Source organism: Benincasa hispida, chromosome 6, assembly GCF_009727055.1.
Source record: "Benincasa hispida cultivar B227 chromosome 6, ASM972705v1, whole genome shotgun sequence".
In the NCBI taxonomy this organism is placed as follows: domain Eukaryota; kingdom Viridiplantae; phylum Streptophyta; class Magnoliopsida; order Cucurbitales; family Cucurbitaceae; genus Benincasa; species Benincasa hispida.
The window spans coordinates 27,485,288-27,557,376 of NC_052354.1; the positions used below are offsets into that span (position 1 = coordinate 27,485,288).

Here is a 72,089-nt window from a genome sequence, read left to right on the forward strand (position 1 = left end):
CTTTAATTGTTACAAAGAGTTGTAAAGTGCTATATACGATGTGATCCTAATTCGTACATGTTATGACATGAGGAGTAGGAGCGTCCTATGCAATGAGTTTGCATAAGATCGGACCAAGAAATAAGTCACTCTTACTTTATAATGTTGTTTAGAGTGACTATTTCATTTAGATGGCTTAAGTAACTCGATCTTAATCCTGAGCTAATTATGAACTCCAGTTTATTCAGGATTATCTTTAGATTTGCATAGGTGAGAGTTGGCTCAACAGTGCTGGCTCAATAAGCCTCCTATTTCAGGGGTAAGACCTAATAGATATCTGGGGACATAGGGTTCAAGATGGAGTTCACGCCTACCGATTTAGGGATAGAAGAAAGGTTGTTCTCTCAAGTACTGAATCTAGGACTTGAACAAGGGGCCCCACCCTCTCACTGGTCTGAGAAAGTTTGGTTAAGTGATTAGAACAAAAACCAGTTGTTCATTAGAGGGTCAATAGGAACTTGAGAAATAAGACGTAATCGCGGGGGTACAATAGATATTTGACCTATCCGTTATTACAAACAACCTGTGAAGGGTCAACTTGCTGATTATGGTTAAATCATGTGGACATAATATATCTACAGTGAGGGGAGTACAACTATGGGCTTTAGTGGAGTAACCCATTAGTTCATGAATCGGGGTTAATTTGGTCTAATGAGTTTAGCCAATTAATCTCGAATCGTTGAAGCCCATGATCTGTAGGTCCGCGAGGTCCCCCTACTAGCTCGTAATTGGACTAGCTCTAGAATAACGTGATAAGTTAATTTGAAACATTCAAATTAGAGTTAAGGGAATTAGTAATTATATGAGATATAATTACTTGTTTAATTTGAGAATTAAATGGAATAAGAAAATTTATATTTAAATATGACTTAAATATATAAATATGGATATGTGTAAAAATTTATATTCAATCTTGTTTTGAGTCCCACAACTCAATCTAAACTACCAAGAGAATAGTGGGGAAGATCTTGAGGTGGCCTACAAAAAGATTAGGAAAAGATTGCAGCTGGAGATTAAGCTTTGAAGAAGTTCTACAAAGGTATGTCATTAAACTCACTTGTTTCTACAAAAGCATGCTTTATATTTTGTCAAAATTAATGAATTAGAGTACTTAAATGATCCTTGTTGCATCTACTATTACTGATACAATCCTACAGGGTGATGGGCTTAGACATATCTAGAACAACTTCCAGATCAGTCAAGAACTTCCTGGGCCAAATGACCTCCTCAGCAGCTTCACAAGCCACTACATACTCGGCCTCCATGGTGGAGTCCAGGATACACCCTTGCTTGGTGTTTCGCCAAACTACAGCTCCTCAGTTAAGAATGAACACTGATCCCGAAGTGGATTTCCTAGAATGCTTATCAATCTAAAAATCAGAGTCAGTGTATCCTGTAAAGATCAAATCCGTAGAACCATGCACAAACATGTAGTCCTTCATTCTTCGAAGATACTTAAGGATGTTTTTACGGCTTTCCAGTGACCATATCCTTGATTAAACTGATATCTACTCGTTATCCCCATAGCGTAGTAGATGTCAGGTCTAGTACATAACATCGCATACATCAAACTGTCTACGACAGATGCATAGGGGATCGTCTCATTTCCTCAACCTTTTGAGGTGTCTTAGGATACTGTTCCTTAAACAAAGTAACCCCATGCCTGACATGCAAAAGGCCCTTCTTGGAGTTCTGCATCGAGTACTTGATCAACATCTTGTCAATGTACAATGCCTGAGACAGTGCTACCATTTTGTTCTTTCGATCCTGAAAGATTTGAATCCCAAGAACAAACTGAGCCTCTCCCAAATCTTTCATTTGAAATTGGGTCGCTAGGCAATTCTTAATTGAAGTCAGTAAGCCTACGTCATTCCCAATGAGTAGGATATCGTCTACATATAACACTAGGAAAACTACTGAACTGTTGATGATTTTCTTGTAGACATAAGGCTCATCAATATTTTGATCAAAGCCATAAGATTTGATCGCAGTATCAAACCTTATATTCCAAGATCGAGATGCCTGTTTCAGTCTATAAATGGACCGATTCAGCTTGCAAGCCTTTCGCTCTTGACTTTAGACTATGAATCCCTCAGGTTGCACCATATAAATGGTCGCCTCAAGATTTCCATTCAGAAAAGCAAACTTGACATCCATTTGCCATATCTCATAATCATAATATGAGGAAATGGATAGGAGGATCCGGATACACTTTAGCATGGCAACAGACTAGAAAGTCTCCTCATAGTCGACTCCCTCTACCTGGGTATAACCCTTTGCCACCATTCTAGCCTTGAAGGTTTGCATCTTCCCATCAGCACCCCGTTTCCTCTTGTAGATCCATTTACATCCTATAGGTTTAACCCCATCAAGTTGATCTACAAAATCCCAAACTGAATTGAAGTATATAGACTCCACTTCGAGATCCATGGCTTTGACCCATTCATCTCTGTCAAGATCCGCCATTTCCTTCTTGTAAGACAACAGATCCTCAACCTCGCCATCAGCTCCCATACCCAGGATTTCAATTAATCCCATAGAGTGAATAGGTGGGTTCGCAACCCTCCCACTACGTCGAGGTTCCCTCAACACTTGAGGTGGATTTGACCTACTAGATGAACCTACGTCAACAACTATTGTTGAAGTAGTAAGCTTTTCAATAACTCTTGTTGAAGATTTAGTAGTTTCTTTAGAAAGCCCATTCAACACGATTTTGCTTCTAGGTTTATGCTCTCTTATATGATCCTCCTCAAGAAAAGTAGCATTTGTCGATACAAACACTTTGTTTTCTTTAGGATCATAAAAATAACCTCCTCTCGTTCCTTTGTGGTAGCCTACAACTAGGCATAGCCTTGAACGTGGTTCCAATTTCTTAGGATTAGCCTCAAGCACATGTGTTGGGCAACTCCAGATATGAAAATGATGTAAACTAGCTTTACGATCATTTCACAACTCCAAAGGTGTTCTAACAACACTTTTGGAGGGAACACAGTTCAGGATATAAGCTACAGTCTCTACTACAAACCCCAAAATGTGTCAGGTAAGAAAGCGTAACTCATCATCGACCAAACCATGTCCAACAGGGTTTGATTTCTCCTCTCTAATACACCATTTTGCTGAGGTATACCAGATGTTGAGAGTTAGAAAACTATTCCATATTCTATCATGTAGTTCTGGAACTCAAAATCCAAAAACCCTCCACCTCGATCAGATCGAAGTGTCTTAATCGTTTTACTTAATGCGTTTTCAACTTCAACCTTGAACACTTTGAACTTTTCAAAGGACTCAAACTTATGTTGCATTAAATAAACGGACCCATACCTCGAATAATCATCAGTAAAACTGATGAAATATTCATAGCCTCCCCTGGCTCGTACATTCATTGGACCACAAATGTCTGAATGCATTAGTTATAGAGGCTCTTTGGTCCCATAACCTTTTCCAGTAAAAAGCCTTTCAGTCATTTTGCCTTCATGGCATGACTCGCACATAGATAATGAATTTTCTTCTAACTCGCTTAGAAGTCCATTCTTCACTAACCTCTAAATCCTATCGAGACTAATGTGCCCTAAACATAAGTGCCACGGTTGGGTATTTTCTTTAGGAGAAATTTTAAGTCGTTTGTTTTGAGTAACGACAGTGTTAAACATCTTTATGTTATGGAGGGAATTTGTTGCTAATGACCTTAACATATACAAATTAAGTGTATAATTACATTCGAGCAAAGACTTTACAGAAATTAAGTTCTTCTTTAACTCGGGAACTACATACACATCATTTAAAATGATAAAACTATTCTGTAAAGTCAACTGGAGACCTCCCACTACCACAAATGAGACGACGTGCTCAGTTCCAACTCGCATCATCATCTAACCAGCACCAAGCTACCGTCAAGAACCAATTCCTTGAAATGAAGAACAAACATGGTTAGTGGCCCAGAGTCAATAATGTGAAATCCGGATTTCTATTTTCCTTACTTAAGCAAGTGATAAAAGGAATTAACTAAGTGAAAGTTAAATCCTAAGTTAAGGGGATGGAAATTTCTAAGGGTTAAGTAGATTTTCTTTGAATAAATTAAGTTGAGCTTTAGTTGGTAAAATTGTGATGAAATTTGTATAATAAGTAGGATGATGAAACAGCCAGTGTGGAATGGGGATTCAAAAAGAAAAATATGGAATTGAGTTGGGAATGTTGTGGAAAAATAATAAGTAGGGGTGAGCTAGTGTGGAATAATATAGAAATTAAGTTTGAAAAAATTAGGGGGAAATTTGGCTAAATATGGAGAAATTAAGTGAAGTGCGTTATGGCTGAAGGACTGAGAAAAATATGGAATTTATGTAAAATGCGAAAAATATGGGAAATTACTTTGGGAAAATTTTGGAAAATCCGTGTAAAAGTATCACAAAGTGGTGAGAAAACAGACACGGAGAACATTATTCACAGTAGCTAAAGATTGGAGAGAAAGTTGTAGAGAAAATGGGAAAGAGCGAGATTGGAGAGAAAATGGGATTAGAGAGAAAGATGGAGAGAAAATGGGAGAGAGCAAGATTGGAGAGAAAGTTGGAGAGAGCGACACCACCGAGATTGGAGAGAGCGAGATTATGAGCGAGAAAGTGGGAGAGAGCGACACCACCGAGAGTGGAGAGAGCGAGAGCAGCCTGTGTGTCAGCCACGCCTTGTTCGGTGCTGCTTTTGAACGTCACGCCCATGCAATCGAAGGGCCTCGCCTATGCATCGAACGGCCGGGCAAGTATTTATGCATTGAATTTGGCTACGTTCTTGTAGATTATACATTAGAAACCCTAAATTGAATACAAACAAAGGTTGAAGACGCAAAGGCAAACATCAACCAAAATTAAATGTCTTCATAAGAAAATTTCTTACGGGCTAAGGAAATTTGGTGGACGCTTATGAAGAAAACACCTTAGGACAAGGTGATGCAAGCTGGCGTTGATAAGGGGAGAAATAAACATTTGGCCATGCAGCTAAGTAGGTGTTGTCAACACCACGAGAGATTTGAACGCCTATAAATAGAGCTTTGGGATTTCATTCTCAAATCACAAAATCAGAAATTACGTAAAAAGAGAGGGAGAGTAGAGCGCATTGGGCAGTGAGGGTTGAGGAGAACGCATCAACTTGAGACGAGGAGATATCCCAATCTACTCGTGCATTTGGAGTGATGCCAAAGCCATCTGAAATATCTAGAAGTATAGTTTTCAAAGTGATGCTGCCAGAGGGAAAAACTCAAGGGAACCGGGCTGGAGATTGAAAATAATGCAAAAAAGTCAGACTGTCGAATCAGTCTGGGCTAATCGTGAAGATTATGTGATTTCGGCCAAACCACGAGGAATTCTGAGCTAAAAGTTTAGGGTAAGCTTCCTGAGACATTTTAGAATAAATTGTAAAGGAAGTATTTCAAAATAAGGTTCAAAACTATGAGTAATCTAAGCTGTAATTTAAATCTAGATTCTAGGGGTGAAAAGGAGCCGAGGAGTCACTAGAGTTAAAAGCTCCTATGAAATCAAGGTGAGTGGCTAAAATGTTTTGACTAAAACATTTTGCTTAAATTGTTTGATTACAACGTGTTATAGAAAGCATGTTTTCAAGAATATTCTCATGCCTACTAGTTTTATGAAGTGATTTCCAAGCAAGTTGTGAATTATGTTTTGAACGCATGCATGTGTGAGAAATTATTGAAAAACTATTTATATGTGTTGATTCGATCCAGCATGCGTTAACATCTTTAAAGTCATGTTTTATATGTGTTATACTTTACATGCTTTAAAGAGATAAGTCGTTTATGACTAGTTTTACTAAAATGCGATACCGAAGGACATTTGAGAAGGTATCTATTGGTACTGAAGGACATTTGAGAAGGTATCAAGCCAATGGGATACTGAAGGACGTTTGAGAAGGTATCCTAGTAGCTCGATACTGAAGGACATTGAGAAGGTATCTGAGTAGAAGTACCTAATGTGTGAGGGTACTTAATGTGGCCACAGGTGAATAGAGTCAGAGATTGAGCAAAAGGGTTCTCTCTGGACTAGTAATTGGTGTTGGGATTGTTTTACCCACAGTAGGGTACGTTGGATTGAGAAATGATTTTACTGTTTTATGATTAAAACAGCTTTATATGTTTTACGCTTGGAAAATGTTTATGTTGCAGTATAAGTACTGTAAAAGTTTATGTTTCAGTTAAAATCTCATTACTGAAATCATGCATGAGAATTTACTATGTTTTCTCGGTCACTCACTGGGCGTAATCTCACCCCGTTTTCAAATGTTTTGTTCCCCCCCCCCCTACAGGTAGCGGTCAAATCCTCTAAAGATAGATCTGCATCTGCTCTGCCACTAAAGGACCAAAAGACTTGTAACCGTTTGCTAGGTGGTTACTGTTAATATTGTACACATGTTACTATTGTTCATATATGGACTAGGGTTTGTGGGTTTTGGGACTTGTAAATCTAGTGTTGTAATGACTCTAAACATATTATGTTTCTAAGTTAATAAATTGTGGGCCTAAAGACATCCCGTTGCATATGAATTATAATTGGTATCAAAGTTATTCTGCAAGAGTTATTAGGCAGTAAGTGTCAGCCCAAGGGTTAGTAACTGCTGCAATCACGCCCTTCTCTAGGCTAAGAGGGTGGTCTGGAGCGGGGTGTGACAGCTTGGTATCAGAGAAAAGGTATACGTAAACTTGGGAAAGGTTTGAACTAGCTTAGTATTAAAGCATAAGGTTTTGGGTGAAAGAGAGAGTTCATGCATTAGATTAAGTCCCATAGATAAGTCCCTAACATGTGTACCTAATAATTAGGCAAAGATACTGAGGAGAAGTGACAAGAGGAGCAAGCAGACTGAGGAGAGGAATGTTGACCCTACCAGCGGAGGTCCTAAAGTTAGACGAGACCCAGATCTGAAGGGGAAAAGAGTTAGAGACTCGGTAGAGCAGAAAGCAACTTCTGCAAACGAGTCGAGTACACTAAGGGTAGGTGTAGAACCCCAAATGGAGGATCGAGTATTCGATAGAATCACTCAAAGATTGGCGGCGAGTATAGGATCGATTCAGAACGATCCAGAAAAGAAATTCAACATCGAGAGGCTGAAAGCTTTAGGTGCCACGACGTTCGATGGAGCCAGGGATCCAGTGAATGCTGAGATCTGGTTGGACTTGGTTGAGAAATGTTTTAAAGTTATGAGATGCCCTGAGGATCGTAAGGTCGAGTTAGCGGCATTTTTGCTGCAAAAAGGGGCTGAGAAGTGATGGAAAGTGATAGAGGCTAGAAGAGGTAGTTCAGAAACTACGACTTGGTCTGAGTTCAGATAAGTATTCGAAGATAAATACTACCCTAGTTCTTTTAAAGAAGCGAAGAGGGAGGAATTCCTTAGGCTAACTCAGGGAGTAATGACGGTTGCTGAGTATGAACAAAGATTTACAAAGTTATCTTAGTATGCCTTCCGATCATCACGGAAGAAAAGAAGAGGTGTAGAAGATTTGAGAATGGCCTAAGAAGAAAAATACGTACACCCGTTACCTCTACATCCAATTGGGTGAATTTCACTCAGTTAGTTGAGACCGCTATTCGAGTAGAGCAGAGTGTAGCGAGGGAATGTACTCTAGTCAGGTGAAGGACAGTTTACAATGCCTGGAGAAATAAGAAGTAAGAGATTTAGACCCCCGTTCTCTGGACAGTCGGGTATAAGGAGCTTTAGAGGCATGAGCCAACAAAGTTCAAGTCGTAAGAGGTCAAGACCTGCAGCTGGACCGAATGGTAGATCAGTATCAGGTCGCGCTAGTGAGTCAGTAGCTAGTACGGGGAGGAAACCACTTTGTGTAAACTGTGGTAGGCCTTATACAGGAGTATGTTATGGTAATAGAAATATGTGTTTCCAGTGCAGACAAGCTGGGCATTTCAAGAGAGATTGTTCTCAGCTAGGTCATGAGCACAGAATGAGCAAAGAGGAGTTACCCAGACTGTAAACCAACCTAGAACGACCAGAACTAGAGGTGAGGGATCCAGTGTAGCTAAGTAGAAAGGGGTAGCTGGACGACCTCAACAGCAATCGCAGCAGCAGCAGGGTAGAATATACTCTATGACACATCAGGAAGCAGAAGAGGCTCCAGATGTCGTAACTGGTACGATAACTTTATGTAATCAATCCGCTTATGCATTATTTATCCTGGTGCTACACACTCATTCATATCTAGCATGTGTGCATTACATATAGATGGAGTACCTAAGCGTATGAATGAGGATTTATTATGTGTATACGGAAGAGGTGTATACATAACCATGTGTACGAAAAAGGTACACACTCAGTGGGTTATGTGTATACGGAAGAGGTGTATACATAACCATGTGTACAAAAGAGGTACACACTCAGTGGGTTATATGTATATGGAAGAGGTGTATACATAACGATGTGTACGAAAGAGGTACACACTCAGTGGGTTATATGTATATGGAAGAGGTGTATACATAACGATGTGTACGAAAGAGGTACACACTCAGTGGATTATGTGTATAGGAAAGATGTGTATACATAACCATGTGTACGAAAGAGGTACACACTCAGTAGGTTATGTATATACGAAAGAGGTGTATACATAGCCATGTGTACAAAGAGGTACACACTCAGTGGGTTATGTGTATACAGAAGAAGTGTATACATAACTATTTATACGAAAGAGATACACACTTAGTGGGTTATTTGTATACGAAAGAGGTGTATACATAACCATGTGTACGAAAGAGGTACACATTCAGTGAGTTATGTGTATACAAAAGAGGTGTATACATAACCATGTGTGCGAAAGAGGTACACATTCAGTGGGTTATGTGTATACGAAAGAGGTGTACGCATAACCATGTGTACGTAAGAGGTACACATTCAGTGGGTTATATGTATACGAAAGAGGTGTATGCATAACCATGTGTATAAAAGAGGTACACGTCCCTTACATTCATAGAGAGGACTTGGGGTGTACGAAGAAGGTGTACTCTAGGGGAAAGGAAAAAGAGTGAGCCATGTAAGGGAAATTTTCATATCCCACTAGTAGAAAGCTTCAGTTCATGTTGCATTTATTGGACATAAATGCTTAGCCTGACCCCGATAGTGGGGTTACTTACTAAGTATTTTATACTCATCCTTTCTCATGTTGTTGTTTCAGATAAAGGTAGAGATGCACCGGTGATTGATAAGCGGAATCCATGATCGAGCCACTGGGACCAGTTTTATGCTTCCGTTCATGATATTTAGATTTCTTTCCATGTTTTTCAACTTTCAATTTGATGTTTAAAACTTACTATTAAGATTTATTTTCAGACCTATTTATTATCATTTATGATTTATAGGTACCCTATCGTCTGTTTTTAATATCTGAATTTAATGAAGGTGTTTTGAGTTCAACTTATTTATTTAGCATTTATTTCACTATATAAAGATGTCGTTTTAAGTTCCATGCATGCATGTGTTTAGTAATGGCTTAACTTAAGTCCTAAGGGGTCGGGTCGTTACATTGTAAATCAATCAGAAGGGGTAAAACCATTCGTTGTAAGTGGATCTACAACAGCAAGCGAGACCAAGTTGATAAGGTACAGACCTAAAAGCTAGACTTGTGGCAAAAGGGTTTACCTAAAGAGGAGGGGTAGACTATGAAGAAACCTTCTCTCTGGTTTCCATGATCAAGTTTATTAAGATACTCTTATCCATTTTTGCCTTTTGTGATTATGAAATCTTACAAATGGATGTCAAGAAAACTTAATAGATCCATTTATGAGTTGAAACAAGCGTTTCGATCCTGGAATATGAGATTTGACACTCTGATCAAGTCTTATGGCTTTGAACAAAATGTTGATGAACCTTATGATGACAAAAGGATTGTCAACAAAACTATAGCTTTTCTAGTTCTATATTTTGATGATATTCTACTCATAGGAAATGAAGTAAAATTTCTTACTGACGTTAAAAGATGGCTAGCTACGCAATTCCAAATAAAAGATTTGTGAGAAGCATAGTATGTTCTTGAGATCCAAATAGTTCGGAACTGCAAGAATAGAACTTTAGCATTATTTCAAGCATCTTATATAGACAAGATATCGTCTAGATATAAAATGCAGAATTCCAAGAAAGGTATGTTACCTTTTAGGCCCGAAATTTGTTTGTCCAAGGAATAGTGTCCTAAGACACCTCAAGAGGTTGAGGTAATGAAATAAATTTCATATGCATCAATAGTAGGGAATTTAATATATGTCATGTTGTGTACTCGTCCCGACATATGCTATGAAGTTGGAACTATCAGTAGATATCAGTCCAATCTTGGATATGATCATTGGACTACTGTTAAAAACATCCTCAAGTATCTTCAAATAATGAAGAACTATATGCTCGTGTATGGTGCTAAGGATCTGATCCTTACTAGATACACTGATTCTAACTTTCAGACCGATATAGATTCTAGGAAATCTACTTCGGGGTCAGTATTCACTCTGAATGGAGGAGCTATAGTATGGAGGAGTATAAAGAAAGTTTTATGGCTGACTCCAGCATGGAAGTTGGGTATGTCGTTGCATGTGAAACAGCTAAAGAAACGGTGTGGCTTAGAAAGTTCCTAACTAATTTGGAAATAGTTTCAAATATACATTTGCTGATCATCTTGTATTGTGGTAATGGTGGAGCAGTTGCCACCTTAAAGGAACCTAGAAGCCATAAGTGCGGCAAACACATCGAGCGCAAGTACTATCTCATCAGGAAGATCGTACACCAAGGTGACATGATTGTCACACAGATTGCCTTTGAAGACAATTTGGTTGATCCATTTGCAAAGGCTCTTCCGACTAAAGTGTTCAAGGGTCACCTAGTGGGACTAGGACTGTGAGATAGATAGACCTAGGGCAAGTGGGAGAAATACTGGGTATTTGATGCCCTAGTTTGTTGTATTTATTCTCTCATTACTCAACATTGTATATATATTTGTATATATGTAAAATCCACTAGAGTTTTAGTCCAAGTGGGAGTTTGTTGCATTGTATGTCCTAAAACTGGCAGTTTGTAATGTACATTTATTATTATCAATAAAGATGTTATTGACGTTTATTCAATAAAACTGTTATTGAATATGTAAATTGCACTTGTAAAGACTAGATCCAATAAACTAAAGATCCATGGCTATTATATGAATACTTGAACTTTATGAGGTGATATAAAGATGGATCAAATTCAATTAAATAGCCAAAATGGTCTATAGTATATTAATAACGTTGGGTGCCTTATTCTGGTAATACTATCGGATGCGGCCCACTTTGTAGTTGTTACAATTTGTTGTAAAGTATTACAATTCGTTCATATAGTAACATGAGTAGCAGGGACATCCTATGCAATGAGTTTGCATAAGATCAGACCAAGAAATAAGTCACTCTTACTTTATAACGTTGTAGCGGGGACATCCTATGCAATGAGTTTGTATAAGATCGAAACAAGAAATAAGTCACTCTTACTTTATAATGTTGTTTACTGTTTAAGACTAATTGTTTCAAATCGATGACCTAGGTAACTCGACCTCAATCCTAAGCTAACTATGAACTTCTGTTTATTCAAAATTATCCTTAGAATTGCATAGGTAAGGGTTGACCCAACAGCACCGGCTCAATAAGCCTCCCATTTCAAGAATAAGATTAGGTAGATAGTTTGAGACATAGGGTGCAAGACAGAATTCACACCTACCCAATTTAGGGATAGTAGAGAGGTTGATCTCTTAAGTACTGAATCCAGATCTTGGACAAGTGGCCCCACTCTCTCATTGGCTTGAGAGGGACTCGATGTAGTGATTGAATCACAAACCAATTATTCATTAGAGGATCAGTGAGACTTAAGGAGCAAGATGTAATTTTGGGGGTAAAATAACATTTGACCTAGTCGATATTATAAACAACCTGTGAAGGGTCGACTTACCAGCTATGGTTAAATCAAGTGGACAGAAATATATTTACAGTGAAGAGAGTGCAACTATCGAGCTATAGTGGTGTGTCTTGGTAGTTAACGAATATTAATTAATTCGTCCATAAGGTCCCTTTACTAGCTCCTAAATCTTGGATTAGTATATTGAGTGACTTTGAAGTGTTGAAATTCAATTTGGGAATTCAATTTGAAGTGTTCAAAATTTTAAATTAGGATCTGAATTTGAATAGTTCAGTTTCAAATTAGGGTTTGGATAATTATATTCGATATAGTTAATGTTTAATTTTATTGAAATAAAATGTAATTGGAGAGTTTAAAATATTTGAATGATGATTTAAATATTAATTACATGAAAAGGATTAATGTATTAATTAGGTGTTTGATTAATTAAATATTTGATATTAAATTATGAATTAATTAATTAATTAATTATGTTTAATTAATTATTTAAAATATAAAATTGATTTTTATCAAATTTCTAATTTAGAATTTGAATTTTGTTTTAATTAATTTGGAATTAATTAAAAATTAGAAAATCAATTTTGATAGTGGAAAATTCCACAATTTTTGAGTTATTTAGTGGATTTCTCGACTTTTGAACACCTATCCTACTCAATATTGCTTGTTGAAGTGTCAATCAGCATTATGAGGTAGTGCTTGCATGTATGAAGTGCTTAAATACTTTAATTTATCATAAATTGGAGAGGGTTTTTTGGTTTTTCTTAAGAACTTATTGAAGTTCTGAAAATCCTCCAAAACCCTTACTCTTCTTCATCTAATTGATCTCAATTGTGAGTTTCACCTCTCAAATCCAAGTCGGAGAATAGTAGATAAGACACTCTTGGTGGTTTACTATTGATTTGAAGCTCAAATTCGTGGAGAGCAACTTGGATTGGAGGAATTCTTCAAAGGTATAAGTTCTTGAAACCCTCTTCTTTGAAAAATGTTTTTGTGCATGCTTTTAAAACTCAAATTAAGTGTAATTAGAGTGCTTATTGATTCCGATTGCTTCCGTGGGGTGTTTATACATTCTATCACGAGGCCAAGTCTCTATATTTATTTTTAACAATCTAAGCCGAAATATTTAAAAAGGTGAAAGTGTGAAGAGTTAGACAAAAAAATGATAGGCTCAGCTCAGCCTCGGAACCCAAAGCAACAATGCGATGATTCTCTCTTTGAAGTAGCAAAAAGGCTAACCTTCTAGGGTCTCCGGGATGGGAAGACCAACAAAGCCTAGGTTTTCTTAAGTAATAAAGTTAGAGCCAAATTAGAATTGAAGAGATTTGTGCCCTCTTTAGCCTTGGTAGTCGAGGATGAGGCTAAATTGGAAGTGAAGAAATTTATGCCCTCCATAGCCTTGGTGGTCGAGCGAGGATGAAGTCAAATTAAAACTGAAGAAGTTTGTGCCTTTCTTGCTTTTGTGGTCGAGAATGGGGCCAAATTAGAACTTAATTGTTCCTTCCACATAACTTTCTTTCAAAGGTATGCTCGCCCTTGGCTTCGAAGGCCAAGACGAAGGTGGACCTTGATTCTGAAGGAACTCTTATTCAAGAGTACCTACGAGCGGAAGTGGATCTTTCCAATTCATTGTGACAGAATTACCGCATATACATTCAAACATTCTTTATAATACAAAAGGGATCAAGAAAACATACTAGATGAAGATTTCTTCTTCACAACAAGTCTGAAGCCCAACCATCTACCTCGAACAATCACCACTCGGATAGAAGGAATCGGAGAAGACAACACCACTTAGAGCCCTTAGTATTCTTGGAGTGAGAATCCAAAGTGTGGGCTTTGTTCAGATTTGGTAGAGGGAAAGGGGAAGAGCAACCGTACACAACGATCAAGCACATGGGAGATACAGTCGTCTATTGCATAGACAATATACTTGATCGTTTAGGTGAAGTATACGATCGTGTAGTAAAAGTAAGCGATCGTCTATACGATCGTGTAGGAAAAGGTAAACGATTGTTAGGAAAAAGGGTGAGCGATCGTCCAAATGATTACATAGGAAAACGATCGTCTATATGATCGTTTAATAAATATCGAGAGTTAAACGATCGCTTAGGAAAAGGTTAAACGATCGTTTAGATAATAGCACGCGACGGTGTAATCGATATGCGATAGCTTAGCAATATCATATATGTAAGCGATCGTGTAGTCACTATCGTATAGGCACTGATTTTCTAAATGATGACACTATCTTTTTCACAATATCCGCGCACACCGAGATCAATACACCGTCTACTATTTAAATGCACTCATCTGTTATTTAGAAAGAAAATGCCTTCCCATTTCTTTTATAACCATCCAATGAATGTGATCTTATCACATTCGTAACTTATAAATTAATATCATATATTATTTATTATATTTTTCCTCTACTAGATATAAATCATATTTATATCCAATTTCCTTTAAATTAATGTATCTCCTACATAAAGTTAATTATATCATATTTAATTAACTCGTTCAATTATATCATATATAATCGAACTCCCTCTTCTCAATTTGAACATTTCAAATTGACCCAAAAACTGACTCTCAACTTGTATCTAAGCTACCAAAGGGACCTTATGAACCTATGGCTCGAAGCTCCAATGGTACGTGAATAGCTGACTGAACTCTTTAGTCACGATATCCACCATCCGTTAACTGCTAGGCATTCCACTAAAGACCGACAGTTGAACTCTTCTTGCCATAGATATATTTCTATGTCCATTGGATATAACCAATCATCAGTACGATGACCCTTTACAGATGCTCGTAATTACAACAGGTCAATTTACCATTTTGCCTCTATAATTACATCTTCCTCCTTATGTACCACTGATCCCTCTAATGAACAATACAACATAGTCCTACTATGTGTGAACATCTCTCGGGCCATGAGAAGGTGCATGGCACCATATCATTCAAGCCCTGGAATTAGCCCTTAAGGGAGCTATCTATCTACTTACCCCTGTCTCGGGAAATGAGTGAATTCCATCTTATGTAGTAATGCTTAATTTTATTGAAGTGGATTATGGATGATATGCGATGGTGAAATTGCGTTGTGCACTCAAGTTTCCTCAGCGGAATCCAAGTGGAAATTCCACTGAGTTTCTTGGTAAGTCCAGGGTCGAACTCAAGGACTTGTGAAAACAGGTTGCGTTGGTAATTTTTATGAAGACTTTGCGATAACCGGATAAATAAATAAAGTGTTGGGATTGTTGTTTGAGAAAAATAAACAAATGCGGCGGAGTTAAAAAGAGTTGGTAAATGGAAAATGCGATGAGTATACGGTGAACGGGTTGAGAAAAGTTTCAGCTAACACTTCCTAAGATGCGTTCATGCTATGCGATCATGCAACATGCATACAACAGTAAACCACCTCTCGGTGCGAATGCCACGGCTTCTAAAGCTAGAATGCATGTGATATATGCGCTAAGTCTATAGGACCTACACATAAGCCTCTATTCTTATTTATACAATGACGAAATGACATACACAAAAATAAGGCGACCACATAATATCATTCCCATCTCTAGGATGCATGCGATGCAGGTTGACAAACGGAGCTTATCTCTAAGTCCCTATCTCTTATTTATGCAGTTCTAATCTTGCTCTCTCGAGTCCAGATTCTAACCTAGCTCTCTCGAGTCATTAGGTTCTTTCTTTAGACTCTCTCTCGAGTAGCTCTAAAGGGTATTTGGCACAACATAAAACAAGACAATCGGCAAAAGCAATGAACTTCCTAGGTCATGTTAGCTTAGTTTTCCTCAACCCATTCGACTAGTTTAGCTACTCATGCGTGCTAAAAGAGTGAACAGATGTAGAAATAGAACTTCCATTGTATAAATATGAAAATTAAGTAACAAAATAACAATGAAATATAGAATAAAGGGCCTGGAAGCAATCTCTTGCTACCCAGGCTTTTACACTGATTTCTACTCGTGCTCAAAATATAATCTCGCTCTCGCGAGAGTCGGCCCGCTCTCTGCTTCTTCGCCTCAAGGTTCTCTCTCGAGTTTCCCTGAGCAATCTCTGGCGTCACCACTCTTCTCTTGCTCTGTCTTAAAACGAAAGGAAAACTATGCACAAAGACGAGCGAACTGAAGTATGAAATTTCAAACTGCTGAACTGGTTAACCCCTCTATTAAAGATTGCCCTTAGTATTTATAAAGCATCCAGGGTGAAAGGCGGCTTCTCTCTCATGATTGTACAGATGGGACAGCTTTAATTCCTGAGTGATGCACCAAATAATTGTCACCGAAAAGCTTAATGTACTTGTGATCGTTATCGGTTGTCAACTTAATTCGGATTCGACTGTCATCAACTTTCTGTCTCATCATGATTAATTAGCCTTTCACCCAAATGCGCCCACCATGTTGCGCTAACCAAGTTGCGGCAATCCTTCTCGGGCGAATATTTGCGAACACGATCATCACAAAGCCTTGCGGTGAAGTTGCGTTCGACTAATGATTTCCTATGATCGCAATTTTTGCATTGCATCAACGCATATTCTGCATAAAAACACTAAAATCAATTGTTCCTATGCGATGAACGCATGCGACCGCAATATTATGAAATTGATGCTTGATGGACGCAATTTAACATGTTTTATCAATGCAATCCAACATTGTTTAAGAACTTAGCACTATGATAACGTGCATTTCTATAACGTGTATCTATTAAATGGCTAGATACGGGCATGTCACCTATGTTACAAGTGTTGTAAAGTGCTACAAATGATCTGATCCTAATCATTCATGTATAGACATGTGAGCGAGGATATCTTATACAAAGAGTTTGTATAAGACCGGACCACAAAATGATTAGTCTCTTTATATAATGTCGTTGATAATAGAGACTTACATTTCACTAGGATGACCATAGGTGACATGACTTGAATCCTGAGTGAGTTGTGAACTCTTGCTCATGAAGGTTGTCCTTTGATTTGTATAGATGAAAGTGGCCAGATTGCCAACTCAATAAGCCTACTATTTTAAGGATTCGTCTGACTGGGGAGCTGGGAACACAGCTACACAAGACGGAATTCACTCCTTTCCCGATGCAGGGGCAAGTAGATAAATTGCTCCCTTAAGAGCTGATTCCGGGGCTTGAACATAGTGGCCACACCCTCCCTTGACCCAAGAGGGACTTGGTCATAGTTGAACTATGACTTATTATTCATTAGAGAGATCAATGGTACTTAAGGAGTTAGATGTAACTATAGGGGCAAAACGGTAATTTTGGCCCAATTGTACATACAAGTAATTTGTGAAGGGTCATTGCACTATTGATTGGTTATATCCAATGGATACATAAATTTATCTGTAGTGCGAAGAGTGCAGCTATCGGTCTTTAGTGGAATGACTGACAGTTAACAGACGTTGGGTAATTTAATTAAAGAGTTTAATTAATTATCCAAGTACCATTGGAGCTTCAATCTACAGGTCCATAAGGTTCTCTTTGTAGCTCAACAAGGATTTAATTGAGAATTATTTTTGGACTAATTTAAAGTGTTCAAATTAATTGAGGGAATTAATTATATATGATATAATTAATTAAATTAATTATATATGTGATATAATTAATATAATGTATTTGATATATTATAATATAAGGAAATATGAGAGGAATTTGAATATGATTCAAATACTAATTATATGAATGAGATTCATGTAATTAAATTTAATATAAATGTGTGATTTATATTAAATACCATGAATAAGTTGAGAGGAATTAAATATTTGGATATGATCAAAATATCAATTATATGAATGAGATTCATATAAGTGAGTTTACTATAAATGTGATTTATATTAAATGTCATGTATGGTTGAGAGAAAATACATCTATAGGTTATATTATATTTGATACAATATGTAACTATAGATTATATGTTATATGGGATATAACATATAGTTTATATACATATAATAAGGTTGTTATTATATATATAGTTATTATTAATTTAATTTTATTAAATTAATATTAATTAATTAAAGAGAGGGAGTTACAACTCTCTCTCCCTAATTTCTCTCAACCAAATATATGATGAGAGGCGTGAGAGAGAGGCATAGTCTCGCTAATTCATCTTTCTCCATGAAACACTGAGAGAATAGTTCTCTCTAAAAATCGAAAAGAGAATAAAAGTTCTTCTTCTCTCTCTCCTCTTCTCTTCCAAAACCCTAAGGCAGAGCCTACACCTTCTATCATTCTCAATCCCTTAGGAGAATACAAGAGGCTTCATTTGATGGTGTCCCTTTTCGAGAAAAAGATCCGTTCGTGACTTGTTCGAGGGATTCTTGAAGAATAGTCTTCAAAGGTAAGGGTTTCTAAAACCCTAAGTTTTCTTTTATTAATGCATGCTATAATTTATGTAAATGCATATCTTGTTCTTGATTTACTGTAAAACTTACATTCAATGAAAAATGGATTTGGGACAATCTTGCTTCCGCTTAAGGTTCTCTGCTTATAGAGTTCCATCAAAACATGTATGTAATCAAAATACAAGAAGATCATGTTTAATTAATAACTTGAACGGTCTGTATTCTATGGATAACGTTGGGTACTTTATCTTAGTAACATTACAGATATGGCTCACTTTGTAATTGTTATAATAATTATAAAGTATTAAAAATGATCTGACCCTAATCATTCATATGGATACATGTGAGTGGGGATATCCAATACAAATAGTTTGTATAAGACCAACGAAATGATTAGTCTCTCTTTATAATACTGTTACTTGAAGAGACTTACATTTCACTAGGATGACCATAGGTAACTTGACTTTAATCCCGAGTGAGTTGTAGAGTCCTGCCTATAAGGGCAATCCTTTGATTTGTATAGGTGAGAATGGCCACTTTCACCGACTCAATAAGCCTACCATTTGGGGATTCATCCAAGTAAAAAGTTGGGAACACAGCTAGATAAGATGTAATTCACTCCTTCCCGTCTTGAGGAAAATAGATAAATTGCTCCCTTAAGAGCTGATTCATAGTTGGACTATGATAATTGTTCATCAGAGGAATCAGTGGTGTTTAAGGAGTTAGATATAACTACAGGGATAAAACGATAATTTGACCCAAACGTAGTTACAAGCAATTTATGAATGGTCAACTTAATGTTGATTGGTTATATCTATGGACACAGAAATATGTCTATAATCAAATAGTGTAGTTGTCGGTCTTTAATGAAGTGAGCAGCAATCAGTTAATATTGATTAATGTATTAAAAAGTTTAATTAATTAATCTCGTGCCATTGGGGCTTTTAATCTGTAGGTCCATAAGGTCCCCTTGCTAACTTATTAAGGATAAAACAAGGGATAATTGTTTTGGTAATTTTAAATGTTCAAATTATTTCAGGGAGTTAAAGGTAATAATTATATGGATATGATTAATATAAAGTATAATGTATATTAATACATTATAGTATATAGTTAATTATAAATATGATTTATAATTAAAATTATATAATATGTGGGAGATAAATATTTGAATAAGATTCAAAAATTATTTATATGAATACAATTTATATAAATACTATAGGTTAAAATTAATGTGATTGAGATTAATATTAGAACTATAGGTTATAAGAGAGAATTGCATTTTAATATGATTAAGGTGCATAATATATTGTTAATTAATTAAAGGTTAATTAATTAATTATATATATAATTGATGGAGTTAACTATTAACGAGCAGAAGAAATTTAGATCTTAAGTACTTTAATTAGATTAATTTCATAGAATAAGCATGCAATTTAACACAAGATAAAGAGATTAAGAGAATACAACCTTTATAGCCTAAATTTCTTCTTGATTTTTTATCAATTCTTCTCACAAACTATTCGTAGGCCACCACGGAGTCTTTCCAACTATTCTTCGGCCTTAGAATCTTATGAATTTTCAATTTTACCAAGAGAATTAAAAAAATATATATAGAACTCTTCTATTTATAGGCAAAGACATGCAAATCATGCAATTTTTGAGTTGATGAAAATTGACACTCAAAATTCCATTAATTCATTAGTGGGAATTAGGGGAATATATCTTCAAGTGGAATCAAAACCTAACAAAAATATTTTAATTTGAAAAACAAATATTGGATTTTCCCACTAAAATGAAACTTGGATCTTTCCACTAACTTGGCCAAAGGTCAAACTTTGACTCTCAAAGTCCATAGTCAATAATTTGACTTTTTTGACTCTCAAAGTCTAAAGTCAACATTGTGACTTTATCTCAATTTTAATCTAGTCAACAATTTTGACTTTTGTTGCAATTTTGACCTCTTTAATTTAAACAGTTAATTAAACAATTTTATTTATTAAAACCACACTAATCCCAATCAATCCTAATTGATCGTTTTTAAAATCCTATCTAAAAAATTTTGATATTCAAATCTTATTTAAATATCTTTTTTCTCTCTTTATATGTTTAATTCATAATTAAATGTTAGGTTAAATATATCGGATATATTCAACACTTTACTCCAAAAACCAAATTTGGAAACTTCGAACTCGTTCGTCATGCTATTCTAAGATTTAGTCTGATATGAGCTAGTAAGGGGACCTAATGGACCTACAGATCAAGGGCTCCAATAATTCGAGATTAATGGGCTAAACTCTTTAACCTAATTAATATACATTCGTTAATTATCGAGTCACTCCACTAAAGTCAAGTAATTGCACTCCCCTCACTATAGATATATTTATGTCCACTTGATATAACCATAATCAGTAAGTCAAATGTTCATAGTTTTGTTCATAATAACAGTTGAGTCAAAAGTTGTTTTACCCCCGAGATTATATCTTACTCCAAGTCTCACTAATCCTCTAATGGACAATTTTTTTGTGATCCAATCACCAAATGGGGTCCCTCTCAGGCCAATGAGAGAAGGGCTCTTGTTCAAGACCCGGAGTCAACACTTAAGAGAACAATCTCTGTGCTATCCTTGAAAGCGAGTAGGGATAAATTTCGTCTTGCACTTTATGTCCCCAGCTATCTACCCAGAGTCAGGATCACATCGTTTGTACTAAATACAAAGTGAACCGCATTCGATAGTGTCTCAAATGTTGGGTTGAATGTCCTAAAACTCATAGTTTGTGATATTAAACATTTTCAATTATCAATAAAGATGTTATTGACATTTATTCAATAAAGCTATTGTTGAATATGTAAATTGCACTTGTAAAGACTAAATCCAATAATATGATCCATGGCTATTACATGAATACTTGAACTTTATATAGAGACATAAAGATGGATCAAGTTCGAGTAAATAGCCAAAACAGTCTATAGTATATGAATAAGGTTGGGTACCTTATTCTGGTAACACTATCGGATGAGAGTAGTAGAGAAGAAAGTCTTTTTCTCTCTCAAACCCTCTCAATCTCACACTCAATTCACTTCAATACTGAGTTCTACCACTCAAATCCAAGGCTGAGAATAGTGGAGAAGATACTTTTGATGGTCTACTATTGATTTGAAGGACAAATTCATGGAGAGCAGCTTGGATTTGGAGGATTCATCAAAGGTATAAGTTCTAAAACCCTCTTTTATGAAAAATATTTTCATGCATGCTTTTAGAACTCAAATTAAGTGTAATTATAGTGCTTATTAATTCTGATTGCTTTCTTTGCGTGCTTGTATGTTCCATCATCGAGAATAAGATACCCAGCATTGTCCGTATACTATAGACCGTTTAGACTATTTACTCGAACTTGATCCAATTTATGTCGCTACATAAAGTCTAGGTATTTATGTTATATCCATGGATCTTAGTTTATTAGATTTAGGGTTTTATAAAAAAAAAAAAAAAAGAGCAATTCATATATTCGATAACAACTTTATTAAATAAACCTCAATAACAACTTTATTGTAAATAGAATAAGTTTAAAGATTACAAACTACGAGTTTTAGGACGTACAACCCAAAAAACTCCAACTTAAACTAAAACTCCAGTGGGTTTACATAAATACAATGCTAAGTAAGGGAGAAATAAATACAATAAACTAGGGCATCTAAAACCCATGAATTCTTCCATTTGCCCTAGATTTATGAATCACATAGTCCTAGTCCAACTAGAAGACCCTCGAATACTTTAGCTGTAAAGGCCTTTGTAAATGGATCAGCTATATTGTTCTCTAAGGCTATTTGCGTGACGATTACGTCTCCTCAGTGTATTATCTCCCTGATGAGATGGTACTTGCGCTCGATGTGCTTTCCGCGCTTATGGATTCTTTGTTCTTTTGAGTTTGCAACTGCTCGATTATTATCACAATAGAGGGTGATAGGCAGATGCATATTCGGAACTACTTTCAAATCATTCAAGAGTTTTCTAAGCCATACTACTTCTTTCGCTGCCTCACATGCAACTACATACTCTACTTCCATGGTGGAGTCAGCAATACAATTTTACTTTATATTCCTCCATACTATAGTGTTGGGAATGTCCAAGAGCTCGTAGTTTGTAAATTTTGTTTTAAACATTATATTTATAAATAAAATATTGTTGAGTATCTTATTCAATAAAGTTGTTGATTTTGCATTCTATCATGAAAATCCAATAAACATATCATGGTTATAGTATGAAAACTTTAACTTTATGTGGTGACATAAATAGGATCAAGTTAATAGTATATAGCCTAAATGGTCTATAAGTATATGGATGAAATTAGGTATCTCATCTTGATAACACTATTGGATGCGGCCTATTTTGTATAGGTAATATAAATGATGTGATCCACATATCAATCATGTAGAGACGTGTGAGTGGGGGCATCCTATGTAATGAGTTTGCATATAGACTGGACCACGAAAGTCACTTTTCTTTATAATGACCGTTTACTGTTAAAACTGGCTATTTCATACTTAAGTAACCTAGGATAACTCGATCTTAATCCTGAGCTAACTATGAACTCCTGTTTATTCGGGATTATTCTTTGATCTGCATGAGTGAGAGTAGTTCAACAGTACTGCTCAATAAGCCTTCCATTTTGGAGATAAGACCCGATGGATAGTTGGGGACATAACCTTGAAAGATGGAATTCACTCCTACCTATTTTAGAGTTAGCATATAGGTTGTTCTCTTAAGTGCTGATTCCAGGTCTTGAACAATCACCACCTTCTCATGATAGAGAAGAACATGATTCATGAGTAGTATTATGAATCAAATTGTTCATTAGAGGGTTAGTGGGAACTTAAAGCACAAGATGTATTTACATGGGTAAAACAGTAATTTTGATCCAGCTGTAATTATGAACGAACTGTGAAGGATCAACTTACTGATTATGGTTTATATGGAAAAAAATATATCTACAGTGAGGAGAGTGCAACTATCGAGCTATAGTGGTGTGTCTTGATAGTTAACGAATACTAATTAATTCGATTAAAGAGTTTTAACAAATTAATTACAGATCGTTGGAGCTCATGATCTGTAGGTTCATTAGGTCCTTCTACTAGCTCTTAAATTGGAATAACAAATTGAGTATTGATGTATGAAATTAGGGTCATGAATTTGAAATGTTCAAATTCAATTTTAGGGTTTTCGATTGATTGTATATGATACATTTAAAAATGTTTAATTGAAATTAAACGAAATTGGAAAATCAATTAATTTTTAAATTATGATTTAAATATGAAATTGATTTAGTGGTCATTATTGATATTTTATTAATTTAATATTTTTATTAAAAAATTTAATTAAAAATTAATTAATTAAAAATTCTTTTATTTAAATTTAATTATATTTGAATTAAAACTAATTTAAATTACAAAAATAAAATGATTTTTGAAATAATTTTAAGTTAATGGGTTTTTCCATTTTTGGGAAAAACTCACTAACATAGTTGATGGATTATCACCAAATTCCAATTTCATTTTGTGATGATCTTCAAGCTGAAGCTGCCCACCATGCAACCTTGTATATTTGCATGAATTCTACCTATATATAGAAGCTCCATGCATGAAGAACATGAAGAAATCTGAGTTTTTGCTTGCTGAAGTGAAAACCTGAAAATCCTACATATCTCTCGCTTGTTCATCATCAATTCAACTTGATTTAAGTGTTTCCACCACACGTTCTAGCTTGAGTATAGTGGAGAAGATCTCGTTGGTCTCTTGAAGATTCAAGCTCTATCTTGATGAATTCCAGCTGAATTTGTGGAGGAAATATTCAAAGGTAATATCTGTTTCAAACCCTCTTATGAATATCATATGAACAACATGTTTAAAACTCAAATTAAATGTAGTTTAAGTGTTTATTGATTCTGAAGCCTTCCGTTGCATGTTTTATCATTCCTTCAATTGGTATTAGAGCATGATTTAAACGTTTAACTATTTTTAATTTGAGTTTGGTGGTGTTTTTTCATGAACTGCATGAAGTAGTATACTTATATGGTTTTTCCAGTGTTTTGGCATTTAAATCCTTTCAATTATGTTATTTCTCTTGTAATTGGCTCTTGTTTGATGGGCCTTAATGTGTGTTTAAGAGTTTTTAAATCATATGGAGTCATTAAAAGTTGAAATTAGGATGTAATTTAAGAAAGAACTGAAGAAGGCCAAGCTGCAAATTTCCAGTTCTTCAACTATTGTTTGAATTTCCAGCGAGATTAGACCAAGTTCGAGCAAGATTTCGAGTTCAAGCGAGATTTTGAATCGAGTTTGAACGAGATTTCTAGTTCGAGCGAGTTTCTGATCGAATTCCAAGTGAGATTTCAAGTTTGAGCAAGATTTTGAATCAAGCTCGAGCGAGATTTCAAGAAAGGAATGAAATTCTTATGGTTTGAGCGAGATTTCAACCAGCCAGCGAGAGATCAAGTTTTGAGCAAGACTTCAACCAGCAGCGAGATCAAGTTTGAGCGAGATTTTAACATGGAGCGAGGTCGTGTTCAAATCAAGCGAGATCTTGGTCCGTCAGTGAGATCTGGTTTATCCAAGCGAGATTCTTGAACTGATTTATTGAAGATTGACTGTTTTGATCGATTTTCTTCAAACTTGACCCGATTCACTTTCAAAATTGTTTTGATTGGCCCAGTTCACATCCGGTTCAAGCATTTTTTGGTCTGGTTTGGAGCTATCCGAGCGATCAAGAAGCTGTTTGGAGTTGTCACCTGTTTATTGTAATACAAAGGCTTTTGTTAACTTAAAAAAAATGTCAAAACTAAAAATTGTATCCGTATGTGTTTAATTGTTTAGGCATGTGATGTATGTTATAATTAAATAAATCTGGTATATGCATACAGTATGCCATGTAAATTTGAAATGCCACCGTAAGAAGCATGTTACATGCATTGAAAGTATGTTATAAATTGTTATAATATATAGTATGCATGTATAGGGTTTCTTTTGATATAAATGTTATATTGAATGCCTTTTATGAATGTTGTGGATGTTTACCATGTCTACTTTTTTGTACGTTGTTATAAAAAGAAATTAGACTTTAAAATCCATAACAAAGATACACAACATGCTCATTTAGGTTAACAAACTAGTTTTAACTGTTAAAATAGATTGTTACCTTATAAAATTTGGTTACAAACTCAAAACAATTCATAAACCTGTCTAAGGTTGGGGGTACTTAAGTTGACGGTTTACGAAATACCTCCTACCTGGGGACTATGACCGAAATATTGATTGTTGTAAACTGATTTTATGAGCTTGCATGAGCAGTGTGAGGATTAAAACTGGTTTAAACACTTAGACATCGTAGAGTTATATCCAAATATAAATGTTATACTTAGATAAAAATGATATAGGCTTAGGTTGTGTAAAAGTTAGCCGTTTTTTACGTAAGTAAATAGATACCCTAAAATTTAGAACACTTCAGTGGGAGATTAACAATATATTCGATATATAGTTATTAGCTCTCACATCCTCAAAAGTTCACACCGTGAGATCCACACTCGGCTTCGTGTCGCTTTTACCACAACTGCTCCATTCGAAAAGTGTTTGCATGGGTCAATAACAGGGTGAATGAGGGAAGTAGTTCATAGTAAGTGGGTGAAGGAAATGTGTCAACATTATCCTATGGTCTTTTCCATTAGTTTGAACCATGAGATTCCTATGTTGCGCATGTTGTCGTTTTTAGGCGGCACTAGCTAATCGTTAACCACGGCGATCCCCACAGACGGTTATAACATAGGATTCGGAACAACCTAAGCTTCAGTAATGAATAGGGTCTTATAATTCTGTTTTATGTATTGTCTTTCATATCAGGGGCATATCATTTCGTTCTATAATATGAAAATGGCGGGTCACACTTACAAGAATTACTAATCATTAGTAAAGATCTTGACCAAAAACGATAACCAAAAGAACTATATTAGTAAAGAGTTATTCTGATATAGTATTTAGTCAAGAATTGTCCTACTTCAGTGAAGGAATTGTTTACTACCCCACGGTAGTAACTGTTCTAAATCACTAAAGTATCGTTGCAAATAAATAAAATATTTGTTGGGTACTTTATTATTTTTTGCCAAAATTGGATTTAGATGCATAAAGTTTAATAGGATTTGTTTAAATTTTTTTCAGCAATGTTGAATTCAATTATACAACTGCTTGCTTCTGATAATTTAACAGTGAAGGATATTCGAACTGGAAATCCAACATCAATACGATATTAGTTGTGGATGATTTGAGGTTTCTGTCGACGGAGGAATGTCCTCCCGTTCCCAGTACAACAGCGAACCGAAATGTTTGGGACATCTATAATCGGTGGGTTAGAGCTAACAAAAAATCTTGGGCCTACATCTTAGCAAGTATATCTGATGTACTTAATAAGAAACATGAGGTAATGCCCACCGCCTGTGAGATAATGGCGTCGCTCTAGGAGATGTTCAGGCAACCATCATCCTCTATTCGACATGAAGCCATTAAGTATGTTTACAGTACTCTTATGAAAGATGGGTCCAACGTTAGAGAACATGTTCTCGATATGATGGTCCATTTTAATATTGTTGAGGCTCATGGGACGATGATAGGTGAGATAAGTCAAGTAAGTATGATATTGAAATCTCTCCCGAAGAGTTATCTGCTTTTTAGAACCAATGTTGTTATAAACAAAATTACTTATAATTTGACCACATCGTTGAACGAGTTACAGACATATCAGTCAATGATGAAACTTAAAGAAAAAGAAGTAATTGTTATTTCTCGTTCTAAGAAGTTTTATAAGGGATCGAAGTTTGGAACAAAACCCACAGATAACAAGAAGTCTGTTCCCTCTTCTTTGAAAGATAAATCTATATAGATGAAGAAGAAGGGTAAAAGGAATAAGAAAACCACTGCTAAGAAAAACAAAAACAAAAACAAGACTCTCAAAGGAAAGTGTTTCCATTGCGGAAAGAATGGGCACTGGAAGCGTAACTGTCCAAAGTATTTGGCGGAAAAGAAAGTGAAAAAGGTGAAAGAAGGTAAATCAGATTTATTAGTAGTTGAAACATGTCTAGTGGAGAATACTCATCTAACCTAGATATTAGATTTAGGCGCCGCTAATCATGTTTGCACTTTTCTATAGGAAACTAGTTCTTGGATAGAACTTTCTGAACAGGAAATGACTTTCAAGGTGGGAACGGGTGAAGTCATTTCAACTTATGCAATAGGAGATGTCAAGCTATTTTTTGGAGAGTCTTTCATCTTACTTAGGAATGTGTATTATGTATCTAAGATAAAAGAAACTTAATCTCCATTTTCTGTCTGCTAGAAAATATATATAGAATATATTTTGAATCTAATGAAATGTTTGTTTTTTCAAGAGGTGTTCATATTTGTTCTGCAAGACTGAAAATAACTTGTATATATTAAAACCAACTGAAGCAAAGGTCATTCTAAATATAGAGATGTTTAAAACGACTGAGGCTCAAAACAAAATAAAAAAATGAAAAATTTCTCCTAACGCCTATCTTTGGTACCTTAGACTTGGTCACATTAATCTCAACAGGATTAAGAGATTGGTAAAAAACAGTCATCTAAGTCAGTTAGAAGATAGCTTTTTTTACCTCCATATGAATCATGTCTTGAGGGAAAAATGACAAAAGGATCTTTTTCTTACCAATGTCTCCATGCCAAAGAGCCTCTCGAACTTATACATTCAGACCTATGTGGTCCGATGAGTGTAAAAGCACGATGAGGCTATCAGTATTTTATCAGTTTTATGATGATTACTCGAGATATGGCTACGTTTACTTAATCAGTCACAAGTCTGAAACTCTTGAAAAGTTCAAAGAATTTAAGACTGAGACAGAAAAATTGTTAAGTAAAAGAATTAAAACACTTCGATCTAATCGAGGTGGTGAGTATATGGACTTACAATTCCAAAACTATCTGGTAGATCATGGAATTCAATCTCAGCTCACAGCACCTGGAACACCACAACAAAACAGTGTTGTAGAAAGGAGAAATCAAACCATGTTAGACGTGTTCCGATCAATGATGAGTTATGCTCAGTTACCTCAATCCATTTGGGGGTGTGCAGTGCAGACTGCAGTATATATTCTAAATGTTGTTCCTTCAAAAAGTGTTTCAGAAACACCGTATGAATTATGGAAATGATGCAAAACTAGTTTATGTCATTTCCGTATCTAGGATTGTCCAGTGCATGTGTTGGTATAAAATCCTAAGAAACTGGAAATACATTCGAAATTATGCCTCTTTGTAGGATACCCTAAAGAAACGAAAGGAGGATTGTTTTATGATCCCCAAGAAGACAAAGTATTTGTATCGACAAATGCTATATTCTTGGAAGAAGATCATATGAAAAATAACCTACCTCGTAGTAAACTAATATTGCAAGAAATGACCAAAGATGCTACAGAAAAATCAACAAGAGTTGTTGATCAGGCTAGTCTCAATAACTGTTGTCGTCCCGTCACGTCTATCTCAAGAGTTGAGTATGCCTCGACGTAGTTGGGGGGAGGGTGTTATTCAACAACCTGAACGCTATATGAGTTTAACAGAAACTCAAAATATCATACATGATGATGGATTAGAGGATCCATTAACCTTTAAAAAGGCAATGGAAGATGTTGATAGGGAACAGTTGATAAAAGCCATAGACGTTGAAATGGAGTCTATATACTTCAACTCTTTCTAGGAACTTGTAGATCAACCACATGGGGTTAAACTTATAGGTTGCAAATGGATCTACAAGAGAAAACGAGACCAAACTGGCAAGGTGCAAACCTATAAAGCTAGACTCGTGGCAAAAGGTTTTACCTAAAGAGAAGGGGTTGATTATGAAGAAATATTTTCTCCTATTGTCATGATAAAATAGATTAGAATACTTCTATCCATTGTCACATATTATAACTATGAAATATGACAAATGGATGCCAAGACAACTTTTCTAAATGGCCATCTTGATGAAAGTATTTTTATGTCTCAACAAGAAGGGTTCATCGAACAAGGACGGGAACAGAAAATCTAGAAGCTTAAACGATCCATTTATGGGTTAAAACAAGCTTCAAGATCTTGGAACATAAGATTTGATACTCTGATCAAATCTTATGGCTTAGAACAGAATGTTGACAAATCATGTGTTTACAGGAAAATAGTCAACAAGACTGTAGCATTCTTAGTTCTTTATGTTGATGATATCTTGCTCATTGGGAATGAGGCAAGCTTCCTTGTTGACGTAAAGAGATGGTTAGCAACAAAATTTCAAATGAAAGATATGGGTGATGCTCAATACGTTCTAGGAATACACATCTTTCGGAATCGAAAGAATATAACCCTAGCACTATCTCAGGCATCTTATATTGACAAAATATTGTCAAGATATAATATGCAAAATTCAAAAAAAGGTATGTTACCTTTTAGACATGGAATTCATTTGTCAAAGGAACAGTGTCCTAAGACACCTGAAGATATTGAGGAAATGACAAGAATTCCATATGCATCTGCAGTTGGAAGTGTTATGTACGCAATGTTATGTACACATCCTGACATATGTTTTGCAGTTGGAATCATCAATAGGTTCCAATCCAATCCAGGACATAGTCATTGGATTGCTGTCAAAAACATCCTCAAGTATCTAAGAAGAACGAGGGACTATATTGTTGTGTATGGACCTAAGGATTTGATCCTTACCGGATCTGATTCTGATTTCCAGACTGATATGGATTCAAGGAAATCTACTTCAGGTTCAATTTTCACTCTCAATGGAGGAGTTATAGTTTGAAGAAGCATTAAGCAAAGTTGTATCGGTGACTCCACAATGGAAGAAGAATACGTGGCCACATGTGAAGCCGCTAAAGAAGCAGTATGGCTACACATATTCTTGGTTGACTTGGAAATAGTTCCAGATATGCACCTACCTATCACACTGTATTATGACAATAGTGGTACTATTGCCAACTCGAAAGAACCATGGAGTCACAAGCGTGGAAAACATATTAAGAGAAAGTATTATCTCATCAGAGAGATAGTACATCAAGAAGATGTGATCATCACAAAGATAGCCTCTGAAGACAACCTTGCTGATCCATTTACGAAGGCCCTCTCGACTAAAGTGTTCGAGGGCCACATGGTTGGACTAGGACTCCGAGCAGCGTAATCTAGGGCAAGTGGGAGAATATTTATGGTATTATAGATGCCCTAGTTTATTGTATTTTCTCTTTATATTTAATTGTATTTTTCTTTATATTTCTCAACATTATATTGTATATATTTATTCTCATCGGAGTTTTAGTCCAAGTGGGAGATTGTTGGGAATGTCCTAGAATTTACAGTTCGTAAATTTTGTGTTAAATATTCTATTTATCAATAGAATATTATTGAGTATCTTATTCAATAAAGTTGTTGATTTTGCATTCTATCATGAAAATCCAATAAACATATCCATGGCTATAGAATGAATACTTTAACTTTACGTGGTGACATAAACAGGATCAAGTTAATAGTATATAGCCTAAATGGTTTATAAATATATGGATGAAATTGGGTATCTCATCATGGTAACACTATTGGATGCAGCCTATTTTGTATAGGTAATACAAATAATGTTATCCATAGAACATTCATGTAGAGACATGTGAGTGGGGGCATCCTATGTAATGAGTTTGCATATAAACTGGCCACGAAATAGTCACTTTTCTTTATAACGACCGTTTACTGTTAAAACTGGCTATTTTATACTTAAGTAACCTACGATAACTCGATCTTAATCCTGAGCTAGCTATGAACTCCTATTTATTCGGGATTATCCTTTGATCTGTATGGGTGAGAGTAGTTCAATAGCACTACTCAATAAGCCTTCTATTTTGGGGATAAGACCGGATGGATAGTTGGGGATATAGCCTTACAAGATGAAATTCACTCCTACCCATTTTAGGGTTAGTAGATAGGTTGTTCTCTTAAGTGTTGATTCCAGGTCTTTAACAATCGGGGCCCTGCCTTCTCATGATATAGTAGGACATGATTCATGAGTAGTATTATGAATCAAATTGTTCATTAGAGGGTCAGTGGAAATTTAAGGAACAAGATGTATTTACATGGGTAAAACGGTAATTTTGACCGAGCTGTAATTACAAACAACCTGTGAAAGATCGACTTACTGATTATAATTTATATGGACAAAAATATATCTATAGTGAGAAGAGTGCAACTATCGACCTATAGTGGTGTGTCTTGATAGTTAACAAATAGTAATTAATTCGATTAAAGAGTTTTAACGAATTAATTACAAATCATTGGAGCTCATAATCTGTAGGTCCATTAGGTCCCTCTACTAGCTCCTAAATTGGAATAACAAATTGAATATTGATGTATAAAATTAGGGTCATGAATTTGAAATATTCAAATTCAGTTTTAGGGTTTTCAATTGATTGTATATGATAAATTAAAAACGTTTAATCGAAATTAAACGAAATTAGAAAATCAATTAATATTTAAATTATGATTTAAATATGATTTATTGGTCAAATTGATATTTTATTAATTTAATATTTATGTATTAAATTAATATTTTTTTATTAAAAAGTTTAATTAAAAAATTAATTAATTTAAATTAATTTTATAAAACTAATTTAAATTACAAAAATAAAATGATTTTTAAAAAATTTTACGTTAATGGGTTTTTCCATTTATGGGAAAAACCCACTAACATAGTTGATGGATTATCACCAAATTCTAAATTGTTGAATCAGCAATGGAATACATATATTATATATATTTAAAAACCTAATTAGTGTGGGGTCATCGACGGAGACGAGGCGGGGATACCCTCCCCTCCCCGGTTCGAGGACCCTAAAGGGGTCCTCGATTTGACCCCATCTCGATCAAACTAGGGATTCCCCGCCCCGATCAGGCAAGGCTCCACAAGGACCCGACCACACGGAAAATTTTGCTAACTCTAAATGAACGATTCATTTGTGGTCCAACCACCAAATCAGGTCCTTCTCGAGCCAATTAGAGGTTGAAGCCTCTTGTTCAAGACTTAGAGTCAACACTTAAAAGAACAACCTATCTACTAACCCTAGAAACAGGTAGGAGTGAGTTCCATCTTGCAAAACTATGTCCCCAGCTATCTACCCAGTCTTACCCCTAAAATGGGAGGCATATTGAGTTAGCAATTTTGGAGCCACTCTCACCTATGCAGACTAAAGGATAATTTCAAATAAACATGAGTTCATAGTTAGCTTAGGATTAAGATCGAGTTACCTAGGTCATCGAGTTGAAATAGTCAGACTTATCAGTAAACAACGCTATAAAGTAAAAGTGACTATTTCGTGGTTTGGTCTTATGCAAACTCATTACATAGGACGCCCCCAGTCGCATGTCTCCACATGAACGATTCAGGATCACATCGTTTGTATCAATACAAAGTGGGTTACATCTGATAGTGTCCCCAAGTTAAGGTACCCAACCTTATCCCTATACTATAGACCATATTTGCTATATACTCAAACTTGATCTACTTTTATGTCTCCACATAAAGTTCAAGTATTCATGCTATAGCCAATGGTTCTTAGTTTATTGGATTTAGGCTTTGAAGGTACAATTCACATATTCAATAACAACTTTTATTGAATAAACCTCAATAACAACTTTATTGTCAAATAGAATACGTTTAATATTTATAAACCACGATTTTTAAGACATACAACCCAACACCCATGGGGACCCATTCCTCATTTTCTCTATTAATCCTTGAGAGGATTCCTTTGTTAATATATAATAAGGGCTAAATTAGGGTTGGGTTTTGGCTCACAAAGTGCCCTATTTTTGGCAACCCCTCCCTCGTCCCCGTGAAATGTTGGACATTTTTAGTTTGAAAGTTGGAAAGTTGTTGTGGGATATTGTGAGATGTTTGCGAGATAAAAAAACAGAAAGTAGCTAAAAACTTGCTAAACATGTGTATAAGACCACCCTCAATCACTTAAAGCAAGTATAAAATAGATTTGGGATCATACATTTAAGTTTGGAAGTTACACCAAGAGAAAAAGAAAATTAACCTAACTCAACTTAACATCAACATAAGAATAAGAGTAGAGGGACAAAAAAAAATTATAACAATAAAAAGAAATCATAAAAGCTTACCACAGAGAGATTGAAGTTGAGAGAATGTTGAAGTTGCTAACAATCTTAGGGTGTGCGTGTGAGGGAAGAGCTCAAGGGAAGAGAAGTTAGAGAGAAGTTAGAGAGAAATGAAAGAAAAGATGAGAGAAGAAGAGGAAGTCAGAAAATTTGAGGAAAAAGAGAATAAAAAGTTGGATTCTCTCAATTTAAGGTAATATGGACATTTCACAACTTATTTGTCCCATATGTCTAAAGGGAAATAGTAAAAAATAGCATCTTTAACTTTTCATCTTACAAAACTAGCACTCTTTTTTAAAATTCGTCCAAATAGTTTTTCTTGGTAGGTCGAGATTGACGACCGAGATTTAGTTTTAAAAAAATAATTTTTTCTTACTTATCAATTGTTTTTACCCTTTTAGGCCGGTACATCTTGGTAGATTAAAGACGGAGATTCTAATAATTTTTCTAAATATTATATAATATACCTAAATCTTATACCAAATCTTATATATTTTCAAATTCAATTATCTTTACCAAATATTATATCAATATCTTAAATAGTTTTTAAATCTTTAATCCAATTTCTAATTTTCAAATCAATTTATCAATTATTCCAAATGATTTTTTTTATATGAATCTCAGGTGATTGGTTTTTATTTTTAAATTTAGAAAATATTAAATTTTTTGGAAAAAATTATGTAAGTTATGGAAAATATATAAAATTTTGATATTAATCTTGGGCAGATTAATACCGACATTTTATATATTTTCACATTTTACCTAATATTTTTTGCAAAGTTTAATCTACTCCAAAATTTTAGAATCAAAATGAAATCATCCATATGAAACAATCTAATTGATAAACTCATTTGGAAATTTAAAAATTCTTATAATTGTGGAATTGAATTTGGCCAAAAATTAGTAAGAATTGAATATTATATTTGGTAAAGATAAATGAATTTAGATAAAATTTGAAAATATATAAGTTTTGGTATAGAATTTAGGTAAATCACATAATATTTGGAAAAAAAAAATGAGTAGAATCTCGTTATTAAATTTGTCTAGATGTATTTGAGAAAGGCTAAAAAGCCAAAACAATTTATAAGTTATAAAAGATTGTTTTTCGATTCGGTGATCGATCTCGCTCGAGATGTACCAAAAAAAATTATTTAAACGAGTTAAAAAAATAGTTTTGTTAGATGAAAGCTTTAAAGTCCATTTCCCGATAATTTCCCTATGTCTAAATTCTTAAGGGGCCATTTGGTTTAAGGTTTTCTAGATGTCTGTAAATAAATTATGTTGGGAATAACTGGGAATAAGATATTTGAGAATAGGATAAATGGGAATCAAAGATGACAGTATTTGGTTGATGAAAATGCTATCATAAAATTGTGTTTGTATTTAATTTATGAAATTAAGCATGAAAATTAATTAACTATGAATCAATAATAATTTTAATTATAAATATTTGAAGATTGAATAATTTATAATTAAAATTAATCAGTTAATGAATTTAATGAACGTCATACTAATTATAATCTAACACTTAATCATTTTTATTATTAACTAAGTTCGATATTAGCAATTTTACTTTTAATTAAATAACATAAGAAAATATATTTTAATGGACAATATATTATATAAAATGTGAAGAAAATGAGATGAAAATATAATATATAAATAAATAATATTAAAAAGTGTTTTATAAATATGATACGTTAATAATGAATGGAGTAATAAAAATTAATCACAATAAATAATTAATTTCTTATAAATAATCGATGATGATTATATGTTCATAATAAATTATCAAATTAAAATTAATCTCCATAAATTACTTTATTATTAAAAAAAATAAAGTAATAAATTATTTTTATTGAATGAAGTTGAGTACTAACTAAATTTAACTAATCCTAGTTTACTAATTAAATATATTTAAGATATTATTAGTTAATAAATTAATAATTTACGTAAAAAATAATTCCATTCATTTAATAAATTTTTATTATAAAAATAAGTTAAGTAAATATTTTAATATATTATTATTGATTTATTAAAATAAATATTTATATTATTTTTATTAAATTAATATTAATTAATTAGTTAGTTAACTATATTCAAAGTGAAATTATTTTTAAAATAAAAAATAGATAGATAGAAGAAAAGAGAAATTCACGTTTTTTAAGAAAATAAAAATCCTTACATGTAGAAAATGAGGATATCTGAGAATAACTTATTTTCCATTGGAAATAACTATAATTATGGAACAAACATGTAATTAGATATTTGTGCCAATTTCCACGTAAAAAATCCGGCAATCAAATGCCCTAACAGCCTAAAATGTGTCCTCTTTTTTCTTTTTTCGGCAATTCCCCCGCCCCTGTTTCTTCCCTTTCGTCAAACGACAGGCTAGCTTTAATCGAACACCTCCGTGACCGATTCTGGTCATCTTCTTCCCAGTTCCGGAAAAGCAAATTCCAAGTGATTACCATAAAACATCCTCATCCCACCGGAATAAAGCCATCCTCATTTCCTTTCGCCCTAAAACAAACTTCGTTGTGATTCTTCAACCCGAGATTCATTCAAGACATAACAGGAATCTTTGAGAAGGCTAAAATTAAGGGGAAGGATGTCCAAATCTTGCAAAGGCTTAGCGATGGAACTGGTCAAGTGTCTCAGCGAATCTGATTGTGTAAAGGTCTTATATAGTCATGTTCTCATTGTTTATTATTGTCTTTATGTATCAGTACTTGGATGGTTTTGTTGTTAAGTTGGCATCTTTCTTCTGAACGTATTGTATTTATTAAGTATTGTATTTGAACACTCCATGATGAAGTGAAGGATATAAACAAGGACGGATAGAGTTGTTGCTTTAATTCAACATGGTTCTCAGTCTTTTGTTGTTTGCAATTTCAGGTTCAGAATCGAACTTACAGGGAATGTGCTGGAGAGAAGAGTCCTTGCATACCTAGCGAGTGTGTGGGATTAAGGGAAACATATTTCAATTGTAAAAGAGGCCAGGCAAGTTTTCACTAACTCCTTCTCCAGCCGAGCAGTCAATTCATTCTTTGTTTGATTACATCTCAATTGTGCCACTGGTGCTTCGAAGTATTCTAAATAACACTTCATCATCGAACAACACGGAAACTTGTAGTTTAAAATTCTATGTGGCATTATATGGATTGCAAAGATGATCTTTAGATAATTTTTCATTTCTTTATATTCTAATCTCAGTGGAAAGTAGAGAACAATATTAACAATCAAATTAGAAAATGAGAGAAGATACGTCTCTGAGGTTTACTATGGTGAGCCTAACCAAAAGTCTGTAGATGAATTATGAAATGAGAATTGAAGAAGTTGGAATGTGCTGACTAGAAGGAACTCGACAGCACTTGAATTTAGCGAACTTAATGACCTCCTGGATTTCCTAGAAAATGAGTGGATTGGAGCGGCATGGGTATATGAGAGATTATGCAGTTTCCCTTTTTAGGTTCAATATTTCTATCATGACCAAATGGATGCTATAGCGGTCTAGAAAGTGAAAGAAGCTCTACAAGGAAGTGTGAATAGGAAAATATCCCAAAAAAGTTGGCCAGCTTGTTCTCGTGGACTCAACTTCTGAAAGATGAAGGCTCGTTGTCCTTCAATGATTTTGTTATAAAACTTTTGTTCCCCTCAGCGTGCCTTTATGTTTGGAAGAAAGTGAAGGAACGGACTATCTTTTTTCGTTCTTTGCACTTGAGTAGGTTTCAGATTTTCAGTTTTTCTCACCTCGTACTTTGGAAGAGAATATATTTCATCTTGTTTATGGATATCACTAAAGGGGCAAAACAAACAAACTTTAGGGTAGAGTCTCTGGTTAGAAAGAAAAAATAGAGTTAAGATTGGTTAAATTTTGCTGTTTTTACTAGGTTTTGACATTCTGTAGATAATGCCTCCAATACCTGCACTTTGGGTCCAATTCATATATCTGGAAGCAGTGTGTTTGTAAACTGCATTAGGGACTGAGACTGAGTGGGTGGCTTTATTTGGTATATCCTTAACGAAAATTTTTATGATTGTATCATATTAATGAAAAGTGATTCCTGTTTCCAAAAGAAAAACAATTGAAAATCTGTGCCAGTCTATTTTAAATTTGTTTTTTCTGAAGTCGTCGATCTTTGTTAGATGGTATAAAATTGATGTAATGCATCTCACAACAATCAGTGCACCTCAAAATTCCAGGTTGACATGAGGGCGAGGATTCGAGGGAACAAAGGTTATTGAATGAGGGGTGGAGCTGAGCAATTCCATGAAAAGAAGTTTGAAACTTCGAATTTGAATGCCTGGAAATTTGTCTGCAATGACCTGTAAAATTCTTGCTCTTCTGCATATATTCAGTAACTTTCGGCTTTCGATCCTTTTCTTCCCTGAAGAGTTTTTCCATTAATCTGCTTAAAGAAACCAGTGGCCAAATATTTAGTCCTGAGTTCATAGTTAATCTTCTTTGTTTTTGGGGTTGGGTAATTGTGTTTTCTTATGTTTTGGGATTCTTACATTAACTTTACCATGGGTGTTCAGTGTTATAGGTTTTTTACCATTATACAAGTACATACGCTACTAGAAGAAGGAAGGTATACTTTCACTTGATTGTTCAGTAACTTGTAATCTTCTCAAGTTCTCATGTCTACCTTCTTATAGGAAGATGCTTGCGTTGGTATCCAATTCGAGCATGGCTTAACCGAGTTTTCTTGTAGGTATAAGAAAGTTTATGTTGTCTTTTTAGGCTATGTTCATGTTTAAGTTGGTCTGGCTACTGAAGGTTCTGCTTGAAATGATTTTCTAAGGACATTGGGAATATGCTTCATACACTTCAGAATGAAGGTTTTTTCTTCCTTAATAAGGTCAATATATCAAATAGTTTCTTATGGGTCATTTTCCTTTTGGTTTTAAACTTTTAATGCTTTTTCCCCATTTAGGTATTAAAACTTCTTCAGTTTCTTCTAACATTTTTTTCCCATTAGTTTTTTTTTTTTTTTTTTTTTTTAATCTTTGATATATTTAAGTGCATCGTCGATGTCAGTTTGGTTCTCACTTACGAACTAAGTCTTGGGGGGTGAGTAGGTATTTATCGTCTCTTCCTTTCTCTCTTAGGGACTGTTTTGGGTGCTAAGATAATATAGGATGTAGGGAGCTTTGATGTTTGGAGAATTCTGATCGAGTATGAACGATTGAGTATGTTCAAGCACTGAGATGATATATGATACACAGAATGAAAATGACTGTGAGATACGAAAGACGTTCTGAAAATGGGCTCACAAACAATTAAAATCGTTGAGATAAGATAATGGCTTCCAAACACTGAGATGATATAAGATGTGGGGATATACCATCTCATGTTGGGTTCCGAAACAACCCCTACATTTTCTTATCTTAATTTTTTTATTGAATTATTCGGGTTAGATTGTGTGATAGGATTACATTAATTTATGTGTGTAAGGTGTTACTTCCATTACTTATATTGTTCTTGCTTTCAAAGTTCTTAATTAGTCGCTAATTCTAATTTGGATCGGTTGAAATTGAAAAATTGGTAGACAAATTTATTCATTCCTCTTCAATGTTGTGCTAGTGGGAAAAAAAAAAGTTAATGAATCAATTAGCATTTATAATTACTCAAACTAAAATAAAGAGTGTATATACATGTATAAATATGATAATAAAATAATATGCTAGTATTTCATTAATTTTTTTTAACAGAGTTTGTATTGAATTATCTATGGAGATTTTCAAAAATAGAAAAATAAGGGAAACTATTTATACAAAATAGTAAAATTTTAATCTTCTACTAATAGAAGGCTATTAATGATAGAATATGATAGACGTTTATCAATGTTGATAGAAACGGATAGAAATCTATCAATTGTTTAACAATATTTTTTTTTGTTATTTTTGTAAATAGTTCTATATTTTTTGAATGTGAGAAAATTTTCCAATTATCTACTTGGTTTTTTTAATATATTAATACTGATAATCTTATAAGTTAACAAACTAATTAAATACTATCTAAAAAGATTCAAGAACTATTTTTTATATTCCAATTCTTAAGATTGAAGTGATCAAGTGAATGTGAGTTAAAAGTGAAATTAAAAGGAAATAATAAAGCTTAGAACACAAGAATTAATATAAAAAAAAATTGCAAATTAGAGAAAAAATCACGAACTATAAGCAATCATTATGTAATAATACAATCACACAAAATAATCATTTTCCTGAATTCTTTCAAAGCTTTTATATCATTCCAATTCTTTTAATCTCTTTTATAAGAAATTCATGATAAATAAAAGCACTATCATTTTTTTTTCTTTTTTGAAAATCATGATAAATAAATCATAAAAAAACAATCAATTTAATGAGCTTAAAGTTTTCCTTTTTCTAAAAGATAAGAAATCAGTTTAGATTTTAGAAAATAGGTTAAAAAACATTCTTTATCCTCAAACTTTCATGAAACTAATAATTTAGTACTTAAACTTTCGTTTGTAACGGTTTAGTTCTTATATTTTCAAATTTGTACAATTTAGCCCTTGAACTTTAGTATGTAACAATTTAGTTATTGTACTTTCGACATTGTAACAATTTAGTCCTTAACGTTAAAAAAAAATATCAAAATTAAATGTCAATTTTTAATACGTCATCACTTTATGATGTAAACTTTGTATTTTATAAAAATATTAAGTTTCTAATTAGTTGAATAGTTTATTTATACATGAAATCTCATTAAATCTTAACATTAATTTCTACCATAAGACTAAATCGTTATAAATTTTAAAATTTAAGAACTAGATTGTTACATAGGAAAGTTTATGGGCTAAATTTTTACAAAACAGAAAGTATATGAATTAAATGGTTACAAAATAAAGTTTAGGAATATATGATTACTTATATGAAAATTGAGATTAAAAGTGAGTTTAAATTTTGAACAACGGCTAAACTGAAAGTGATATCTAATTGGATTTAATTTTGAAAAATGAAAATCGATCGTTGTATTTGTATATGGGGCCTATAATTGTTATTTATAGTTGCAATCATTTCGCTCACTTTTATTAAAATAGAAACAAACACATGTGATGCACATGAATTGCTTTTATTTATTGAAATTATATATTAAATGTTTTCCTTTTGAATGAGAAATGATTGTTTCCAACAAACAAAAGCATTAAAAAAAATTGAAAAATATAAAGAAAAAGAATCTCAAAAAGTATAATTTTCAGAAAGAGAGACAAAAACTACAAAATAATTGACAGATCAGATGCTCGTCAGGTTTTTTTTCTCGTCCTCTTAATGCTCATGTAAAGTACAGAAACTCATTAGACTCAAATATTTGCATAGTTCAACAGTGATTAGGCTACCTTTCTAAAGTTAGATGTTCAAATTTCCTGCTCCATTTGTTGTTATAAATTACCACTTTTCCATTTTTAAGTTGAAAAATATTCGAAATGAGGTTAAAATCTTGACCTCTTACATGGGGATTGGGATTCCGAGTTGGTTATTATAGTAAGTGATTATTATAATATGTGAATTATAATAATTTATTAGTTATAATAGTTTGTGTTTGAGATGCGGATTATTTTAATATGCATATGAAATAGCAAATTGTGTAACAAGAAGAGAAAAAATGAGTAAAAAATAGTAAATATTGTAGTAAAAAAATGTTTTGAAATGGTATTTATTGTACTTAATTGTTGATTATAAGTAATTGCAAACACACCACCATTATATTTAGGACTGATCAGATAAATGGCAAAATTTAAGGTTTCATTTGGAAAAATAGCAAAATATTTTTTAAATTGTGAAAATAGAAAAATCAAATTAAATAATAATGTGAAATTGTCACAACTACACTCACTTAAAATAAAAGACCCAATGTTCACATGTTGAAGCTACAGAGTTTCTAAACCGTTAAAAAAACAACAAATACACTATAACTAAAACAATTAGCACGATAAATGATGTAGTCTACCAAACCTCAAATCTACACCTACTTGATATGATTGCTACACAAACCAAGGAACGTTTCTACAATCCTTTCAGCATGCTTTGTTCCTCACTCACATGCATTTTAGGAAAATTCTCAGGAGGCATGCTTAACTTTGGAATTCTTATGATTGAGTCACCAAAAAGAAAGGTGTACCTTGTTGATATAAGTAGTAACTTTCAATTCTTTTAAGCATTTCTTAACCATATTTTCATGTTCTTAGGATCTCTCTCGTTCGGATGTGATACCGGTTCATTCATGTACCCTCCTGAACTCGGGTCGTTACATGCCCACCAGCTTTCGCTTGGTTAGTCTTCGGACCACATCTTATGGGAGAGGTTCCGCTCTGATACCATCTTAGCATTCCTCGACCAATTCATCTTACCTATGTCTTGTAAAGAGTTCTCATACTATTGCTTTATCCTCCATCTAGTAATCCTTAATAGAATTTATAGTCTCTTCTTCACCTCTTTCTTATCTTATAAAGAAACTTTAAAGTAATATGTTCCATACATTGTTTCCACCATTAAAGGTAAGAAATAAGTGTTGAACAGAAATCTTTAGATATGATATATATATATATATATATATATATGTGTGTGTGTGTGTGTGTGTGTGTGTTTTTTTTCATAAATAGTTAAAGATTTACCAACAAATTATTTTAAAATAATATTTTATTTCGAATCTTTAGACAAACTGAATAAATCTTTGATATAAAAATATATTTCCGTACTTTTTAGGATTCCAAAACAGAAACGGGACGCTAGTTGTTTGTCGTCGTTTTTTAACTAATAAATTTTAAAATAATCAAACCTTTAAATTCATTCGAAGAATGATTAAATTATAGAAAAAGAGAAAATTGAAGGAAGAACAAGAATCAGTGAAAAAAGATCGAGGGTTGTTGGAATAATTGGTGGAAAAAAAACAAGCAAACAAAGAACCAATAATTATCAACCGTGACGATGAGGTAACTCATTATTCAAATACACTGTATTTCGACAAAGCTTGGAAATCAATTATGTCAGTATTACAATCAGACTATTGGATGGAATGATCTATTTTGGATAACTCACTATTCAAATTCATTGTATTTCTAGAAGTACCAGATGATATGGTATCAACAACTAAACATACATCATTCTGGGAGAAGTTCGATAAAAATGACATCAACAACAAAACATTCTTATCTTTAATAATCCAAATAAGATTCGAATTGTTGGGAACCATCCCAGTGCAATGTCAAACGAGATATAGAGAGATTGAAAGACAAAAGAAGCTTACCTTGAATATAATCAACAAATTGTTGGAAGCACAAATTTGATGGAATATAAGCTTCAACAACACGATAATCATGATAATGTGAATTTTCATCCCATCTATTTTCGAAAAGAATCCTTACTCGTTGTAGAGTCATAGCAAAAACAGAAAGATTGAAATAGTGACTGCTTGCTTGTCTGTAAAAAAGAGACTTTTTTTGAGATACTAATAAAACAAAGTGTATATCAAAAATTTTAAGATGATATAATAATATAATAAGTGATAAAATGTGATAAAAAATGAAAAATAAGAAAATTTGTATAAAATAATGATAAATAAGAAAATTTGTACAAAAAATGAAAAATATGATAATTTGTATAAAATAATGAATAAAATCTAGTCAGAATTAAATATACTAATAAAAATTTAAAATAATAAAAATTTGATAAGATAATGTAAAATTTGAAGATATAGTATAAAATAAAATCAAAATGGAGATATACAAATTGATTCATTCTTAATAAATTTGAAAAATAGTTATATCAACTGATATTAAACTACCCATTTGAATTTCAAATGGACCAAAAAATGCACCACCTTTCTCTCTTTAATATGTTTGGTTGGAATCTCATAACCGACCCTTCCCATTTACACTGTATTTCATGTATTCAATAATGCTGACAATACTAAGGGCAAATTCGGTATTATAAAAGTGGGTGTCACGTGCGTGGCATATGTTTTGCCAAAATTCTTATTATTTTCGATTTTTTTTTACATAAATCCAAAGGACCACTGAATTTTGCCATTTTCTCCAATTTAGAGCCCTTGAAGTGAGCTATAATAGTCTACTCCATTAAGTTCGAGTTGGTGGCCCAAATACCTGTTTATTCTTTAATGCTTACAAGTTGAATTATGCTCTGGTGCTAACAATTTTTTCCTTTAAATTTTAGCAACATCAGAAATTTTAGACTAATCACACATTGTCAAGTTATTCATTAAATTAATGACGAAATTCCAAATCATTAAATTTGGAACCGATTAGGAGTTGACATATGTTTCAAATTGAAGTTGAAGACAAATTACGATGATCATTGAATCAGATAAAATTAATTTGGTCCAATTTGATATTATTATTTAGGTTAAATTCCAACTAAGCCCAAAAGTAGGGCCTAGACCCATGGATCAACCAAGCTCAAGCCCAAGCCCAAGCCCATGAAGTCCATTAGAAAACTTTATAAATAGACAAGCTCTCTTCATTTGTGGGGTCCATTAATTCTACATTCCAGATAGTTCAGAGAAAATTCTCTCAACAATCAGAGCACACTCCTTGAAGACACAAGTCTCATACAAAGACTTTTCCAAGATTTCGACTTCAAGAATATCACATGCTCCGCTTCTTCAAGTTAAGCGTACACATTCAACTGAGAGAAAATCAGAGGATCAAGTATTAGAGATCGAACCACATCATATCAAATCAACATCAACGTCAACTCAAGTTCAACTTCATGATGCGAACAATGACTTATTTTTTTCCAGTGTGATTCAAATCAATATCAACGACAACTCAAGTTCAACTTCACGATGCGAACAATGACTTATTTTTTTCCTGTGTGACTCAATTTATGATTAACTTTATTGGATATGGTAGTTTGTTATTATTTTGTTGTTGTTATTATTTTAGCCTAATAAATAGATGAAAACTCGAATATCTAACTTTTTAGTTGAGAATATTACATCTTAATTAATTTAGCTATACTTAGGTTGACATGATATAATAGTCCATGGACTAATTTAATAATATTATTTTGGAGGTGACAAACTATTGCTTTATTTCTACACTTTCCATTAAAATCAAACATTATAATTCAAGATACATACAATAATTATAGAATAACAACCTTATGAAATAAAGGTCGAAATTATTTGTGAATAACAACTCGATTATTTTCTAGACTTATGGAAAGAAAAAATGTGGAAAATGAATAATACAACAGCAACAACAAAATTATTTTTAAAAAACTTAAATTGTATTTTAGTACAAAATAATTGAAGAGTAACTTTAAGAGAGATAATATATATTAATTATTGTCAAACTATACTCACTTTGATAAATCCTATTTTAGTCTCTAAGTTGGTTTATGTACTTTTATGGTTTTATTTTTGCCTACATAGATATAGTTCAATTGGTAGTCAAAGTTTCAAATCATCACTCCCACGTGTTGTTGAACTGTACGTACGTACGTATGTGTATGTATGTATGTATATATAACCAAAAGTTAAAATGTAAGTTTAGCTTTTGAACATTCATATTTTTTACTTTTTTTATCATTGAAAATGATGCCTAATATGTCATTGAACTTCAAAATTGTGTCTAATAGGTCAGTAAAATGTCTAATATGTCTTTGAGAAAGTGTGTATCGAATGTTTTTAAAGTTCGAAGATATGTTATATACAAAATAGAAATTTATAGACCTACTAAACACTCTTTAAAGCTCACAAAATAGATGCAAACTCAAAAGTTCATAGATTAAACTTATAACTAAAAAGAAGAAGATAAATATCAATTTATACTTTTAAATTTTGGGTTGTATCAACTATAACTTTGAATTGATAATTGTAACAATCTAAACAATGATCTTTTTGTAAGTGTAAAAATTAATTTGGATTATCCATTATGTTTCGTTTGAAAAAATCTTGTGCAAAACTTGTAGGTTTATCAATTAAGCTCTTAAAACTTTCATAAATGAATCAATTTAAACCCTTGGTAAATTTTAATTTCCTTTAAAAATCATTCATGCATCAATTTGCAAACCAACATGCGATAATTGATGCATATATGATTTTTCAAATATAATTATATCAAAAAATCTAAATTGAGAAAATTTAGAAGTTTAGTTGGTACAAATTTAAATGAATACAATTTTCCAATTTTAAGTGTATAAATCAATATATTTTTGAAAAAAACACACACACATTTTTAGACCTTATTACACAAATCCACCAAACATTAGGAAATGGTATTAAATAAGTGGAAGTTAGTAATAATTAAATGTAGGAACAGTTTAAAGATACGTAATTTATTTCTAAAAAAAGGAGTATATACGTAATAAATAAATAAATAAATAAATAAATAAATAATAAGGTGTTTCCTTCAAAAAAAAAATAAGGGGTAGAATTGAAGGGAATGCTTATATATAAATATGAATATAAAAAAGAAAAGAGTCAAGTTTTTTCGCGGTGAATGAGTTAGAAACTTACAAATTTGGGGAAAGTCCAGGCAATTTCCAGTCAGGAGAGAGAGAGAGAAAGAGAAGACGCCATGAAAGCGAGAGAGGAAGAAGAAAGAAACAAGGCGATATAGAGAAAATTCAAACAAAGCCTGCCGCGTATTCATTCATTTCTAAAAGGTAACACCATTTTCTCTCTCTTAATCTCAAACCATAACCCTAATTTCAATTTCCCCCACCAGAAACCCTTTTTCATTTCCATCTCTCTCTCCCTCTAGAAAAATTAAGGGGAAAAAGAAACCCAACAACATTCTTCGCTTACTAGCTACGCATATAGGAGAATCAGTTTCCTTTCTCATCAAAACCAAAATCCAACCTGAAAAAACCATCCCTTTTTCTGGTTCTTTCTCCTTCGAGATTCATTGGTTCTTGCCTTTCCATTTTCTGCTCTCAATTTTACGTTTTTCGGTTGTTTTCCCCTTTGATTTCTATTGGGTTTCCACTTAATTTCATTGGTATTTGGGTCGATGGCGGAATTTGATCGAAGTACGCAATTTTCCGAAAAACCTAAGTCTTCCTTCTTCAATCGTTCCCTTACCTTGCACTCCTCCTCCATGGATTCTTCCACCAAGAAACCCTACCTTCGAGCCTCTCTCAATCGGACGGATTCTGTCAAAAAGTATTACACCCCTTTTGAATCCATGAAATCTGCCGGCAATTCCATTAAAGGGAAGGTCAAGCAATTGTGTAATTTGTTTGAGGGAGCTAAGTCGTCTTCTTCGCCGTCCGAAGGATCGCAACATCAAATTCAAACCAAACTCAAATCCGCTAAATCCTTTGCTTCTGATTTCCGGGTTCCTTCCGTTCGATTGCCGGGTACTGAAGATAGAATTGTGGTGTATTTGACCAGTTTGCGAGGAATTCGAAGGACCTATGAGGATTGCTATGCCGTGAGGATAATATTCCGAGGTTTTAGGGTTTGGGTAGACGAGCGCGACATTTCAATGGATTCTGCCTACAAGAAGGAGTTGCAGAGTGTTTTGGGCGAGAAAAATGTGAGTTTGCCTCAAGTTTTTATTAGGGGCAAGCATGTGGGAGGAGCTGAGGTAATCAAACAACTCTTCGAAGCTGGAGAATTGGTCAAGATTCTCGAGGGCTTCCCAGTTCGAGAACCCGGGTTTGTCTGTGAGGGTTGTGGGGATGTAAGGTTTGTTCCTTGTATGACTTGCAGTGGGAGCAGGAAGGTATATGATGAAGATGAACAAGTCTTGAAGAGGTGCTTAGACTGCAATGAGAATGGATTAATTCGATGTCCCGAATGTCATTCCTGATTCGTCTCGAAAGGGAAGGAACAAGCCAACCGATGTTCTTCGGTGTGTATTTCAGATGCTTTGTTGTTGATAAATAATCACTAAACCCTCACATTATTGATTGTGGATGTGCCTACATAAGTTTGGAGTTTGGACTCTTTGGTTAATGGTTTATTGTTTAGCCAAGTGTTCATCAGTTGGGTACTGGTGTTCATGTACTTTATGAACAGCATTTTGGTAATAGTGTATGTTATCAATGTGCAAAGTCGAGTCATGTTTTTTTTTTTTTTCCTTTTGGGTTTCTTTTTTCATTTGACCTGTTACAGGGGAGGCTAATTCCCCTCTTATGGGAATGTAAATATCTAGTGCTATTTGCCAACACCAATTTGCAGAGGTTGCAATTGATGTATTCTTACTAAAAAGGGTTTGTTTCATACCCATATCTATACCTATCTTTAAATTTTATATTGAGTTCATAGCTCTTATTAGTTATTACACATCCCTTTTCTTTTGTTACAGTTTTACTAACAAAATGTAAGATTTCCTTCCCTCCCTTGTTTGCGAGGTAATATGTTTGCGTGATTTTTGGGCTCTCTTCAATTGAATGCATGCATGTAGCCTCATTTCTAATTATTTTCTACCATCTGACCTTCCCATAGATAGATAGATCTGATTATTCTGGTTCCTTTGTGTATGAAGGAGAAAAATCATTTCATTTTTATTAAAATATGACTAGTTGCTATGTCAGATAGTGAAAACGCCATTGTACATGCTTGTCATCTGAAAAAAGTTGACCTCTGATAGGCGCAGAGTATCTTGTTGGCTGAGATGTTGAAACTTATGATTAATTTAAGTTAGATGGAGGCCTAAAAAAGGCCTCCCCCACCCAAATTTTACTTTTGTGAATCAGAGAAAATGAAGCCTGAGCTGTTTTTTGTCAAAATAATCTGCAGTTGCTTGCTTTCTAATCTATTCAAGTGCCAAACTCAGAAACTGTTATTTCCAGAGGATAGAAACTAAAAAGCAAGTTTTGAAACTGTGTCATGAATGTAGAAACCAAGTTCCTGCCTGATATTGGCAATTGAAAGATATCCGATGATATCAGTAATCTCTCTGCATCAGAGTTTATAGCTGATTGGTAAAGCTCTGTGGATCAAGGAAGCACACAAATGCTGAGAGACTGACTGAGGGATGGATTTTCCAATGGTCTATTTGAATGGCCTTATGGTTTTGGGTTTTCATGCAGAGCAGCAGCAAATGAATGGAAGGATGGATTTTGATGAAATCAAGAAATGCTCCAAATGCTAGAGGATTGACATTGAATGGTATCAGTATTGGATTTGGATGTTCTTCATGAATTTTCATAGATTTTGAAAGAAAGATTGTTCAATGAATCTTATGAAAAATATATAATGGGTTAGTATTAAGTTTATATTAGGTTCTCTCAGGGTTATGACTAAGAATGTGTCCGAGAGCACATGGAATCTGAAAGCTGCAATTGAATATTTGAATTCTTGGGAGCTGCTAACAGTTTCTAATCATATGTGATTATTAATTCCAATTATATTTTAGTTTGGCTTTAAACTATTTGTGTTGGCTCAGAAGGGATCGTCACAAAGCACTACTTTTCTTTCAGATTGTAAAAGATTTAATTTGTGCATTACATTTTCCATAATCAAGTTTTAGTCATTAAATTTCAAGATTTATTATGAACAAACGATGATGATGGATTATTTAGGTACATTTTATTAATCTAGTTGCAGTGAAGGATTGAACAATCTACCCATTTGAGCTTGAATTGGCAAATTGCTATCATTGGGTTATGGTTCAAATTGGTTGGATGTCTATTCATAAAATTAAAACATACTAATTTTACATAACCTTTAAACATTACTAATTTTACTTAATCTATTAACTTATAATAGGTCATTGTGGTAGAAAGTGAATCTATTATAAGTGCGACTTTATTAATATTGAACTTAAATTAGGTTACAGGGTAGAAATGATTCTATGAAAAACGTGGCTATATTAGTATTTCTTTTTACATCAATACTGATGCTATGTTTGTATTCAAAGTCTAAAAAATAGTAAATTATTGGCTATTGATTGATTTTATGTGATTCTCTCTGTCTCTGTCTCTCTCTCTCTCTTTGAGAACAAATTAAAGAAAATTCCATTGTAAAACATATAATATAGAAAAGTGTGAAGATTACTCCTTGGATGTTTCCAAGACCAATTTCAACTAATGAAATACATTTTAAATTTTGTGTCAATTTGCATATGAACATGTACTAATTTGGAATGCATCAAATAAATAAACGTTTCTATTAAAAGTGGTTAACTTGAAAATATTACAATTAAAAGCGATTTTTTTTTTTGGGGAAAAAATTCACTTAGATTCTAAAACACCAAAAATAATGGAAAGAATTCAAATGCAAATGTGTGAATAAAAAGCTAAAATTTGAGCTTTAGAAACTCACATGGAAAGACCAACATCACATTCTTTGCAATTGGCCTCATTTTCATTTTTGATGTAAAGAATTGTCTGCTCCAACAGCAAAATGCCAAACAGATGTTGAAAATTTTACTCGTCCATTTCCAAGGGATAAGTCTTTGATTGTTACTTTTAAAAATAAATTAATCATTGATTGTATTGCATGGATGTTCCCCTCCACCTACTTAACTTATAATTTACCCTTTTTTTTTGTCACACTGAAAAGAAAAGGCACACGCAGAGTAAAAGCACAATTCAAATTAATCTCAATTTCCCAAAGTACAAGAAAATGCCAAGTTCTTTCTCCTTTCCAACATATAAACAAACTGTAGAAAGTTCCTCAAGACCATAAAGTTTACAGAAACATAAAAGGGGTTAATGTTAAATACAAGCTAAGAATATTGTGGCAAAAATGCTTCATCTTATCCACAGACATGTCTGCTCTGCCATACTTCAACTATGAATACAAGAATTCTTCAATGCAGGTATTTCTTCCATTGATATTCCTAAAAGGTAAGCTGTCTCCATCTTCAGAGACAATGATTCGCAGTAATCTCTAAAAAACAGCTCTATCTATGGTTCCCTAATATTATAAACAAATTGGTTTGAAAGGCTCAGTTGATTTGGTATTTGCACTAGCTTTGGATGGGGTGAATGCTCATCCTACTGAGAAAGAGGAACACATTCAAGCTCCATCTCCAGCATGCCTCGCTCGACGTTTTGCAGTTTCAAAGAGATGTCTTGTCGGATCTTCCCATCTACAAGACTGATGATGCCATCCTTTGCAAGAGTGTTCTCCTTGCTTGCAACCCATTTTCCTAGCTGCATTGGTTCATTCATTGTGGACCTCTCACAGGCCCGGGCCGCGGTGAGCAGTGGATTGATATCGATTTCTGCTTCACCCATGAAGTCATCGGTTGAAAATGTATCTTTGTCATACACAAGCTGCACAGAATTATTTTTAAGTTCCTACTAAAAGTAATCAAGAGAAAGAAATAGGTAGTATTTTCAGGTGTACAAGAAAAGTTGTTACAAATAAACGTTCTATCAATAATTTTATGCTTTACAGGAAATAAGGATCTGAGAAAGAAGCCTTTACAAAAAATTCTCAAATATTATAATAACCAAAATATCTAACTCATATTCATGATCTAGAGATTCTCTTTCTTTTTTTGGTTGTCATTATGAGTGAAGCACATGAGAATGCTCTTACTGCGGCCAATCCAGAAAATATGTTAGTTATTCAAAGAACTGATCAGCAGTTAAAATCCACTAACATAACACTGAAGAAAGAGTGGATTTGTACATTAGTACTAATTCTGTAAATAATTATCTATAGAATAAAAGAAAGAGTGGATTTGTACATTTCCTGTAATAGAATTTAGAATTGAGTCTAAGCATGTGCCTGACATGCCTTTTAAAAGCTTATGAATGACTAATCAAAAGTAGTTTTAAAAATTCTGAAAATATATTAATAGCAAAGTGCTAACAGGAATGGCATATACCTTCAATATATTTACATTTACAGTCAGAACATGAATATGGTTTAGTCAGTACATTCCCATGATTTTGGATAAATTTACAGTCATTCAACTTACCACTTTTAGTGGAGGAATGTAATCTGGAATAGAAAGCATTAGACTCTCATTCCAGACTGGATTCAAACTGCTCTTTATAACTCGTGTCTTCACTGACTGCAAAGTAAATAACCACAGAAGAATTCAGGTAATTTCCCACTCCATAAGCAATAACAAGACGAAAAAAAAAAAAAGTCCACTAGGGAGTCTCACTTGCTGGCCTAACGAGAGAATTACATATGGATCGCTCGTCACAACATCCCTGACGGCTAAATTGGTTCCTCTAACCACGTTGACCTTAATCAAACCAACAAATTCAATCATACCTGCCTGCAAATAGTACAATTGAAGCAATAAGATTAAATGAACATAACAGCTAAATGTGAATTCTTCCCCCCGCCCCAACAACAGAGACTTGGATTGCACAGAACATAAGCAAGACAATATACAAAATCCGTATAGTTAACAGCATAAAGAGGGAAGTATCTTCAAAATGATTGTCTCACATATAAATTAGATATAATTTAGCTACTTTCAGACGTGTTTTTGACTCGAATGGATGTTTGACGTCTAATTTTTCAGACCATGCAAACTGCAAAACTATATGTGCATCATCCGACATAAACTTCAGCTACCTCTTCTGCTTAAGCTTTATTAGGAAAACGATAAAGAGAGAACAGTTATAATAAGAACATATTTGAATCATTGTGCGGAAAATCTTGCAGAAAAATGCAACTAGGAAAAATCATTCCAGCAAATCAAATTTTGAGAAAGAAAGCACCTGGTAAGGCAAATTAAATTACTCTCTACAGCAGCTATAGCAAAATGTAGTAGAGGCAAATATTCTTTAAGCATATCAAACTTCGGAAAATTAAATACTTCACTGATCATTACCATTGAGCTGCTTAATACCAATGCATTTGCATTTCCCTTCTTGCAGTTCTTATGTTCAGAATCTTTTCTTCCCCAACTATTACGGAATGCACTTCCAATGCGAGTTTTTGTTGGTAGTTTTTCATAATTCCTCCTTTCTTGGTTTGCATCAGTACCGGAAGCGCTGTGCGAGAGTGATGAATTTCTCTTCTGCGGGGGTGGAAAAGGACAGAAAAACTGATCGTCCAGACTTGCGAATTGCAGCAGCTCATATTTTTTCCTGTTTAGCCAACATGTAAGTATACGATTAGGATGATATTTGCTTCTAGATATAAAGCAAAAATAACATCACAAAAGATTCACCTTATAAAATCAAAACGCTCCTCTATGGAGGAGTCTGGTTTTGGCTTTTTATTGCCATCTGGGATGCAAACTTCATACTTTTTGTTTACAGCAGTATTTCCACCAACACTCGTCAAAGCATCAACTTGTTCATCTGTCCAATCATCCAACTTCACTGAAAGAACCTGGCATAATTTCAGAATCATTTGTAAATTTATAATTTCGATGATCATGTTAGAAAGAAATACACACTGAATGCTATTCTGGTTCTCAAATGACTTCTGAAGCAAAAATCAAAAGGCAGGCCAATTAGGAAAAAGTAGACATCAAGCATGGATTATATATTTAATGTATCTGACCAACACATGACGTTTCTCATTTCGTGAAAAATAATATTGCAAACCCCATACTGGACTGAACGTTTAGCTTGTAAAACATGATTTTCACAGCGGATAGGAATACATTTTCTAAAGACTCAGGCTTTCATGCTTTGGTGGTGCTAAAGGTTTTCAATGAAATATTAATCCCACATGATGTTTGTGGACGAGTGATTGTTTAATAATGAGCAAGGAATATTTTTCATTCCATGCTAGATTTCTACTGAAATTTTTAATGAATTATGTACTTTCTGTCGAATATTACGAAGTGGTTCATCAGTCCAAAATTCACGAAAAATCCTAACCTTGCAGGCACAATCATAACTACCTTAATTCATAGTATGTGAACCTCATGTCATATGACCTAAGTATGTATTCTCAAGCTGCCTACTCAGTGATTCTTCCCAGTGTTGGCATGGATAATGGGCAATACAAATTAATTGTCTGCAAATCAAAGCTGTTGGAAGAAAGGAGTAGATTCAAAGCAGAAAAGAAAAGACACCTTAGATATATGCACTCCAAGGCTTCGGTGTACTCCAGAGCACTTGATGCAAATAAATGCCCCAAAACTCACAGATCTGCATCCAACAAGTGAATATACCAAAATACAGAACCCGGATATAAAAATTGAAAGAAACTTTCTGTAGTAGCTCTGTTACTCTCAAGAACTTTAGAGGAGAAGCTAACACATAATTTGAGTAAAACGATTTTCAGGTCCTTTCATATGAAGTCATCGGTTAAAGAGTTACTTTCATCTCAAATACTTTACCCACAATTCAAGGGCCCTTTATATTTAGAGATAGCAGCCATAAAGGTATTATCGATTCAGATTGCAACTAAAGAGTTCTTAAAAAGAGAGAATAACGAAGGAAAATCACAACACCCATCTAAACACGAGAAGACCGTTTCTTGAATAAAATTTCAATGATCGCCAAATTTCTTCCTCAAAACCGAGAACTTCTGTGCATGGGGGGAAAAAAAGGCAGGGTGTTCTCTTCCTTAAAAGTAGGTTGGTATAGGTTACTAATTCAACTATACTTGTTTCTGGTCTAGATGTATATAAAGAAGAATACAAAAGATTCTAAGATATTTACTGACACAATTTATTCTCTTGATGCCCTAGTCCTAGATTCATAACCAATAATAAATAGTTCCCGAGCATGAAAGATATCAAGTTAGGAGTAAAAAGCAGCTGGCAAGCTGATATATAGTCAGGCTTTAAAACACTACCCCACAAGCAAAGTTCTGGAGCAAAAAGAATGACAAAAATAAGTGTGAACTGATTTTAATTACTTCATAGCGTATTCATGATCATTCAAAATTGAGGATTCAAACTTCTAAGGAAGGATGGTAGCTTTCAGAATTACATGTCAAACTCTCTAGGACAATCAAGTATTGCGCTCTCAGGTTAATTATTAGGGGACGTTCTACTGTGTAGCAATTGAATTTAGGACAGAATGGAAAAATATGGCAACTAGAAATATACAGTACTTACACCCATTTTGGATCTGGAGATCCACAATCTGCACAGTACTTATTGGCAGACTGAGCCGAGAGATCCTTCAGCCTTTTCTGGGTACCTGATCAATGATGAGCAATGGATTTATAAGGAAAACGCAACAGTTTGGAGGATGTCTGAGTGACGTTAAAGTTAGATGATATAATATTAAATTTGTCTTCATTCATCCGTTTAAGTTTTTGGGTCAATCGGTGATTTGACATTTTCGAATTTTCCAATCTCTATGGGAAAGATGAATCAACCATTCACTACATTTATGAAACTTGGATTTCAAAATCCCATATTATCAAGGACATGAAACTTGGATTTCAACCATTCACTACATCCATGGATAGGCATTAAGGCCTTTTTTTCCCCTTCTTCCCTTTTCCCCCTCAAAATGCTCAAATGATTGTTTGTGGAGACTATGATAAAGCATTCAATTAACACGGCTCCTTTTCATTTGTTAGCATTCGATTAACATCCCATGTGCTTGATCTCATGAATAAAGATAAAATCCAAGCCTTCATGAAAGAAAGAATCTAAATGATTGCATCAACTTTACCACAAAAGTTTGAACTTAGAAAATCAATGTTAATTTAAAAATAAACAAAGTTAATCATTGGACATATGACTTACCACATTCCAATTGCCTAGCCAAAACTTACATTAAAACCAAGCTAAATATATATATACCAAAATCACACCAAAACGAATAAAGAAAAAGAATACCTGAACCACCCTTTAGATCAATATGGTGTAACTTGAGTGACATCTCTGGAAAAAATGAATCCAAACTCATGTGAACAATCTCAACTCTTCAAATACACCTATGAAAATTCCGACAGATTGATCCCTAATCACAAAACACTATCAAAGTAAGGAATCTTGAAATTGACAAACGATGGTAGAAAGTAAAGAACATTCCCGTAAAAAAAGTAAAGGTAAATTACCAAGATAAATACAAATCATCTCTGAGCTTCTTCTCTGCAATGCAGATTAACAAACAAGGGTGCGAAATGCTTACAGGTCGCATTAGGGTTCATTACAACAGACCTTTGTTCCATCAGGCAAAACGAAAAACCAAATGGGTTCTCAAAATACAGAGAATACAAGCAGGGGAAGATTGAATTTGCGTTGATTTGGGGGGAAATTCAACAGAAAAACGAAGGAAAACACATTGGAAACGTAAAAAAGAAAGAGAAATCTGGATTGGGTGGGGAATTAGAACAGAAAAACAAACAGAAAATTGAAGAAAATGAAATGGGTACGATGATCGCAAACCATAAACAGTATTTTGGTGAATAGTGGGAAAATGGAGTGGGGAGGGAAATTCGAATTTTAAGGGATGACACAATTTCTGGTAAGTTAGTTTATCCGTTTTTTCTATTGACTGATTACTAAAAGACCACGCCCATCCACATCGCGACTTTTTTTGGAAACTTTTTCCTTTATGGATTTGTAGATAATTTCCCATTTCCACAACTCTCCAATTAAACCTCACAAAATGCATTTTACTCTTTATTGTTATTATAGAGAATTTTTTTAAAAAAATAATATTATTTTAATATTTATTGACAACAATAGAATTGATTTGAAATTATTGACAAAAATAGGATTGTGAAATCGTATATGGGGTCTACGAGTTTTGAGTTAGCACATAAATCGTGTACCCGGTGCACGATTTAAGGCAAACCACGAAAAAAAATTTCTCCCAACTTCCGTATTCTTTTATTTTTTAAGTGTTTTTTTGTATTTTTGGAGAATCTTTTATTGTGAAATTCAAATTCTTGAAGGCTACGGTAAAATAAAAATTAAATCAAATTTCTAGCTACAAATTAAGGCTAAATCTATTTTTTTTTTCATATTTTCTCCAACTTCTGTCTTCTTCTATTATTTTATAGTGTTTTTTTTTTGTATTTTTGGAGAATTTTTTATTGTGAAATTCAAATTTTTAAAGGCCGTAAAATAAAAATTGAATCAAATTTCTAGCCACGAATGAAGCTAAATCTATTTTTTCACATATATTTGGTTTACTGTAGATTTTTTCCACATAGATTTGTTTTACTGTGAAATTCAAATAGATTTATTCTCTTTGTATCTACTTAAATCAAAAAGCAATAAAAAAAGAATAAAAATATGGAACTCGCGGACCCTCCACGAGTTCGTTAGCTGACATAAAAATCATGTACCGGGTACACGATTTTGCTACCCTATTTTTGTCAATACTTTCTCCCTCCACCTTACTTTTGTAATTTCTTTCCAATATACCCTATTTTTGTCATTACTTTTAAAAAATATATTATTCTTGAATTTACCTTTATTATAGATAAATAATTTATTTGACATTTTGAGAAAAATTATAAAAACCACTCATTATAGGAGTTGTCAAATTACACCTTTCAAAACCCCTTAACTTTGTCCATGGTTTAAAAAATATCTCTATACTTATTATTCATGGACTTTTATAAATGCTTCAAAACTACTATTGGAGTAGAATTTTTTTAAAGTTCTAGACAAAAATTGGGACTTGAAATAGTGTGAAGATGATCTATAATAGTTTGGTGATCCAATCTTTCGTTCTACGTCTTTGAGTGAAAATTTTACTTTCAAAACAAGGAGGGAACCAAAACTAAGAAAACTATTAAACCATTGACGATCTTCTTGTAGACACAAGGTTCATCAACGCTTTGGTCAAAGCCATACGATTTGATCGCAGTATTAAACTGAATGTTTCAAGATCGAGATGCCTGTTTCAACCTATAAATAGACCGATTCAGTTTGCAAACTTTTTGCTCTTGACCTTGGGCAATGAATCCCTCAGGCTGCACCTTGTAAATGGTCTCCTCAAGATTGCCATTCAGAAAGACCGTTTTAACGTCCATTTGCCAAATCTCATAATTATAATAAGCGACAATGGACAGGAGGATGTGGATCGACTTTAACATGGCAACAAGCGAGAAAGTCTCCTTATAGTCGACTCCCTCTACCTGGATATAACCCTTTGCCACAAGTCGAGCCTTGAAGGTTTGCACCTTCCCATCAGCGCCCCATTTTCTCTTGTAGATCCATTTACAACCCATAGGTCTTACCCCATCAGGTTGATCTACAAGATCCCATACTGAGTTGAAGTACATCGACTCCATCTCGAGATCCATGGATTTGACCCATTCATCCCGGTCAACATCCTCCATTACCTTCTGATAAGACAACAGATCTTTAGCGTTGCCATCTGCTACCATAGCTAGAGTTTTCGTGAAACCCAGATACGAACGGGTGGGTTCGCAACCCTCCCACTGCGTCAAGGTTCCCTCAACTCTTGAGGTAGAACCGACCTACTAAATGAACTATCATCAACAACTCTTGCTGATGAAGCAAGCCCTTCAACAACTCTTGTTGAAGTTTTAATAGTTTCATTGAAAAGCTCACATAACACGACTTTACTACGTGGACTATGCTCCCTAATATGATCCTCCTCTAGGAAAGTAGCATTCGTGGAAAAAAACACCTTATTTTCCAACGGATCATAAAAATAACCCCCTCGTGTACCTTTGGGGTAGTCTACAAAGAGGCATAACCTCGACCGTGGTTTCAACTTCTTGGGATTTTCCTCAAGCACATGTACTGGGCAACTCCATATGCAGAAGTGACGTAAACTAGCTTTACGCCCGTTCCACAACTCCAAAGGTGTACTTGCAACACTCTTGGAAGGAACACAATTGAGTATGTAAACTACAGTCTTCACTGCGAAATCCCAAAACAAGTCCGGTAAGGAAGCGTAACTCATAATCGAACGAACCATATCCAACAAGGTTCTATTTTTCCTCTCCGCTACACCATTCTACTGAGGTCTACCCGACGCTGAAAGTTGGAAAACATTCCATGTTCTATCAAATAGTCTTGGAATCTAGAATCCAAAAACTCTCCACCTCGATCTGATCGAAGTGTTTTAATCCGTCTATCCAATGCATTTTCAACTTCAGCCTTGAACTCTTTGAACTTTTCAAAGGATTTAGACTTTCGTTGCATCAGATAAACATACCCATACCTCGAATAATCATTAGTAAAACTGATAAAATACTCATAGCCACCTCGGGCTTGCACATTCATAGGACCACGAGGTCAGAATGTACTAACTCAAGAGGCTCTTTAGCTCAATAACCTTTTCTAGTAAAGGGTCTTTTAGTCATCTTACCCTCAAAGCAAGATTCGCACACTGGTAAAGAATTTTCTTCTAAATCACTTAGAAGGCCATTCTTCACCAATCTCTCAATCCTATTGAGATTGATGTGCCTAATCGAAGGTGCCAAAGTTGGAAATTTTCTTTTGGAGAAATTTGTTGATGTTTAGATTGAGTTACGGCAGATTTAAACATCTCTATGTTATGGAGGGAACTTAAGGCTAACGGTCTTAGCACATACAAGTTATTTTCCAGTTTAGCTATACAAATTTCAACATCATCCTTATGAATAAACACTTTATTCACATTAAAAGAAAGCGTATATTTACATTGTAACAGACACTTTATAGAAATAAGGTTCCTTTTTAATTCAGGAACAACAAAAACATCTTTCAATACAAGAAACCTATTTTGTAAAGTTAATTGGATGCCTCCTACTGCTATAGCTAATATGACGTGCCCGGTGCCTACTCGCATCGTCATCTCACCAACCTCCAGCTGTCGCCAGGATTTAATCCCTTGAAAAGAAGAACAAATGTGATTAGTGGTGTCCGAATCAATTATCTAGGTTGAATCATCATTCTCCACTAAACATGTTTCTAACACAAGTAAATCATATTTACCTTTGTCTGCCTTGGCTTTACCCTTGGTTGCCTTCCTTTCCTTTAGCTAGTGAGGAAAATTCCTCTTCCTTTTTCAACCGGCGATGGACGCCTCCTTGGGGCGATAGGTGGCGGGTTAGCAGGCGCTTTCCCTTTCCCCTTACCACCCTTTTCTTCTTCCCCTATGAAGAGTTACAAATAGAAGGTGCAGACTTCGTCCCTGAGGTCGAACCTCGATGGAACGTCCTAGAAGATGAAGCAACATTTGCCTCACCTCTTTTTCTCTCCTTACTTTTCAGTAAAGATTGGTATGTCTGCAACTCGTTGAGGAGAGTTGTAAGGGAATATTCCACTTTGTTAAGAATCGCATTACTAACAAAGTGGAGGAAACTCTCCGGAAAAGAATGCAGGATGATGCTAACCTGACTGCCCTCATCGATTCTAGATCCATTCATCTCCGCCACGTTAAAGTGGACCATCATGTTAAGCACATGTTCACAAATAGAATGTTTTCCTTCATTTTGGAGTTGAAGATGTATTTCAAAGTCTCATGCTTGAGTTGTCCAGATGGTTGTCCGAACATCCCCCGCAGGGACTCCATGATCTCATGCGCTGAGATCATGGGCTCATGCTTCTTGGCCAACATGTCACTCAGACTAGCTAAGATATAGGTTCAGGCCTTCTCGTTTTCCTGTGTCCATCGCTCGTACGCCTCCCGAACATTTCGTGCAACGTTTGGAGCTGGAATAGGAGGACAGACCTCCGTAAAGGCAAACATCAGATCCTTGATGATGAGTATTGTCGTGATCATATGTTTTCAACTAGAATAATTGTCGCCAGTAAGTTTTTTGGCGCTAAGCAAAGCGATTGTAGTTATAGCCATTTTAAAATATTGCTGAAAAATGAACAAACTTTTATAAGACTTTGCTAAACCACATTTTAACCAATTAGTTTTAACATAACAGTTTCCAAATACCCTAAGTGATAAGACTTCTATTTTGAAATGATGCCCCAGTGAGGCAAGACAAACGTCACCGGTGGGGTGATTAGATGCCCCTTCACTGGGATGAAACATTCTCAACAATTAGGCAGAACCAATTCTTGGAACTAAACCTAACAGCCACCATTTATTCGGTCCAAAACTGTTAACTCTTAATAATTCCATGTAAGTGTGACCCCTTGTTTTCGGTGCCAGAGTCCCGCCCTAGTGAGCTCACTGTAGGGAAGAAGCAAATTTGGACAAGAGATTAAGTAGCCTTATCCTATTACAGGAGATCAAATAAAGAAACATGCAGAACTTCCATCCTAGAGGGGGACACTCCTAGGGTGCCTCGAGGCGATGCGCAGAAACTTTATTCAATCCAACGAGAGAGACCGTGGGATATGCTACCGCACTTCCCACTCCCACTTTCTATGAACATTCTCTCCATCCACCTTAATATTGACCTACCCAAACACCATCCTTTAGGGGGACACTCTCTGGGTGCCACGAGGCCGAGGGTAGATCTCACGCTGTGGACTATAAGGGAGAAACGCAAGAGGTTTAAATGAAGCATCATATGCCCCAATACTTCCTACTAAATGTTCTACCTAGGGGTTCATTAACCTAGACAATTCGGCTATTGATTTTAGTCTAAGTCGTCTTTTAAGTTTGCTAAAAAAAAAAAACTTTTTGTCTTTGAAGTAAACAAGTTCAAATAGTCACATTTAAACTCTTTAATGGACTGTTCTTAACTTGCATACATGCATCAAATCTATCTAATTCACCTTTCCAAGTAGGTTCCCAGGTAGGGGTGTTGCGTTTTCGTCACCATAAATACTTCAACCTAGACAGAACCCGCCTTAGACAAAAGGTCCCTTATAGATAGATTTGCTACACTTTAACCTTTTATTAGTTAATTTAATCCTATTAAACTGATTAAAAAAATTAAAACCTAAGGTTGCTAATCATATTAGAACCGTGATCTTAGGTCTATCTCATCCAAGTTTTAAACATTTTAAAACATGAATTAAACCTAGTGAGCATGCATATCTTTCTTATTGCTTTTAGTTCTAATTTCATTATAAAAAAAACAACTGAAACACATTGCCACACAAAAAGGTATTTATAACACTTATAAAATAACCTATGTATCATGCTTCATGCAATGTCCGATCATTACTATACATAACTTTTATACACAAGTAACAACCAAGCACACATGCTTTCCATAAACTATAACATTTACAATATAAAGATGATGCATGTCAATGCTTTATGCATGCATAAATATAACTCTTATATTATATGATGCATGAGCATGCTTTTACGTAATTTAAATCATGCTTCTCTAAATCATAACATTTATAATAAAGAGATGATGCATGACCAATGCATAAACTAAGGTGGGATTTTTCTATATGTGCATACCATATGACATATAAAATAAACCATACATCTCATGTATAAAACCACAAATTAATGGACAGAGATGAACCACCTCAAAAAATGGAATGAAAAATTCTATCTATTATATTTTTCCACCGAGTAAACCGGTTCATAGGTGAATTGGGTCTTGAACTGTCGGGCGAAGCTCCCATCGTTTAGTAAACGCCTCTAGGTAAACGATCGTGTAGTGCACACTAGATGATAACGCGGATGCTAAACGTTTGCTTAGACGACAACGAAACTGCGAAGCCCAATCATCTAGACAATCGTTTAACACGCGGTAGGTAAATGATTTACTACGTGATTTACTCCACGATCGTATAATCAACTAAGCGATGAAGCTTGCTGAGTTATACGATCGTCTAGTGTACATGCATTAAACGACACCCGAGTATCTGATACTCAGCGATCGTCTACACGACCCGACCAATGCTTGATCGTCTTCATCCTCGAAGAACAACAACCCTTGCTACGAAGCTTCCTCACGAACGACTCAAAACTCAAACTAACTTTGAATACAGACTTGACAGCAATTAATAATGCCCAAAAACACAGGGGCCTTTACAATTAACTGGAAATATAAAAGAATTTAACAAACCGAGGTTTCATCCCAGAAAGCTCCATTAATCCACACATCCACAAACAAATTAACGCTTAAAACAGAAAGTAGGCATGCTTTTACCCACCGAGAATGAAATGCAATTCTTTGTAGCAATGAATTTGGAATATTAGAAACTTGTCTTTGATACCAATTGAAAGAACTCTTACACAAGAGTACCGTTGAGCGGAAGCGGATCTTTCCAAACTATTGTGATAAAATTTCCACATTTACATTCACACAAACATATATGCATTAAAGCACTAAATTATCGGCATGCTTAAAGATAAATACACAAGAGAATAAGGAACTTACCAGTTGAAGACTTTCTTCTCGGCCAATCTCGCTCTCTCCTCGAATGGCTTTCTTGCACTCTTACTAGAACAGCAAGCTTTCATTTAACAACACCTCGGTCGTCTACCACGAACAGCTTCACACGAACAGCAGGAAGATGGGGACGACACCATCACTTGGAGCCCTTAGTATTCTTGGAGTGAGAATCCAAAGAGTGGGCTCTGTTCGGATTTGGTAGAGATGAGGAGGAAAAGAAATCGTATACAACGATCAAGCAAGTGGGAGAAGGCAACGACTATCGTATTGTCAAGATGTTTGATCATTTAAGCGAGGTACATAATCGTGTAGGAAAAGCTAGGTGATCGTCTATACGATCGTTTAGTAAAGCTCGGGCGCTAAGCGGTCGTTTAGTAAAATGTAAGTGATCGTTTAGAAAATCGCGTGCGGGTGTGAGCGATCGTCTAGTGAACTGATGCTATCGTATAGGTTCTGAAAATACTAAACGATTAAATGTAAAACACTCCGTGAGCAATTATTTCGTATAGGCTCTGAAAATACTAAGCGATCCAATGCAAAACACTTTGTGAGCAATTTAGCGTGTTCTTTGCTAAATGAAACCAATTTTCGTTTTATTCTTTAGTTACAAAAATAAAATTGAACTTCCTACTATCGTATGGTTATGGAGAAAACGCCGGGCAATTATCCCATAACTTTCCAATTAATAAAATAATAAATATAATCATATTATATTCATAACCTATAGTTTGATATCATATATCAGGCATAGTGTTTTCTCCTCCACTAGATATAAATCATATATATATCCAATTTCCTCCAATTAATGTATCTCATACATAAAGTCAATTATATCATATATAATTAACTAGTTCAATTATATCATATAATCGAACTTCCTCTTGTCAATTTGAACATTTCAAATTGACCCAAAAACTTATTCTCAACTTGTATCCAAGCTACCAAGGGGACCTTATGGACCTATGGATCGAAGCTCCAATAGTACGTGAATAGCTGACTAAACTCTTTAGCCACAAGATCCATCATCCGTTAACTGTCAGGCATTCCACTAGAGACCGACAGCTGAACTCTTCTTACCACAGATATATTTCTGTGTCCAGCAGATATAACTAATCATGAGTACGATAACCCTTTACAGATGCTCATAAGTACAGCTAGACTAATTTACCATTTTGCCCATATATACATCGTACTCCTTAAGTACCACTGATCCCTCTAATGAACAATACAACATAGTTCTACTATGTGTGGACACCTCTCGAGCCATGAGAAGGTGTGTGGTACCACATCGTTCAAACCCCGGGATCAGCCCTTAAGGGGGCAATCTATCTACTTACCCCTGCTTCAGGGAAGGAGTGAATTACATCTTATATAGCTGAGTTTCCAACTCCTAAAGAAGACGAATCCCCAAAGTGGTAGGTTTGAGTCAACAACCTGACCACTCACACCCATGCAAATTAAAGGACCACCCTCAATGGCAGGAGTTCCCAACTCACTCAAGATTAAGGTCATGTTACCTATAATCATCCTAGTGAAGTGAAGTCTCTATTATGAACGACGTTATATAATGAGACATTAACACTTCGTGGTTAGGTCTTATACAAACTCTTTGTATAGGACGCCCCCGCTCGCATGTCCCCACATGAATGATCAGGATCAGACCATCTGTGACAAGTCACAATACTTGTAACTATTTCACAAAGCGGGCCACATCCGTAGCGTTACCAGGATAAGGTTTCCCTCTTATATCCATATACAACAGACCATTTTGGTTATCACTTAAGACATGATCCACTTCTATGTCACCACATACATGCTTAAGTTACATAATAACAACCAGGGATTTTAGTTTATTGGTTTGTGGTAAAGCAAATAAAACATCCAAGGTGCAAAGTCAAGAAGTGAAGTAAATATCATATATTATACATCACAAGCATTCGTACAAACTGTTTACAAGCTACAGGACACGAGACTTTAGGGCGTCCTCCCCAACAATAGCTACACAAGACGAAATTTACTCTTTCCCTGACGTCTGGGTAAGTAGATAAATTGCTCCCTTAAGGGTTGATTCCTGGGCTTGAATAATGTGGTGTCACACTCTTGAAGGAACTCTTAAACAAGAGCATCCAGGAGCGCGTTCAGATCTTTTCTATTTCATTGTGACCGAAATTACCACACACACATTCTATCTAACAGGTATGAAATTTAACACTAATTAACGACATGCTTTGATAAATAAAATACAAAAGATTGAGTTCACATACCAGTTGAAGACTGCCTTCACAATGAACTCAACCCAGCGGAAGCAACCCTCTATGTTCTTTATCACCCAGCAATCAATCAGCTACCAACAGCACGATTATCTACACGAACGGCAGCAAACGAACAAGCAGAAGTGGGGACGACACCACCACTTAGAGCCCTTGGTATTCTCAGAGTGAGAATCCAAAGAGTGGTCTTTGTTGAATTTGGTAGAGGAAGGAGGAACAGGATGATCGTGTAGACAATAAACAAGTGGGAGAAGGCTATCGTATTGCAGATGCTTATTGTTTAGAGAAAGCTACACGATTGTGTAGGTTTTACTAAGCGATTGTCTAGTACTTAATAACCGAACATTTAGAAAAACTCGGCACGCTAAGCGATTGTTTAGAAAAGCTTAGTGATCGTTTAGAGAATGTGTGCGATCGTTTATATGTGAGGTGTGTGATCGTTTAAGCGATAAGGCGCTATCATATAGGCTCTCAGCTAAGTGATCAATACTTTTCGCACCTTTTGCGATTCTTTCGAACTCTTTGCAAAATGAAACAAATTTTCATTTTATTCTTCGGTTACAATAATCGAATACTGATTTTCCCACTAACATATGATTGAGGAGAAGTTTTCGGTCAATTATCACATAATTAACCAATTAATTAATAGATGAATATAATCGTACTATATTCTTACCCTATAGTTTGATATCATATATCTATTATAGCAATTTCTTCTCCACTTGATATAAATCATATTTATATTTAATTTCTTCCAAAATAATGTATCTCATACATTCAGTCAATTATATCATATATAATCGAACTCCCTCTTGTCAATTTAAACATTTCAAGCTGACTCAAAAACTGATTCTCGACTTTATCCAAGCTACCTAAGGGACCTCATAGACCTATGGCTCGAAGCTCCAACAGTACGTGAATAGCTGACTAAACTCTTTAGCCATGAGATCCACCATCCGTTAACTGCCAGGCATTCCACTAAAGACCCACAGCTGAACTCTTCTTACCACAGATATATTTCTGTGTCCATCAGATATAACCAATCATGGGTACGATGACCCTTCACAGATGCTCGTAAGTACAGCTGGACCAATTTACCATTTTTCCCTGCAGTTACATCTCATTCCTTAAGTACTACTGATTCCTCTAATGAATAATATAACATAGTCCAACTATGTATGACCACCTCTTGAGCCAAGAGAGATGTATGACGCCATATTGTTCAAGCCTTGGAAGCAGTCCTTAAAGGAGCTATCTATCTACTTGCCCCTGTTTCGAGAAATGAGTGAATTCCATCTTGTGTAGCTGAGTTTCCAGCTCCCAAATCAGAAGAAATCCCAAAATGGTAGATTTGAGTCGGCGACCTGACCTATAACACCCCGCACATTTTTTTAGTAATAATGTAATTTCAGTAACTTTATTATTTGGAATTTTAGTAATTGTTATTAGTTGGAGGGAATTTTTGAAATTTCGGACTTCAAGTGTAAGTGCGAGAATTTAATTGTTGCGTGAAATTATTCAAATTGGAAATTAATGGCAGGAATTAATTTTCTTTTGAAACGGAAAGAAATTTAATAGTATAAAACGGAAAGGAATTAAATGTACTTATATTTATTTCCTTTTTATTATTATTATTATTATTATTTTTTATAAAAAGTCAAACCCCACCCCCATTTTCTTCCTCACGTTCGTTAGCTCGTCTGATGCCGCCCAAAGTCGCCGCGTCAGTTTCTTCTTCATGAACTCTGTCCAGCACTGCTCAAGCATCATTCGCTTTTCCCATCACTGAATCTATTGATTTGGGTAAGATTTCTGCCATTTGGGTTTGTTTTCGGTTGATCCTTGAATACTCATTTACTTTTGGTATCAATTGGTTGATACCCATTGTGTTTCAACTTTGGATTCAAGTTTGTAAAGGTATTGAGGTGTTGTTCAATGAAGTTGGAGTTTGTTTTAGCGAATTTTGGTAAGTTTTATGCTTTGATGATCCTCTTGTGGATTAATTTGGTTGTTGAGAAATTTTGATAAAGTCATTTGGAAGTGTTTTTTTTTTTTTTACGAAGCTACATATGGATAATTTATTTGAGACATTGGTAGTAAAGTATGTATTTGATTTAAGCTTTAATCATGTAAATTTCAAATTAGGATTAGGGGGTTGATTCAAGAATTCCATTCAAGATGAAGAAGAGTTTGGTTTGCTAATTATTTGGGCTTAAAATTGGAGGTTTGGAAGGTGAACTCGAATTGGACCACACCTTAGGTAAAGTTATCTGGAAATATTTTATAATATTTGGGTGTTTGGAATTTGGTCGTAACTATTAATTTTAAAGCTTGGTTTATGTTTAGGCTTGATTAAGGATTCAATAATTTCACAAAGATTCAATAGCTATTTTGTTCGACCTAATATCAAGGTAAGTAATCTTACTACTGGAACTGTCCACGAGTCAGGCATTAGATGTATGCTAGCATGATAAATGAATGTTATGGCAGAATGACAGCATGATAGATTGATAGTATAACATGATCAAAGTATATTCTATTACGAGGTCCGAATTATTTATTTATGCACATAGACACTTGAATGCTAGTATGAGATGGTATGTGCTTCCATGGTTGTATTTGATTTGATGTTGTTGAGGTATACACGTATGTTATAGAACCATGATGTTGAGGTATATGTGTATGTTGTAGAGCCATGATGTTGAGGTTTATATGTATGTCATAGATTCGTACAGTGATGATTATGATGTTGAGACTTTGCAAATGTCCTTACTAATTAGTTAGATGCCCATTAGATTTTGTGTTTCCTTCGGGATTCACCAGTTTGTGTTTCCTTCGGGATTCACCAGTTTGTGTTTCCTTCGGGATTCACCAGTTTTGTGTTTCCTTCGGGATTCACCAGTTTGTGTTTCCTTCGGGATTCACCAGTTTGTGTCTCCTTCGGGATTCACCAGAGGTAGTGGGCATACTTAACTATAGTAGGATAGGACTCAGTCTCCTTCTTGTTTCATGTGCATATGTGTCCCTTGAGGAATAGAGCAATTTATATGTTTCACCAGAGGTGGGTATCTAGAGGACATAGATGCTCAGCCTGACCCAGTAGTGGGTTACTTACTAAGTATTTTATACTCATTCTTTCTCATGTTGTTGTTTCAGGTAAGGTAGAGATGCACTGGCGATGGACAAGTAGAATTTGTGATCGAGCCACTGGGACTAATTTTTACGCTTTCGCATCATGAGATTTAAAGTTCTTTTCATATTTCTCTTAACTTTTAGTTTTGATGTTTAAAACTTACATTTAAGAATTGTTTTTCAGACTTATTTATTGTCCTTTATGATTTATGGATACCCTACTATTGTTTTAATATTTGAATTTAATGAAAGTCTTTTGAACTTACCTTATTTAATTAGCATTTATTTTGCCATAACAGAGTGTTGTTTTGAATTCCATGCATGCATGTATTTAGTAACGGCCTAAATTAAGTCCTAGGGAGTCGGGTCATTACATGACCACTCGCAACCATATAAATCAAAGGACTGAAAGATCTTTTACCGAAGAGTTCTATGAGTGTGTTTGGATCGCTCTAATTTCACAGTGACCGAAATACATCAAATACGTTCAAATGCACAGTTATGCAAACGAACAGTCAATTAAAGGCATGCTTTGAAAAAAAATAAACGAGGGAGAGAATTGCCATACCAGTTGAAGACGTTCTTCAAACTTCGGAACTCAACGCAGCGAAAACCTCTACCCGATCAACCAACGCCCAGCAGATGCGTCGACTGTAGTAGCACAAACAACCATAAACTCACGAACGCAACGGAGACGACACCACCAGAAAAGAGCTCCATGTATTCTCGGAGTGAGAACCCAAAGTGTGGTCTTTGGTGAGTTTGGTAGAGAAAGGAGGAAGAACAGATTGTGTAGGCGATAAGCAAGTGGGATGGAAAAATGACGCTATCGTATAGCAAGATGCTTATCGTTTAGGAGAAACTACATGATTGTGTATATTTTACTGAACGATCATTTAGGAAAAGGTATACGATCGTTTAGCAAACACGACACACTATACGATCGTTTAAGGAAGCTATCCGATCGTTTAGGCGCGAGGCGGATGATCATTTAGGCACAGAGCGACTATCGTATAGGCTCTCGATTTTAAGCGATCGATTACGATTTCACCAACGCGCTCTTCGACCTCTTTTTGGACGACCGATTCAAAATTAAACAAATTTCATTTTAATTCATCGGTTACAATAACTGACATAGTTCCCACTAACGCACGTCCGAGCGCTATTTTGGGTTAATTATCATATAATTAACCAATTAAAATATTAATAAATATAATCATATTATATTTTTACTCTATAGTTTGATATCACATATCTACTATAGTAATTTATCCACTACTTGATATAAATCATATTTATATCTAATTTCCTCCAAAATAATGAAAGGAGAAATGTAAAGAAAGCAAGCTAACTAAACTATACAATACAGGACATGAAAATATGCTAGAAGGGGGTTGGATTGGGCATGCGGCCATGGGCAACAGGCCCTGGACAAGCATGACCGTTACATTCTCCCCCACTTAATTGGTTGACGTCCCCGTCAACGCGACCTTGTTCAAAACCTGCGATGGCCGGAGCCGCATTCTTCAAGTCTTCGGCCCGCTCCCAACTGATCTCTTCATCGGGGAGATCCTTCCATTTCACCAAGAACTCTGTCAGTTCTCGTCTGGGTCTTCCACTGCGGCGCGTACGTTTACCCAAGATTTGTGCAACTTCTTTCTAAGCAAAACTCTTCATCGTGACTGATGGGCGCCTTAGCATGTTCGGCTGTCCATCCTCGGGTTCGGGATGATAGGGCTTCAGGAGGTTCACACCGATGACTGAATGAATCTTCATCCATGAGGGTAACTGAACCTATATGAGGTTCTCCCGACCTTCTCAATTACCTCCACTGGACCTTCGTTTTTCCTTACTAGCCGTTGGTCTCTCTGGCCTCGGAACTGAAACTGTCCGGGTCGTAGTTTGATCAGGACCTTGTCCCCAGCTTGAAACTCAAGGGCCCTCTGCTTCTTACCAGCCCATTTCTTCACTCTCCTTGATGCTCTTTCTAGGTAGGCGCGAGCTGTCTCAGGGGTTTTGCTCCACTCTTTAGTGAAGTTATGTGTCTGAGGACTTTTGCCTGCATAAGGGTGGTTCACCAAGTGTGGCCTGAGTGGCTGTCTGTCGCACACTTCGAGGGCCGCCTTTCCGACCGCGGAACTCTGCTGGATATCGAAGCTAAGCTGAGTCATACCTAACAACTCGTCTGACTGTTTTCGACGCCCAGCCATTCGGGCGGGGCCATCTGATATACCTTCCTGGCAGGCGGCTTTGCCCCTGGCAACAACTCGACCTCATGGTCAATCCCCCTTCGTGGGGGTAGGGACTTGGGCAAGCTTCTCGGCCTGACGTCTCGATACTCTTCCAAGACAAATAGGTCGTCTTGGGGATTCTCTCTCCTCAGTGGACTCAACCGATTCTACTGGGATGGTCATGAACAAGGGTTCGTCGTGGGCCGGGCCCCTCTTCAATTGGAGGCTGAGATCATTCTCACTCCATTTGGCCGCTTGATACTTGCTTGGACTACGGTCGGTGTAGATCCGGTAATGACTAAGCATTTGGCGAGGGGCACTGGTATGACTTTATGTTCAAGTAGGAATTCCATCCCAGTACCACATCAAAATCATCCATCTTGACAATCAGAAGTCGACGAGGCCCTTCCAGTCTCCTAACTTTACCGGAGTTCTCTTCGCTATCCCCGAAATCGGTAGGGCTGCGGAATTCACGGCTTTCATCTTTCCTGCATCTCTTTCCCAATTCAAGTTCAGGCGGCGAGTTCCGTTTCCGCCATGAAGTTATGGGTAGCCCCAGAGTCAACCATAGTGGTTTTGGCCGATCTTTGGTTGACCCAAGCGTCCACATACATGAGACCTTTCTCTAGTGGCTCCGTCGCCTTTCCCATATTCTTCTGGAGTGCAGACAGGAATTTCAATGCCCCCATCCTGGGATTCTCAATTTCTGCCGCTGGCTCGGTTACCGTCTCCTCTAGTTCGGCCTCGTTTCCGGAGGTAGAGGCTAGTGTGGCTTGAAAAGCACTAAACGCGGTTTGATTTGGACATTCACGGCGCCCTGTGTGGCCCTCTACATATGAAACAAGACAGGGGGCGATTGTAATTGTTATGCTGTTGTGGCGGCCCCCGCCAGTTGTTTCCCGATCTCGGTTGGGATGATTTACGGTCCCCCCTGTGTTCTTGTCTCCTCCCCCAGGCCTGGGAGGGCTGGAACGGCTGTTTCTGTTTTCCTCATTTGAGGAAGTTGATTGCTTCCTCACATCTTGTGAGTCAGTGCTAAGGTCGTATAGTCGTTCAGCTGCCGCATAGGCAGAGGGGAGATTCTGTACTCTCTGTTCGTATAGTTTTGCTTTTGCCCACGGTTTCAGCCCTCCACAAAGCAAAAGACCTTGTCTTTTTCGGACATATCTCGTATGTCCACATGAGTCCTGCAAACTGTTTTACGTAGTCCCTGATGTTACTTGTTTGTTTTAGCTCTCTGAGTTTTCGTCGAGCCAAGATCTCAACATTTTCAGGGAAGAACTGCGAACGAAGTTCTTGTTTCAATCTATCCCAAGTATCAATAGTGCAACGTCCTTCCTGTATGTCTGTAAATCGTGATCTCCACCACAGTTTTGCATCTTCAATTAGATGCATCGTTGCTATTGTGACTTTCGACTCTTCAGCCACTGTGTTCGTCGCCTTGAAGTATTGCTCAGGTCGAAGATAAAATTTTCCAGGGCTTTCGCTTCTCGCACCCCACAGAAGGGTTTTGGTTCTGGGATTTTTATTCGGTTACTGCCCCTGGCCGCCCCCAGGTGGGGCTTGGTTCCCTACCGCTCGGATGGTGAGATTCACCCTCGCACTCACATCCGCTATCTCGCTTCTGACGACATCCAGGGCCGATCGAAAGTCTTCAGATAGGTCGGTTACCATCTGAAGTATTGCTTTTTGGGAGCTGTCCAGCTCTTCGACACGCTCCTCTATGTGGGCAACAGAACCCGAGGAGCTATCGCCTCGTTCAAAGTTGCCGGACCGTACTGTTTTGGTCTCGAGGGTCTCTAACCCTCATCATCAATTCTCTGACGGGTAATCCGTCTAGGCGGCC

At 35.1% G+C, this 72,089-nt stretch overlaps 3 protein-coding genes across 6 annotated transcripts; 2 read left to right on the plus strand and 1 right to left on the minus strand.

The window, feature by feature from the left end:
• Window positions 1-35,796: 35,796 nt before the first annotated feature.
• On the plus strand, window positions 35,797-39,023 carry LOC120079333 (cytochrome c oxidase assembly factor 5). 4 transcript variants are annotated; one of them, XR_005482214.1, is made up of 5 exons: window positions 35,797-36,204; window positions 36,423-36,527; window positions 37,731-37,855; window positions 38,067-38,119; window positions 38,640-39,023. XR_005482214.1 is itself a non-coding variant. In XM_039033494.1 (3 exons), exons 1-3 carry the CDS (start codon window positions 36,136-36,138, stop codon window positions 37,770-37,772), a joined length of 216 nt encoding a protein of 71 aa, XP_038889422.1. In that variant the 5' UTR covers window positions 35,798-36,135; the 3' UTR covers window positions 37,773-38,146. The 4 variants fall into 4 exon arrangements, 1 of the variants encoding a protein (XP_038889422.1); XR_005482215.1 differs by lacking the exon at window positions 38,067-38,119; XR_005482213.1 differs by lacking the exon at window positions 38,640-39,023 and having other exon boundaries at window positions 38,067-38,275.
• Window positions 39,024-46,179: 7,156 nt separating this feature from the next.
• Window positions 46,180-47,747, plus strand: LOC120080065 (uncharacterized protein At3g28850). Its single transcript, XM_039034619.1, has one exon. The coding sequence runs from the start codon at window positions 46,529-46,531 to the stop codon at window positions 47,330-47,332; it is 804 nt and encodes a 267-aa protein (XP_038890547.1). The 5' UTR covers window positions 46,180-46,528; the 3' UTR covers window positions 47,333-47,747.
• Window positions 47,748-50,045: 2,298 nt separating this feature from the next.
• Window positions 50,046-55,853, minus strand: LOC120080165 (probable ADP-ribosylation factor GTPase-activating protein AGD11). Its single transcript, XM_039034737.1, has 9 exons — window positions 55,426-55,853; window positions 55,205-55,328; window positions 54,470-54,554; window positions 53,477-53,552; window positions 52,619-52,782; window positions 52,277-52,535; window positions 51,596-51,712; window positions 51,404-51,499; window positions 50,046-50,750 (listed from the first exon to the last, which is right to left on the minus strand). Exons 2-9 carry the CDS (start codon window positions 55,272-55,274, stop codon window positions 50,469-50,471), a joined length of 1,149 nt encoding a protein of 382 aa, XP_038890665.1. The 5' UTR covers window positions 55,275-55,328; window positions 55,426-55,853; the 3' UTR covers window positions 50,046-50,468.
• Between the last annotated feature and the right edge of the window lie 16,236 nt (window positions 55,854-72,089).

What these genes read in the sequence shown, in the direction of transcription:
- LOC120080165 (XM_039034737.1), bottom strand. Translation starts at nt 55,274, where the DNA reads ATGAGTTTGGATTCATTTTTTCCAGAGATGTCACTCAAGTTACACCAT. An exon ending in TCTCCAGATCCAAAATGGGT is followed by an intron (nt 53,553 to 54,469) that starts GTAAGTACTGTA and finishes TGTTGGATGCAG; the next exon opens with ATCTGTGAGTTTTGGGGCAT. An exon ending in ACATTCCTCCACTAAAAGTG is followed by an intron (nt 50,751 to 51,403) that starts GTAAGTTGAATG and finishes AATTCTGTGCAG; the next exon opens with CTTGTGTATGACAAAGATAC.
- LOC120080065 (XM_039034619.1), top strand. Translation starts at nt 46,529, where the DNA reads ATGGCGGAATTTGATCGAAGTACGCAATTTTCCGAAAAACCTAAGTCT.
- LOC120079333 (XM_039033494.1), top strand. Translation starts at nt 36,136, where the DNA reads ATGTCCAAATCTTGCAAAGGCTTAGCGATGGAACTGGTCAAGTGTCTC. An exon ending in GCGAATCTGATTGTGTAAAG is followed by an intron (nt 36,205 to 36,422) that starts GTCTTATATAGT and finishes TTGCAATTTCAG; the next exon opens with GTTCAGAATCGAACTTACAG. An exon ending in TCAATTGTAAAAGAGGCCAG is followed by an intron (nt 36,528 to 37,730) that starts GCAAGTTTTCAC and finishes TCAAAATTCCAG; the next exon opens with GTTGACATGAGGGCGAGGAT.